This window comes from Miniopterus schreibersii (assembly GCF_964146895.1).
Source record: "Miniopterus schreibersii genome assembly, chromosome: Y".
Lineage (NCBI taxonomy): Eukaryota > Metazoa > Chordata > Mammalia > Chiroptera > Miniopteridae > Miniopterus > Miniopterus schreibersii.
The window spans coordinates 4,233,822-4,305,910 of record NC_138120.1 but is presented as its reverse complement, the minus strand read 5'-3'; the positions used below and the strand labels follow the sequence as shown (position 1 = coordinate 4,305,910).

General features: G+C 38.7%; 1 protein-coding gene across 1 annotated transcript; it reads left to right on the top strand.

Annotated features, from left to right (window-relative positions):
• Positions 1–30,742: 30,742 nt before the first annotated feature.
• On the top strand, positions 30,743–51,739 carry LOC308551980 (eukaryotic translation initiation factor 1A, X-chromosomal-like). The gene is made up of 5 exons (XM_081126921.1): positions 30,743–30,866; positions 32,040–32,090; positions 47,800–47,881; positions 49,720–49,811; positions 51,463–51,739. Exons 1-5 carry the CDS (start codon positions 30,783–30,785, stop codon positions 51,466–51,468), a joined length of 315 nt encoding a protein of 104 aa, XP_080983047.1. The 5' UTR covers positions 30,743–30,782; the 3' UTR covers positions 51,469–51,739.
• The last annotated feature ends 20,350 nt before the right edge of the window (positions 51,740–72,089 follow it).

Genomic DNA, 72,089 nt, shown 5'->3' with positions numbered 1-72,089 from the left:
ATGATAAGATATGGTTCAGAGAAAACCCTAAAAACTCTGGTACTAGTAGATTTAAAAAATGAATTTGGCAAGGAAGCAGGATGCAAAATTAACATCAAAACATTGATAGCATTTTTTTACACCAAGAATAAACTCAGAAAAAACTATACCATTTACCACTGTAACTAAAAAAATAAAATACCTAGGAATAAAGTTAAGGAAGGATGTAAAAGACCTGTAATCAGAAAACTACAGGACACTGAAAAAAGAAATAGTGGAAGATACAAACAAGTGGAAAAGTATCCCATGTTTATGGATTGAAAGAATTAACATCATTAAAATGTCCATACAATCCAAAGCAGTCTATCAAGTCTAACAATTCTCATTGTAATACCAACAACATATTGCACAGAGCTGGAATAAATGTTCTGTGAGAGATCCGAAGTTGTGCTAAATTTCAGTACTATGATTTTTTTAGTACACACTTCCTTCAGGGTACTTTGCTTATTCAAAGAAACTGTAGAGTTGGTAGATAATTTTTTGTCTTCAGAATCCATGTATATAATCTTCCTATTTTAACTAGTATACGATTAGGGACAAAGTATAATAAAAGCAACCATTAAGTTTTCAGTCATTAAGGTATTTGATACTGTGTACACACAAACTGGGATTTATTCTTTCTGATTATCTATTCTTTAAATATTTTGTCTGTTTATGTGTTTATTTCGAGGATTTGTGGTGGGTGAGCCATGAGCAAGCTTCATTTTCTCAATACACATTGTGAAATATCCACTGTGTATTAACATTTTATGGAAGATGGCAGTGAAGTACATAGAAATGCTGGATTTATCCTTGGAATTATAAATCCTATAATTAGCATTGATCAGATCTATAGTGACATCTATACATTTTTTCGAAAAGTTGCCCAAAAGTATTCAATGGATAGCCTAATGATAAAAAGGAGTTAGATTAAATTAATGAGTTTTTAAATAAATTTTGCTAACTTGATTTCCAAATCAAAGACTTCTATTAATAAAAACAGTCCTGTGACCTATGTTTATCTTTTCTATTAGAGGAAAAACAACCAGTTGAAATGCTGTCAGGAAGACAATATTGCAATAAGGTAATCAGATGGAGGGTTCAACTCTGAACCAAGTTTCACCTACACACTCCCTTCAGGGCACTTTGCTCAAATATTCTACAGCTGTATTTTTCTCCCATTAAGGGTATCTCTTTTTTTTTTCAGTATCAGTTACAAAACAGGTTAAAATACCTTATTATTAACTGAGGATTAGTATGTGTTTTTTAAAAAAACTATGAGCACATTGCATTTATAAAAAAATAAAAACAGTAGATATGACCCGAGTGTCTCATTACCAATGGTATTGAAAATTGTGCCTAGATGAAAGAGTGAGAATATTCTGTATTAGTCGTTCCTCAGATTTGATTAATACTATTTTATAATTTTTTTCTTAATAGTCACGGCATTTTTCTTAAAGTAACAATCAATATATAAATTATTTGTAGTACCTATAACATTATTGCTAATAAGCATGCATACTAATGCACTTTGAGTCTTTTATTCCCTAACTGTTGGAGTCGAGTAGCTGGCCCATGGGTAGACTTCTTGGAACATTTTCTAAATTCTATTTTAAGGTGTGTAATGTGGCAGAGTTACATTTATCTATCATCTATTATCTATCAATCATCTATCATCATCTATCTAATCTATCTACTTCTATTTAGATCTCATCTATTTATATCATCTGTCATCTGCCTATATCTATAATCCACCTCTATCTATATCATCTATCATCTATCTACTTATATCTATCTAGCTTTCATCTATCACCTATCTATATGTATTTAATGTTGACTGTATTCAAGATGTCCCCCATTTTTCGAACTTTGTGCCCACCCCGGGCCTTCTCCACATAACTATGTCCATGGGCTATATGTCCATGTATATATGGATACATGTTGTTTTGTGAATCCCTTCCCAAACCCTTCTTTTGAGATTGGTCAGTTTGATCCATTCATCCATGCTTCTGGTCCTATTTTGTTAATCGGGGTACTTGGTTCATTAGGTCCCACATATAACTGACGTGAAATTTGTCTTTTCCTGACTGTATTAATTCACTTAGCACAGAGATGGGGAAACTTTTCTGTCAAGGTCCATTTGGATATTTGTAACTTCATTCTTGGGCTATACAAAATTTATCAACTTAAAAATTAGTTGCGAAAAAACCTCCTAGATTTATTGAATTTCAAGTCCCACTTGCTCTTACATTGGCAGGGCCAGACCAAATGATTTTCAGCCCTCCAGCAGGACTCTCCCCACCCCTGACTGAGCATAATGCTCGCCATTTTCATCCGTATGGTTTCAAGGGATAATAGATCCTTTTTTCACAGCTGCATAGTATTCCATTGTATAAATGTAGTACCACTTTTTATCCACTCATCTACTGCTAGGCAATTGTGCTGTTCTGAGATTTTAGCTATTGTAAATAATTCTGCTATGGACATTGGGTACATATATTTTTTTCTGATTGGTGTTTCAAGATTCTTAGAACATATATTCAGAAGTTAGACTGCTGGGTCAAGTGGCAGTTCTATTTTAAAATTATATATGTGTGTATATATATATAGACACATAAATATCTATATATATAGATATTTGTATTGTTGAAAGTATTACATATTCCCCACTTTCCTCTCTGTTGCTTCCCTGCACCAAGTCCCTGCCCCACCCCAGGCCTTCATCACATTAATGTTTGTGCATATAGATATAAATATGCTTTAGTTAATCTCTTCTCATCTTCCCTCCCACCACTCCATCTGTGATCTGTCCATCTGATACTTGCTTCCATGCCTCTAGACCTATTCTGTTTGTCAGTTTATTTTATTCATTAGATGTTGCATATAAGTGAGATCATGTGATATATTTCTTTCTCTGATCTGCTTCTTTCACTTAGCAAGATGCTTTCCAGGACCATCCATTCTTTCCCAAAAGTAAGACATCCTTCTCTTTACAGCTGCATAGCATTTCATTGTGTAAATGTACCACAGCTTTTTTACTCATTTACTGATGGGCACTTGGACTGTTTCTGGATCTTAGTTCTAAATAATGCTGCTCACATTTAAGTCTTAGATGTATTTTCAATTTATTCTTGTGTTTGGTGTAAGTTGAGCTGGTTGTCTAGTTTTTTTTTTTTTGTATGTACCTATCCAATTATCCCAATACCATATATTGAAGATGCTGTCACTTTTTATTGTATGCTCATGCTCCTTTTGTTAAATATATATTTTTAAATTTATCATTATTGTTGAACTTATTACAGATGCCCTCTCCTCTTTTTTACCATTCAATTCCACCCACCACCCTGCATTTGTTCCTCCCACAGGCCTTCCCCATACTATTGTCTGTGTCCATGGATTATGCATTCATGCATATAAGTTCTTTGTCAAATATTAATTGAGCATAATTGCTTTGGTCAATTTCTAGGCTCTCTGTTCTGTCCCTTTGATCTATATGCTAGTTTTTGTGTCAGTGCCAGGCTGTTTTGATTTCAGTAACTTTGTAGTATGGTTTCATATTTGATATTATACCTCCTCCTTTGCTTTTCCTTCTCAATTAGGCTGAGGCTATTCAGGGTCTTTTTGGTTTCATATAACTTTTGGAATATTTGTTCTATATCTGTGAAATATAATATACCATTGGTTTTTTAATAGGGATTTCATTTAATTTATTGATTGCTTTGGGTAATATAGACTTTTAAAAAATGTTATTCTACTAATCCATGGACATGGCATATGTTTCCACTTGTTCGTAACACCTATTATTTTTTTCAGTGTCCTATGGTACAGATCTTTTACCTCCTTGGTTAAGTTTGTCCCTATGTTCCTTATTAATTTTGTTGCACTAATAAGTAAGATTATTTTCTTAGTTTTTCCTTCTGAGAGTTCATTACTGGTATATAAAAATTTCCTTGATTTCTTGTTGTTAATTTTACATCCTGTTATTTGCCAAATTTATTTAATAAATTTAGTATTTGGTGGAATCTTTAGGCTTGTCTATGTACAATTTTATGTCATCTGTGAATAATGACAGTTTTATTTCCTCCATTCCAATTTGATGCCTTTTATTTTTTCTTCTTGTCTGATCTCTGTGTTTAGGGTTTCCAGAATGTAACAAGAGTGTTATTATGTAGTAAGAATGGTAAAAGCAGACATCACTGTATTGTCCCTGATCTCAAGGAAAAGAAACACTTTTAGTATTTGTCCATTAAGGTTGGTTGTAGGTTTGTCACATATGGCAGATATGATCCTTCTGTTCCCACGTTGTTGAGAGTTCTTGGCAAACTTGAGTGCTGGAACTTTCAGATATTCTTTCTGCATCTATTGACATAATCACTTGATTTTTCCATTTTTTATGTGATGTGTCTCATTTTTTAAAAAATATGTTTTAAGTGATTTCAGAGAGAGGATGAGAGTGACATATAGAGAGAAAGATCAATGATAAAACAGTCATTAATCAGCTGCCTTCTACACACCCCTCCCTGCGCACCCTACCCAGGCATGTGTCCTGACAGGGAATTGAATCTCAGTCTCCTGGATCACAGGTCAATGCTCAACCAGTAAGCTATGCCAGTGGGATGATGTGTCACATTTATTGATTTGTGAATATTGCCTTGCATCCCCATGATAAGTTCCACTTGATCATGTTGTATAATCCTTTGAATGTATTTTGGATATGATTTGCTAATATTTTGTTAAAAATTTTAGCATCTATCTTCATCAGGTACATTGGCTTATAAATTTTTCTGTATAGTGTCTATATCTGGTTTTGGAAGTAGGATAATGCTAGTCTGGAATATTTGAGGACAAGTGTTAGTTCTTATTTGAATGTTTGGTGAAACTGGCATATGAATCCTTCATGACCCAGGCTTTTGTTTGTTGGAAGCTGTTTTTTTTTAAATCACTGCTTAAATTTCATTTGTTGTTAATCATCTATTTAGATATTTTTATTCTTACTGAATGAGTTTTTGAAGATTGTATGTTTCTAAGAATTTGTCCATACAGCCCAGTTGTGCATTTTGTTTGCTTATAGCATAGTATTTTAAAAATAGATCTTTATTTTTTTCAGCTGTTGGTTGTGGCTTTACCTCTTTAATTTCTTTTTTTAAAAAATATATCTTTATTGATTTCATAGAGCGGAAAGGAGACGGATAGAGAGATAGATACATCAATAATGAGAGAATAATTGATCGGCTGCCCCTACACGTTCTGAGCTGGGGATCGAGCCTGCAACCCAGGCATGTGCCCAGACTGGGAATTGAACCCCAATCTCCTGGATCCTAGGTCGACGCTCAACCTCTGAGCCATGCCTGGCCAGACTCCTCTTTGATTTGATTTATTTGGTCAAAGAGAGAGGTCTCCTTTTTCCTTGAAGAGTCTGATGAAATGTTCATCAGCTTTGTTTATCTTTTTAATGAACTTAGTTTCATTACTTTTTTGGGGGTCTCTATTATTTATTTCTACTCTCTCTCTATGATTTTCTTAATTCTACTTTGGGTTTTTCTTGTTATTTCTACACATTAATTGTAGGGTTAGATCGTTTATTTGAGATTTTTCTTGTTTCTTGATGTAGAACTGCAATGCTATGAACTTCTCTCTCAGAATTACTTTTACTAAGCCCATAGATTTTGGGTTGGTTTGTGCTTGTTTTCATTTGTTTTCAGGAAATTTTTATTTCTTCCTTGATATCATTGCTTACCCATTTATTGTTTAATAACATGCTACTTAGTCCCCCAAATTTTGAATGTTTTTGAATTGTTTTTTTATTGTAGTGGATTTCTAATTTCATGCGATTGGAAAAGAAGCATGCAGTTATTTCAGTCATCAACTTGCTAAGACTTATTTTATGTCCTAACGTGGTATATTTTTGAGAATGTTCCATGTGCACTTGAGAGTAATGTATATTCAACATCTTTGGAGTGAAATGTTTACTAAATATCAATTTAAGCCCTGTGATCTGATGTGACAATGTTGCTGTTTTCTTGTTTTTTGTCTTGAAGATCTATCCAGTGAAGTCAGTGTTAAAGTTTTCTACTACGGCTATATTGCTGTCAACCTCTTTCTTAAAGTTTACTAAGATATATATATACATATACATACACATATACATATATTATATATTATATACAATATATATTTAATATAAAAGGAGTATGTTTGTGTGAATGTGTGTGTGTATACACATGCTCCTTTTTAGGTGTACATATTGACTTTTTTAGTATTTTGAGGTGACCTTCTTTGTCTCTTCAATGGTCTTAGTTTCAAAGTTTATTTTGTAAGATGTAATTATTGCTATCCCACCTTCCCTCCGCCATTTCCATTTGTTTTTTTCATTTTTCACTTTCATCCTTTTGTGTCTTTCAGTCTGATGTGGGCCTTTTGTAAACAGGTCATATTTTCTTATCCATTCTGTACTCTTGACTGAACCATGAATTCATTTACATTTAAGGTTATTATTCATAGGTATTTTCTTTTTATCACTTTTTATTTATTGCCATTTTCATTCTTTTTGCCTGTTTCTCTCGTGTTTTCCCCCTTTTTTTTTTACAGAAAGCTTTTTAACATTGTTTGCAATGCTGTTTTTGTGGTAATAAACTCCTGTGGATTGGCTTTTTTCAGTTAAGGTCTTTATTTTACCTTCTATTTTGAATGATAGCCCTCCTGGATAGAGTAGTGTTAGTTTCAGATCATTAATTTTAATTACTTTGAATACTCCCTTCTGTCCTGTAGCATTTTTGTTGAGCAGTCAGCTGACAGCCTTATGGGAGCTCCCCTGGAGGTCACTGATGGTCTCACTGCCCTTAAGATTCTCTTTGCCTTTAACCTTTTCCATTTTCATTATAAGGTGTCTATGTGTGGGTCCCTGGATTCATTTTGATAGGGACTCTCTGTGCTTTCTGAAACTTTGTGACTTGTTTTTTCACCTGGTTAGAAAATTTTTCTGTCATTATTTCTTCAAACATATTTCCTTCCCCATCCTCTTCTTTTCTCCTTTTGGTGGGTATCCCTGTAATGTTGATGTTCTTATATTTAAGTTTTCCCAAAGTATCCTTAAACTATCCTGCTTTTCTATTCTTTTTTTTACTGCTCTGATTGATTTCTTTTAAACCTCATCTTCTAAGTCCATGATTAGATCCTCTACTTTTTCTGAGCCACATTTTATTTCTTCCAGTGTAATCTTTATTTCAGCTATGACATCTTATTTCCAGATAGTTGTTTATCATAGTTTCTATATCCTTTTTTGCTTCCATTTAATATGGGTTTTTCTCTAGAGAATCTTCTTGTTCTTTCATTGGTGCCTGTTTCATCATTTCCTCATTTTTTTCTGTTTCTTTCTGTTCATTTCTATATATTGGATAGGACTGCTATGACCCACAGTTTTGATACAGTGGCCTTCTACAGTGGGTGTTTTGTAGGATCCAGTTGTGTGGACTTAATATTCTGAGCTAGGTGCTCTAGGAAAGTCCATTTTATGGTTTATTTGGGTCCTCCAGTGTAATTGTATCTTCATTGCTGTTGTCCAATTTGTGGGTGGACTTATTCTTCAGGTTGGCTGACTGTGAGACTCTACACAAATCACCTATTATAAGCTTACAGACGCTGACAGAACTAAACAAGACAAAAAAAGACCAAACCCAAAATAACCCTTTTCAAAACAAAACGAAACACCAAACCATCAATATTCAAAAGAATAAAAGCCAAGAGTACCACAAGACAAGAGAAAAAGAGAATTAGAAAAATATTAAATAAAAAATTAAAAATATCAAAGAAATTAATAAAGTGCAATAATAGCAAAAAAATATAGAATAGGAACAGAAAAAATAGAACAAAAAATAAAATATAACAAAGAAAATATATAATAAAAGGAAAAAAGAGATGAAAGTAAAAAATAAAATATAAAAAAATAAAGTACAAAAAAAAATTTTTTTTTATGGCGTTTATCTGCATAGATTTTTATGTCTGCTGTGATGTCACTTTGAATCTGCTACTTATGGAGCTCACTGTATTTTGCTCTAATGTACTAATATGGACATTTTTTTGCACTGGTAAATGGTTCTGTTTGAAGAAACATTCTGAAGGAAGAATTGATCATAAATGAGGACCTAGTTTGGGAGTGATTGCTGAACCAGTCTGTGGGTAGTAGTAGGTCTTCTTATATGCTCCTATATATAATATCCTTTCTAGTCCTCTTTTCATTTCAGAATATTTGCTCACTTTATTCATGGATAGGAACCAGCCCCAAAGTGGGTCTGCATCATTCCTGTAGCATGTGGCTTCTTATACTTCCCTCTGTGAATTTATATTGCTTTCTTTTGTTCAAATTTGAACTACAGAAATGGAAAGTAGAGTATGCCTTTTTTATCATATACTAAAAAGCTTTGCCATGGTCCAGACAGCTTATAAGAGAGAACAAAACTAGTTAATATCAGCTCCAGCCAATAATAGTCTCCCAGCTTGGGGAAAGGAAATTGCTAAAGCAAACACATTATATGTTAATAGTGTTTGAAGGATGAGGCTTCCAAGACAGAAATGCATCTGGGATCTTTGTGTGTGTCCTCTGTTTGATGTCTAGGACTACCAAGTTATTACAGGCCTGGGCTTTCTGTATTATACTGGGATGTAAACTTTGCAAAAAATAATTGTACTCAAAGGGAGATTCTTGGAAAAGAAAGAAAATAAAATCTGTTTAAGTCAATGACCCTTCTTACTTGTACTTTGAATGGTTAAATCATTTGTACTTTTAATTATTTGCACTCCCATGTGGGATGTATTAAATGGATATCAACTGATAGGCCACTCTATGGAGTAAGCCAATTCATGATATAACTGTCAAAGAGCAGAACAGAGAAAAGTTCAATCTATATTTTTATTCTATTATTAATCTGATAGTCTAATTTGTTTATAACTAAATAGTATTTCTCTTTTTAAAATAAACCTTTTGGGTATACTTTAAGGTTACTGAAATGCTGAAAAAAATTCCCCTTACTCTGCTTCTTCTGTTAATATCTTACCTTTCCACTATACATAGTAAAATGAAGAGGCAAATATTGTTGCAAATTATTAACAGTTCCAGGATTAATTTGGACCAATTTTTTATTAGAGAAACTTTTCTAGTCAAGAAGCCAATCTAGGGTATCATACTGCATTTAGTACAATTTTTTTTCTAGAAAAGCTCTGCTTTAATTCAGTCCATTTTCTAAATTGCCATGCTGGGCAGGGTCCTGGATAGACCTAATCTGAAAAACAAAAATGAATGTCCTCTAGCAGTTAGCTGTCTGTCTGCTGAGACTAAAACACAAATACCGCCATGGGAGATGTAACTGGGCCTCTTTATTGTAGGGTACAGACATAGTTATGTGCAGGTATCCCTAACTACCTACCTATTCACTATGAGCCCAGGAGAATCAGAAGTTTTTCTCCATTGTAGAGACTGGCAAGGAAAGATCTGGGAAGGTGATAAGTAGGTTTCTACCTAATCTGACCTTTATATGAAAAGGAAAATACTGCTGAGAGTGAAGTTCATTATTCAAAATGTAGACACTTAGAAGGAGCAATGTCTTGGTTTACAAAAATAATGGATAGTATTCTAACATAACAGAATGTATTCTTTGTTTTTATTTTAATCTGTATTTGTTTGGAGAAAAGAGAACCCTAGTACACTGATGGTAAGAATGCAGACTGGTGAGGTACTGAGGAAAACAGGAATTTCCAAAAAACAAAAAACAAAAAAAAAACCACCCTGAATAGCCACAGCAATCTTGAGAAGGAACAGAGTTGGTGGGATCATTATACTTCATGTCAAGTTATACCACAAAGCCATTGCTACAATGTTGTGGCACTTCACCCCTGTCAGCATCAACAAATCAACAAGTGTCAAGTGCTGGAGAGGATGTGGAGAAAGGGAACACTAGTACGCCGTTGGTGGGAATGCAGATTGGTGAAGCCACAATGGAAAAGAGTATGGCGTTTCCTCAAAACATTGAAAATTGAACTGCCATTTGACCAAGAGACCCCACTTTTATGAATATGTCCTAAGGATCCCTAATCACCAAGCAGAAAGGATATATCCACCCCTATTTACAATAGCACCTAAGTGCAATGAGTAAATGAGTGGATATAAAATCTGTGGGACATTTACACCATGCTGTAAAAAAAAAAATCTCTTACCCTATGGGCCAGCATGGATGAACCTGGATAATATGATGATAAACAAAATAAGCCAGTCAGGGAAAGACAAATATCACATGATTTCACTTATATGTGGATTCTAAGGGACAAAATGAATTGGTGAACATGATAGGACCACAGAGATGGAAGCATGAAACCTATAGACAGGTCTCGGAGGGAAGGCAGGAAGGAGGGTGGGAGAGATTAACCAGAGAAGTCAGTAGCATATATGCATAGCCCTTGGACAAAGATAATAGGTGGAGACCTAGGGTTGGGTGAAAGATGGTTGGATAGGGACAGAGAGACACAATTGGGGACATTTATAATACTCTAAACAATAAAATGAAAATTATTATGTTTTGTTTTTTTAGTATTATTTTTATTTTAGAGTTCACAAAATGCACCTCACACTATCATTTCATTTCATACAAACATTCTAGTGGTGAAATTGTCCTCTTTAAAATTTAAACAATGGAAAAATGGAGATTTCATTTATTTTACAGGGGTAGAGCAATAAACTCACCTTTTAACTCTGTTGTTAAATGTGTAAAGAAGTATATCACCGAATGATATATCACTTTTTCCATTTGCACAGCTGTTCTCCCATTGAGCACACACCGCAATGTTACAGCAGAGATCCCACTGGCAACTCCCCATGGTACCAACACAGTGCTCTCCTTGCTGATACGCTACCCTAACACACCAGTTCTCCCACGGCCCCCACTGCTTTGTCATAACTTCAGAGCTCCCACAGGCCAAACATACTGTGACCTACCCAGAGCTGCACATAGCCACAGTCCAGTATATTTTAAGGCCCCGTTTCCCACAAACAATTCTGACACACTAGGCTCACACACCACTGGAATATCCCAGGGCTTGTGAGCCAACACTGAAATGCCACACCACAGATCTCTTAACGACCACACTGTCCCTTCTGTCTTCAGGGCTACCACTATCATCACTCTCAGTCACCAGGGATCCCAATACTCATATCGCACTGTGATACTTCAGACCTCCAACACCCCGCACTGATACCCTGTGGTTATGAGTTCACATTTCACAGTGACACAAATTGGGTCAAGCTGCACACACTCCTATGTGATATGCTATGGTCCCAACCCACAATTCCAATTTACACCCTACGAAACTGTTATCCACACTCAAGAGCCTCAAGAGCCATGGCACTCCTTTTGGCTTCTTATGGAGAAGGGGTGGGGCTAGGGACTAGAGAGGTCAGGCAAAGCCAGGTTGTTGTCTAGATCTGCTACCTTGTCTACCCATTTTATGTCCAGCTTCCAGAATGCAGACTCCTTGACACAAAGCAGCTTGGCATCCACCCCGCATTGTCAGCCATGATCAGTGACCAGGATGAAACCATGCTGAGCCACATGATCAATTTGAAGGGCAGGCTACACAGACCAGAGCTGGGGCAGGAGGAGGCTTGGGGGAATGACCTATCCATGCCCCAGAAAAAGTCAGCTGCCCTGGAGTGAGATGTCACCCCACCCGATCCACTTTTCTTCTGCAGGTGGAGGAAGTCAAGTATCCCAGTGATTGCTGCAAGATCATGCTGTTCTTTTGCAGAAATTCCTACTGCAATAATGTCATTGTGAAGGAGTACCTCATCATCAGCGGTAAGAAATGGCTTCCTGCATGGGCAGCAGCAGGATATGGGTAGAAGTTGAAAGATGACATGTCCACTTTTCACAATCTCCTCATAATGAAGGATACAGGGCCTCTCATTCCAACTGCATTCAGTGGCACCAGCATTATGAACGAGAGGCCTACAGCTGCTGGCATCAGAACAGCAGCCTTAACTTCTTCAACTGGTTCTCTGAACACAACCTGGCAGGATCTGGCAGGATTGCTGAGGTGGGGCCTCACTGGCAATGCCATAATAGAGCTGGTGTGTAGGTACTTGAGTTTGTATTCGGGATCAGGCCGTGTTCTGACATGCTCTGTTCCCCCCAGCAGATCATCATTAAGGACCTATGGAGCAATCCCCTGAAGTACTATGTGAGGATGGCACCAGAAGAGGGGACAGAGAGGAGGACAGGTGAGGAGGTCCAAGCAGGGCACTTAAACATGTATAGCCAGGTTGCTGGGACACTTTTCTTTCTCACATGGACACACTGAGGCTGGAAGGTATACAGCCTGTGACACCATGTCACCAGTACCTCAGGATGAGACAAGAAGTCTGGAGCCCTGCACTGAGGATTGTGTTCAAGCAAGGAAGGCTAAAGGAGGATGAAAGAGTGTGCATGTCCACTCTCACCCCATATCAGAGCAGATTCATGGACACACTCCTCTGAACTCACACCCCAGGCCACCAACCCTGCCATCAGGCCTGCTACCATTTCTTAACTAGAGCCTCCCATAGTGTTCTTCCTACAAACCTTCTCACAGTTGAGTGGGGTCTTGTTCATGCAGCGGATGGGGTGGCTGTGGCACTACTTCCCTGTATAGGTCATCACAACCATCTATTTCCTGAAGTGTCTCCTTCTTCCTACCCGGGCCATCCTTAGAACACTGCCCATGACAAAGGGGTCGTGGTGGGATGTGTTGAAGACAGGGCTGGAGGAAATTTAAGAGATCCCAATTGTCACAGTGATCCACATTGCAGGTTAGGGCCTCCAGTGATTATTCCAAGCGCTTTAGTAGGGAAAAAGAATGGTGTGTTGTGTTCAAGGGATCCACCCCCTACACACACACAGTGTGAGATACATAAGAAGGACCGTGCATTTAACTTCAAGGAAAAGTAGTTCACAAGAGAAGCAATTTCAGTGAAAAATGTGTATGGAAGCAAACATTGTTTTCTTGCAGAGGAAATGGGTGAAGAATGATCCTGTGGCAAGGCCGGGAGACATGGAGACGTCCAGGGTGTGGAATAAAATGCAAGGATATATATGTGCCATCAAGGTTGTGTGTCTGTGTGTTGTCTGAGCATGGGTTTGGGGTGATTCAGATGAAGGCTTTTCAGTTCTGTGCCTGGGGTTTACCACTGCCCATGAGGCCGGGTCCTGGACAGTTCCAGATGTGGGAAAACATCCTCCTCTGCCCACAACAGGTCCTGCTCAGCCACCATGTGTGCCACCCTGCAGGAGGCTCTACCCCTCTGGGAAAGCTGCTTCTTTGCCAAGAATGCCCTTCCCCTTTCTCCTCCCAGGGGCTCCTCACCCTTTATGGCATGATGCTGCCCACTCTCCTCATCCTATAGAAACTCTTCATCCAGCACCTCCTCTTCCCTCCTTGTATTTTGTTGAGGATTTAATATTTATGTGCATCATGGAAATTGGCCTGTAATTTCCTTTCTTTGTAGTATCTTTGTCTGGCTTTGGCATTATGATGATGCTGGCCTCATAAAAAGAGTTTGTCAGTTTTTCCTCTTCTTGAATTTTCTGAATAATTTGAGCAGAATATGTGTTAATTTTTCTTTGATTTTTTGTAAAACTCACTTGTGAATCCATCTGATCAAAGACATTTGTTTGCTGTGAATTTTTGACTATTGCTTCAATTTCATTAGTTGTTATCAGCCTATTCAGTTTTTCTGATTCTTAATGATTCAGATTTGGAAGATTGCATGCTTCTAGGAATTTGTCCACTTCACCCAGGTTTTCCAGTTTGCTGGCATATAGTTGCTCAGAATATTTTCTTACGGTCCTTTGTATTTATGTTGGGTTTACTGTTATATCACCACTTTCATTTCAGAGTGTGTTCATTTGTGTCCTCTGTTTCTTGGTAAGTCTGAACATGCATCAATCATTTTTTCAAGGAACCAGCTCTTGATTTTTTTGATCTTTGTATGTTTTTTAATCTCTAGCTCACTAATTTCTGCTCTTTTATTTTCTTCCATATCCTCAGAGTTTTTCTTGCTGCTTTCCTTCCAGTTCCTTTAGTTGTTGTATTAAATAGTTTTTACTGTTTGGTGAGATGCCTGTATTGCTATGAACTTTGTTCCCAGGAATGATTTCCTTGTGTCCCATAGGTTTTGGGTTGTTTTCTGCTCATATTTGTTTTCTTCCAAGTGTTTGATTTTTTCCTTGATCTCATTGATAAACCATTCATTGTTTAATAGGATGCTATTTAGCTTCCATGTGTTTGAATATTTTTGAGTTTTTTTATAGTTGTTGATTTCTAGTTTCATGGCATTGTGATCAGAGAAAATGCTTGATATGATTTTTATCTTTTTGTATTTTTAGAGACTTGCCTTGTGCGCTAACATATGGTCTATTTTTGAGGATGTGCCCTGTACACTTGAGAAGAATGTTTATTCTGCTGCTTTAGAAAGAAAATGTTCTGTAAATGTCTGTTGTGCTCAAGGGACGTGAAGAAAACTCTACAGACGGAGCATGTAGAATTTAGGTGGAGATGCAGAGGGTTGAGGCTCTGGAGGCATTGCAACAACCCTCCTCACCATCCTGGGGGTTTTATTGTGAGCCACAGAAAGGCAGGTGTGAAAGAGAGTGATCAGTAGGAACCATAAAATGCGCATGAACAAGTGCCTTTGTTCTATGCTAATGCTTCACATTTTTCCTTAAGGCCATAACTCTCCTGGGAGTGAGCTTCCCGGAAAGACAAGGATCTATTTTCAATTCCTGGCAGAAATGTTTCCCTCATTTTCGAGGGGATTTCTGCGATTCTGGGAAGCTTGCTACCAAACTCCTTCAGTTTTTTGTTTGCTGGCCTTTTCCTACATTATCCCTTTTTTGTTTTTGCTGAATTTGATAAAGCAGGATAGAGAAGGCAGCTGCTTTCTGCTGTTCTTTGGTGATTAAGGTTTGTGATCAGCGAGCTCCTCTCGATACTATGTAAAGGAGACAAAAAGCAATACAACAGCAAATGAAAATTCCAGCCATACCTTCTAATGCTTTAAGACTATTAAGAGGATTTAATTTTTGTAAGCCTTCCTGCATCCCTTGTATTAAATCAGGCCTAGAAACTAGCTGTAGTTGATTTTGAAAAGTAGAAATATGTTTTTGTAATTCCTCAATTCAGTCATGTTATGGGAGTGGTATATCAAATGTTTTCATACTACAGACGAAGGAAAGTGTGTTTGATTCCAAGGAATAGGAGTGACACAAAAGGTAGACGTGTTCCAATCACATTTAAGGTGCATCTGACATTGTAAACCTTTTGATCTCCTAACATAGCTACAGCTTATTCTAAATCTCCTAGTCTAGCATTAACTTCTGAGTCAATCCGCCTCTGAGACATCCATAACTGCTGAGTTAGTATGCCATTGTTGTATATAATGTACAGTTTGCACGCTTTGGTGCAAGGCTACTCCAGCTGCAGCAGCCATGGCAGTGACAGCTATAAGCCCCATGATAAGGGTAATGATCATGCCAATCATTCTTTTGCCTCTTTTCATATATTCTACCAATTGTTGAAACAACATCATGGTTGGAGAATCTTGCCAAGAACAGGACAGTTGGACTGGTATCCATATCCCAGAACGTGCTTTCAGCAGACAAATGTCCTGTAAGAACTATTAAAGGAATGGAGAAATTCACACAAGTATAAAAAGAACAATTATGACTTTAGAGTATAATTAGTAGAATTCCATATTACCTGCCCAATCATTATAAGATATGGCAATCGGACACAAGCCTGAGTCCAAAGAGTCAAGTTCCTTGTAAATTGTAACTGAGTTTGATTAGTTGTAATGTTTTGCCATATGTTCCCATTCTAAGTGTACATAGGGTTTAATGCATTCATCAGTTTCCATAGGTGGGACTGAAAGGGCCCACCGATTAGATGTGGAGCACTTGCAGACATGCCTCCCCCATGCCATTGGATGGTGCCATTAGCACATGTAGATATATTACCTGGACCATCAGAACACCACCGTAAGTCTGAACTTTGACCCTTCGCTCAGGCAGAACAATGAGGGCGCCAATGACACTCCCATAGGAAGTATTAATAAGAAGCCGAGCTACTTCACCTCTAATTGTTCCCAAGGTACCCAATCACTCAAAGATGTTCCCTTAGTAGTAACGCCATTCAGGAGAGGGCAGGCTGCTGCTGCTGATGTTGCCGGTTTTTTCCCTGGAGTAAAAGTAATTTCCTCTATTTTTCATCTTGGCAAGTAGAATTTTGGACTATAGACACCAGGAGCAGTCCGTACTTTTAAGCAATGCTCAGAAACTCCTATGCGTATGGGTAGACCCTCTACTCCTACTTCATAAAAAGGAATAATTATCCCCTATTCATGAGGAGCTATTGCACCTCGACTATCAAAAGGTCCTGGCATCCACGATGTTTCATTAGTATAAATAGGAATAGTAGAATCCCACCACCCTACTCCCCTGTTTAGGGGTGGATTAGGGATGTATGGCCAATAAGTGTGGTTTTCTGCTTGGATAGGCATTACCAGTTTGTAAATAACAGCAAGCATGGCAAGGAAAAGGGTAGTTGAATTTACTGGCTGTCCAGCCTCTTGAAAGACTTGTTCAGCTTTCTGATTAATCTTCTTTAGTTGGCCCCAAGTAGGAATTGTAGCCCTTTGTGTTTCAGGCAAAGGGGTAGTGCATGAAGATCTAACTTCTGCATGCTTGGAGTTAAGTTGTTAAACTCACTCCTCCTTCACTTGCTCATGTCTAATATTGATTTCCCTTATGGGCGTCCAATACTTCTGTTGACCTGTGGAAACATAAGCATAACCACGCCCCCCCCCCCCCCCCCCGTGAAACTTCAGCGGGAATCCAGGTATTTGTTAAAACATCTCATAAATACAGGTTGATGTACTTCTGGATAACTCTCGCGAGTTCAATGTTTTTCAGCTGCGGTAGCACCCTGAGTGTCTTTATTCAAAAAATTAATGGTAAAGAGAGTTCTTGAGATTCTCTGTCTAGCTGACTGTCTCTATTCCCCCTTTTTGTTTTTGCAGCATGTCCGTGAGGGTTCTATTAGCTCGTTCAATAATTGCTTGCCCCTGTGGATTATAAGGAATGCCTGTAACATGTGTATGATATTTAGAAATGTTGCGTTTTGCCTCCCAGGTATGCAGGTCCATTATCTGTCTTAATGGCTTTAGGAAACCCCATCACTGCAAAAGCCTCAAGAAGATGTATTATAACAGCATCAGCTTTTTCATTAGGCAAGGGGGTCGCCCAAGTTAATCCAGAATAAATATTCACTAGTTAATCCACTGACTAAAATGTATAGGCTTTTTGTATATTTTCAAGTCAAGAGCCACGTTGTTCTGAGCTTCACTGATGTTCTAAACACTTTAAATTTTTCCAAATAATTTCAAGTCCACTGTTATTCTAAAACACCTCTGTAACAATCTTATGATTGACTTACTCCTTCCATATATTTCACAATTAAGAGCACTTCTGTGATTGCTCAACTTAGAATATCTGACTCCTTCAAGTGTGCCTTTCAAATTTCAATTTTATTCTAAAATTCCATCTAAACCCATATTGACCACTTTTCAGCTAATGACAAAACACATTCTATTAAGATATAATTACTTATTCTACATATTTCATTACCGTGTCATATTCTTAAAGGGACAGGATACATCTATATGTTATATATTTTTTTGACTTTTCGTGCAACTAAGAACAATGCCTTGCCCTCAAAAATTATGAGTTTTAAAACTAAACTATGTAATATCTTTTAGAATAGGAAACCATTAGCAAGTATTCTCTGAAAAAACTCATTAAAATTAAGAGTGTATCTATCAACAACTGTGTCAACGTGGACTGGAAAGAAATATTTTCTACCCTGTGGTATCATCTACTTATTGGTCTCTAATAAAAGGCTGAAGAATTATTTCCTAGCCATGAATCAATAAATAAGATAGTGGTCAGCAAATATGAGATTCACTTTCCATTTGGCTTCCTGAATTTAAAGTTTAGCATTAATTTCAGAATAGCAAATTCTAATCCTTAGGAAATTCTTATCTTTGTCTTACATAGCATTTATCTCAAATTCCCATCCTAGAATGGTTTTGGCTTGAAATTGAATGGGCATATCTTTTAGGAGGAGGATACCCAGTTCTCAAAGATTGACCTTTTTTAACTGGAAGAGGTCCCATGGAGGAACTTTTGTGGAGACTGAGTATATTCACCATTACCTGTGTTTATTTAACATTTGTTAAATGGTTAGGTTTTAAAAAAATTAACATAGGAATCTTACAATAAATTTACAAAACAATCCTAATTTTTAATCAATGACTATGCTTGGCCTATTCTGGGGGAATCAGTGATTGAGCACTGACACATGAACCGAGTTCACAGTTCCATGACCTATCAAAAGGTTGCTTGCTTGAGGTTTTTCTTGGTCTTACAAACTGACTTTTATAGTAACTCTATGAATTCATTATGAAAGAACATGACCAGGTTATGGGCTTGATCCCCAGATGGGACCTGCAGGAACCAGCCAATCCCTTACTTTCTTTCATTTATATTTCTCCCTCTCCCTTTCTCCCCCCCCAAATCAACTAAATCATATTTTTAAAAAAGAATTTGGCATATTTTAAAATAATTTTAAATTTTTAACTAGGAAAAAAATGTTTATTTTCAAATTTCCTAGTTTTGTCAAAAATGAATAACCACGTATATGGCAAAACACAAATTGTTAACTTCTTTTCAAGTTCACTTTAGTGGTAAAAACAGGGCCATTTATCTGAACTTTGAGCAAACCCTGCATAATGGAAGATGAAGATTAAAATGGGACCTGCCTGTTCATGGAGAAAGCAATAAAGAAGATTCAGGCAGGGGACATACAAGGAGAGGTCTAGGTTTTGGAAAACAACCTGAAGGAGGGATGACAAAATGAAGCAGAAAAGCTAAAGAAGAGCTTATGTCCTGGTCTAGGATAGTGCATCCTTACCAGTCCTATTTGAAGGATATTCATGTGTTCTGTGGGACCCTGATAGCCTGCAGCCAGGATCAGAGATTTTAGAATTTCCAGGAAAGAATTGAGGCCATAGAGAGCATATTTTTTCTTTTCCCAAGAAGGAGATAGTTGGAATGGGCACAGCCTGCAGCAAAACGAACTTAGGTTAGACTTCTAGAAGGTCTTCCATGTGAGACTAGGAAAGTTGTGTTTCACAGTACTTACAGTGTGTGTGTTGGAGCTCATTTGTTTGGTTTCAGCTCAATCATTTTCTATTTGTAAATTCCTGGGCCTTAGTTTCTCACACTATTAGGTATTGTTAATATTGGGTGGCAGTGAATTGCCTCTCATTGGAAGTTTTAGAAATTTGCACACCCATACAATTTTAGAAATTAGAGGCTAAGGATCCTTCTTTACATTCATAACCCTCCACGTGGCTTGACACAGTATCAGCTCCTCCTTCCATGTGCTGGGTCTTCATGAAGCACATGGCAGGCAGGCTCTATCTCTCTCTCCATTTTGGGAGATGAGGGGTTGTGTGTGAAGTATGGGCTTATAAAGATTCCAAGGCCTCAACATCATAGAAAGGACTGTGGCAGGTATTAAAGTGGGGACCCATGTTCAGGGTCCTAGACATGCTGCTCCCTGGCTATATGAACTTATCTGAGTCACTTCACAGCTTTGAGACTCCATTTCTCCACCTGAACACTAGGGAAATGGGTGGGACATATATTGTTTCCATTATCTGATTTCACCATGTGACAGATCTGGGCACAATCCCTATTGTTTGACTGCTGATATCATTTCCTGACATCAGAAGTTTTTGTTTCACACTGGAGGTGCTACAGACCCTCCATCTCTAACAGATGGAGCCCATGAACTTGCAACCTGGAAGAGAGCCTCCTGTTGGCTCAGTGCAGGACATATCAGAGATGCCAGCCCTAATTAGAACTAAAAATCACCATCATTTAGCCTATCCCTGGATTCTGGGCCATGGCAGTATCTTTGATGTCCTACAGGCTGGACCACAATGTGCCCATCCTAGTGCAGAAAGGTATCAGTGGGGAAGGACAGTTCAGAAATGGACACATTGCAGTAAAGCTCTAGGTAGTTACTACAGTCTGATCCAAAATCTTGAAGACACACTTTTATCCTATAGGTACCACTGAACCACTACCAGGGATCGAGGAGCACAGTCCCAAACAGACTCATGCACAGAACCAGGGCCATATACTCCACATAGATTTATGTCACACAGGTTCTTATGGTAATGCTGCACTAGAAGGGCTCTGTATATTGAATTCCTCAATCAGAAGCAGGAATGTGTGAAGTGCAGAAATCAAGGTATCCTGTCAAGCACTCAGCAGGCAAAGATGTGGGGAAGATCAGTCTGTCAGGCAACAGAATCTGCCTTTGTAGGGGCAGACACCTGCAGGCCTCAAGAGCCACTGTACTCCTTTTTGTCTCAGAGGAGTGAAGCTATGGGATAGAGAAGTCAGGACAAGCAAGGCTGTTATCTAGATCTGCTCCATTTTCTAGCTGTTTTATGTGCAGCTTGCAACATGCAGGTTACTTTACCCAAAACAGCTTGCAAATCATCCAGGGCTGTCAGCCATGATGAGAAAACAAGATGAAACCATGTTCAGCCACAAGATAAATTTGAAGGTCCATCTATGCAGACCACAGATGGGGAGGGAGGGGGTTTGAGAAAATTACCTCTCTGCAGGCAGGAAAACACGGGTGTCCTGTAGTGATATGTCATCTCCCCCCTCATCCACATTTCCTCTGCAGGGGGAGGAATTCAGGCATGCCAGGGATAGTGGCAAGGTTATGCAGTTCTTTCACAGCAACCCGTATTTCCACAATACTGTGATTGGGGAGTATCTCAACCTTCAGAGGTGAGAGAAGGCTTACCCCATGTGCAGCAGCAGGAAGAGGGTAGAAAATGAAAGGTGATGTGCCCCTGTCCACACACTCATGCTGCAGGGTACAGGATGTCCTGTTCCATTTGCATTTAGTGAAACCAGCATTATAAACACTGGGCCCACAGCTGCAGGCACCAAAACAGCAGCCTTAACTTAGAAAAGTTCTTTGCCCACAATATGGCAAGATCTAACAAGCTTGTTGAGGTGTGGACTCACTGGCAATGCCATAAGAGAGCTTAGTGTACTTCCCTACTTCTTGGGTTTGTAATTAGATTACTAGCCTCACCTGACAAGCCTCCTTTGCCCTACCACATCATCAGTTAAGAGGGCAAATGTGAGGAGGTTAGCCCCAGGAGAGGGGATGTAGGGGAGTGTAGGTAAGGAGCGTGTGCCTGGACCATCGTCCCTTGGTTGCCAGGTACCTACGATATTTTTTGCTCATTTGGGGAAGAATTCCTTGCTGGAAGGGTAAACGACAAGGGGCACAATAAGAAACCGAGTTTGCCATAGCCCTCTCACACAACACACACACACACACACACAGGCACAGGCATGTACATCAAGTGTTGGGCAATATCTAAACAATATTCTGCACAGGAATAATCATTTTGGGGGGATAATGCTGCTACTAATATTCCAGCTTGAGGTTGCATAGTCCACATCCCTCCAAAATAATTTTAGCGTTATATTGCTTCCATCTGGTAGACAATCTTGAGAAATTATTGCCTGCATACCCAAGAATATTTTTTGTTGAAAAAATGTGGCCTTCTTGTAAATAGCAGTGAGACTGCATTGGCAGCATTCCCAATAAAATCATTTGGGGGAAAATGCTGCCACCTTGTGTTCCAGTGTGAGAATGCATGCCAGCAACACCAATAAAATCACTAGTGAGATCATGCCATGATCTGGTGGAAAAAAGTGAGAATGCATTGCTAGAACCCCCAATAAAATACTTTGGTGGAAAAATACTGTTACCTCCTGAACAGATATAAGACTGTAGTGCCAGCATCCCCCAAAAAATCATTTGGGGGGGGGAAATGCTACCAAGTTGTGGAAACAGGTAAGAAGACATTACCAACATAACAAATAGAATCATTTTGTGCACTAATGCTACCAACTGATGGACAAACATGAGACTGTATTGCCAGCATCCCCAATGTGATCATTTGTGAGATTATGCTTTCATCTGGTGGACAAGCATGTGAATGCATCACTAGGAATTGCAGTAAAATCATTTAGAAAAAAATTCTGCCACCGGATCATAGCTAAAATGCCCCAAAAATATACTTTAGGGAAAAATTGATGCCAATATTTTGTCAAATATGAGAATGTATTGCCAGAATCCTTAATAAAATCACTTGGTGAAAATATTCCACCACCGATTAGACAAACCTCATAATGAATTCTCGGTATTACAACTAAAATCACTTGTGGTATCATGGCACCATCTGGTGCATAAACATGAGAAATCATTACCAGCATCCCCCAAAATATCATTTGGTGGAAAACTGCAGACTCCTGGACAGACTTGAGAATGCATAGCCAGCACCCCCAATAAAATCATTTGGGGGATAAATTCTGCCACCTGGTTTCTGAGCATGAGGTCACATTGCCAGGATCCTCAATAAATCAGTTGTTAAAAAAATGCTGCCATCTGATGGACAAGCATGAAAATACATTGCCAGGATTCTCAAGTCATTTGTGAGAAAATGCTGTTATCTTGTGGACAAGCATGAGAAGGCACTACCAGTACCCCAATAAAATCACTTGGGTTGAAATGCTGCCACCTGTTGGGCAAACGTGAGTATGCATTGGGAGAATCCCCAATAAAATCATTTGGTGGGGAAGTGCTACCTCCTGGTTTTCAAGACAGAGAATGCATTGCCAACATACCCCAAACAATATTTGTGGGGAAAGTTTTGGACAAGAGTGAGAATGCAGTGCAAGTATTTCGATAAAATCCTTTGGTGGAAAAATACTGCCCCCTAATGCACAAATGTAGGAATGTCTTTCCAGTATCCCTAATAAAATTATTCGATGGAAAAATTCTTCAACATGCTAGACAAACATGTGAATGCATTCCCAACATTCACAATAAAATATTTTGATGAAAAAAATGTGGCCACCTCATGAACAGAATTAAGAATGCACTGCCAAAATCCCTAATAAAATCACTTGAGAGATACTGTTGCCTTCTGATGGATGGACATTAGAATGCATTGCCAGCATCCCCAATAACATCATTTGTGGAAGATGTGCTATCACCTGTTGGACACCTTAGAATGCATTGCCACCATCCCCAATAAAACCTTTTGGTGGATAAATGCTGTCAACAGGTGCAAAATATAAAAATGCAGTGCCAGTGCCTCAAATAAAATCATTTTATGGTGAAAAAGAGGCTCCTGCTGGATAAGTGAGATAATGTATTGCAAGGATTCTCAATAATATCATTTGTTGGAGAACTCCTGCCATCTGTTGGACAAGAATGAAAATGCATTGCCAACATCCTGAAAAAAATCATATGTGTGATCATACTTCATTTTGTGGCCAAATGTGAGAATGCATTCCACCATCCCTAATAAAATCCTTTGGGAAAAGATGTTGCCACCTATTAAACATATGAGAATGCATTGTGAAAAACCCAATAAATTCCACTGGTGGAAAAATGCTGACAAATATGATAATGCATTGTCAGTATCCCCAATAAAATTATTTTTGGGGTAAATGCTGCCTTCTGGTGTTCAAGCATGAGAATGAAAGCCAGGATTCCCATTCAAATTATTTGGGGGGGGTGGGGTGGGAAATGGTGCCACCTGGTGAAAAAATGAGTGAATACATTGCCAGACTTCCAAAAAAAAAAGAAAATCATTTCTTTGAAAAATGCTGCCACCTGGCGTCAGAGAATCAAAATGCATTGCTGACATCCACCAAATAATTTTTTTGGGGAAAAATGCTGTCAGCTGTTGTAAAAACTTGAGAATGCATTGCCAGCATCTCCAACAAAATAATTTGATGAAATAATGCTGCCACTGGTGGACAAACGTGAGAATTCATTCCAAGTATCAGAAATAAAATCATTTGGTGGAAATATACTGCCAGGTGCTCGAGCCTGAGAATGCATTGCCAGCTTCTGCAAAATAAAAATTTTGACGGAAAATGCTGCAAAGTGTAAGACAAACGTGAGAATGTATGGCCAGCATCATCAATAAAATCATTTCATTGGAAAATGCTGCCACCTGATGAACAAACAAGAGAATGCATTGCCTTAATAAAAAATAAAGCCATTTATTGTAAAAATCATTGCCACCTGTGTTCTAGCATGAGAATGCATTGCCCGCATCCACAATAAATTTTTTGTTCGAAAAATGCAGCCATAGATATAAACGTAAAACTGCATTGCTAGAGTCCCCAGTAAAATCATTAGTGAGATCCTGCAGCCATCTGTTGGAAAACCATGAGAAAGCATGGACAGATGCATTGCAGGCAATCAAATCCTTTGGTGGAAAAATGTGGCCAGTTGTTGGACAAAAGTAAAATTGCATTGTCAACATCCCCAATAAAATCACTTGGTGGAAAAATACTGCTACCTCATGAACAGACATAAGAATGCAATTCCAGCATCCACATTAAAATCATTTGAGGAAAAATAATTCCACCTGGTTTCAAGCATGAGAACACATCCCTGAAGCAAACATTTGCAAGAAAATTTCTGCCACCTTTAGACAAAAGTGAGAATGCAGTACCAGCATCTCCAATAATAACATTTAGGGAGAAAATGCTGTCACTTGGTATTTAACTAAGGAAATGCATAGCCAACATCCCCCCAAATATCATTTTATGATTAAAAACACTGCCAACAGTTTGACAAATGTAAGAAATACATTGCCGGCCTCCCCAGTAAAATCATTAGTAGGAAAAATGCTGCTGCCTGGTGGGCAAACTTGAGAATGCATTGCCAGTATTTCTCAAAAAATCATGGGGACTAGGTTGCTATACCACTTGGACAGATGTGACCATGCATTGCGAGAATCCCTAATAAAACCATTTGTTAGAAAAATACTGCCAACGAGATGTCTGAGAATGAGAATACAAAGGCTGAGGCTGTCCTAGCACCATTTCCCTCTCTGGATCATCACAACTATCATGTATTTCCTTAAGTGTCTCATTCTTTCTACCCTTGTTTGGGGCCTTTATTTGGTTGCCTGGGAATCACCAGTCCCTATGAGGGCTGGGCATGTACAGTGGCAGAAGTGGGTAAATCATGCTTTCAGATGGTATAAAAAGCCAGAATTCTGCCTATGTGGTGGAAGCTGGGGTGGAGGATTAACGAAGAGAAAGCCCATGAAATTTGGTCTTATCAATTTACCTAGAAAGATAAGGTAATTCAAGGAAAGGGACTTGGGAGCAAGTGCCTAAATGTCCAGTGCTAGTTCTTAAATGATAATGGATTTACAGGTATCCTCCCTATAGGGGAGACAGCTCACACTTTGACAGCAGGCAACTAGGTGGGAGACTTTACAATTTTTCACAGTTGAATCAAATGCCCTCCCTAGAAGTATGAGTGCACTGTATTTTCCTGAGAGAATCAGCCTGTGAGGCCCAGATTTCTGAACCACATATTGTAAGAGGGGAACTTGCATGCAATGAATGTTTTCAAGAGTGAGAATGCATTGCCAGCATCAAGAAAGAAATCACTTTGGGAGGGAAATGCATTCAACTATTGGATAAACATGAGATGCATGACCTGACTCTCCAATAAAATTATTTGTGAGATACAGCTTCCATCTGGTGAAAAAGTGTGAGAATGCCTATCCAGCATTATTAATAAATTCATTTGGATGGAAAAATACTGCCCATGGTAGAGAAATGTGGAATACACCCCAGCATCACCAATTGAATCATTTGATAAAAAAATGTGCCCCTATTGAACAAACGTGGGAATGCTTTGTCAACATTCTCAAAATAATTTGATGAGATGCTGTCACCTTGTGTTTGAGTGTGAAAATGCATTGCGAGCATCCAGAAAGAAATAATTTGGTGGGTAAAAGCTGCCAACTATTAGACAAATATGAGAATGCATTGCCAGCAAACCCAATAAAATTGTTTGGTGAGAAATCCTGCCACCTGGTATACAAACATAAAAATGCATTGGCAGCACAGGAAAATAAAATCACTTGTGAGATTATGTTGCAATCTGGAAAAAAGTGGCAATACATTAACAGCATCCACAATAAAATCATTTGGTAGGAAAATGCTGCCACCTGGTGGAGGAACAAGAGAATGTAATGCCACTATCCCCAACAGAACCACTTGTGAAGTGATGCTGCCTCCCTGTGGACAAGTGTGGGTACGCATTGCCAGAAATCTAAGTACCTTCATTTGTAAGAAAATGCTACCATCTTTTGAAAAGTATGCGAATGCATTGCAAACATCATAACATCATTTGAAAACAAATGCTGCCATCTATTCGAGAAGTATGAGAATGCCTTCCAGCATACCCAATAAAAATTATTTTGAAGAAAAAGACTGCCACTGGGACAAATGTGATAATGCATTGCCAGTATTCCCAGTAAATGCATTTGGTAATAAAATGCTGCCAGCCTGTAGACAAGTGTTAAAATGTATTGCCAACACCATCACAACAAATATTTGAGGGGAAATGGTTGCCACCTGGTGGACGAGCATGAGAAAGCACTTCCAGCATCCCTGATAAAATCATTTGGCTAAAAAATTGCTACCTGGTGTTCCAGAGTGAGAACCCACTGCCAGGATCTCCAATAACATCAGTTGTGAGGAAGTGCTGCCACCTATTGGATAATTGTAAGTGCCATTGCAGTGTCCACATTACTTGTGGGATCTTCCTGCCACCTGCTGAAAAAGGGGAGAGTGCATTCCCACCATCCTGAATAGAATAATTTGGTGGGAAAAAGCTGCCACCTATCTTGAAGAAGTGTCTACTGCTGACAGGAATGGTATTTTATTCAATAAAGATGTATAGGTGTAACTTTTTAATTAAAATTAAAGTAGAATCATAAATTAACAATCATCGTCACATCTTAAGAAGAAACTAAATAAAAGCAAGCTAAAGTGAACATTATCTGAAGGAAAAAATTATGGAGCTTAGGGTTCAGAAAAATAGCATAATACAAAATCCACAAAATCAAGAAATCGAAAGTTATTGCTTTTAAAATATTAAGAAAATAGACAAACGAACCAGATTAACAAAGTGAAAACAGAACTGTTGGGGGAATCCAAGATGGCAGCAGGTCTCTCCTATTATTAATAACTAGCCAATTACATTAGAAACAGTTTTCCTACTTTGCTGACTGTTCATAAAATGAAATGATCATGTGTATTTTTCCTAAATTCTTGGTAGGTTTTGTACGTTACACCATTCTTGCATTTCAGAACTAAATCTCTTTGTCATGTTTCATCACCGTTTTAATATGGTTTGCTATGTTGAAAATTTTTATATCAATGTTCAAAATGAATATTTGAACATTGTTTTGTTTTATTATAGTGTCTTTCTGTTTTCGTATCAGAAGAGTAATAGCTTCAAGGAATATTTTCTCAAATATTTTGAAATGTCTGAGGGGGATTATTTCTTCTAACTTTACTGAAATGCTATTGCAATTTAAAGCCTAAAGAGATATTATTAGTAGGCGAGACAGTTGGGAGGTGCTTAGGTTTTCAGTTGGGGCTCTCATGCTTAAATTTTTGTTCTTGAAAAAAGTGACTCCACAGAGAACTTTGGCCCTTTCTGCCATGTGAGCATACAAAGAAAAGCCTGCAGTGTGTAAGAGCTCCATAACTGAGAAAGAAATTTCTGTTGTTTTTAGATAACCTAGTCTGTGTTATTTTGTTATAGGAACCTGAATATGAACTGTTTTTTTAAAATTTGGTAAAATTAATGAGTGAAGCTGTCAGGTTCTATGCTGCTTTTTAATTGGGGTATTTTAAGTTAATTTTTCAATTTCTTTAACAGTTATAGGTCTCATCAGACTATTTTTTGTGTCTGAGTTTTTTCTTGTTAGGCATTGTACATTTCAGAATTTGTCCATTTCATTAGTTTATGAAATTAGTGGAGTGGCATAGTATTCACAGTACTTTGTTAATATTTTTTATTTTTGTAGAATCTGTAATAATGTCTCCATTTGCCAAAAAGTGTGAATTTGATAATTTGAATCCTCTCTATTTTCTTAGTTAATTTTAGTCCAATGAAATTTCTCAAGTTCATTGATATTTTAAAAACACAACTTGTGGCTTTTGTTGATTTTCTCAATTATTTTATTCCCTATTTTATCTCTACTCTTTATTGTTTTCTACCCTTTGCTATCTTTGGGCTTAGTTTGTACTTTTCCTGGTTTCAGAAGTTGTAGTTAGTTTTTAATTTGACATTTTTGTTTTTTCTCTTTTTTAATCTAATTCTTCATAGCTATAATGTACTACAAAAGCAATGCCTTTGGCATGTCCCATTAGTTTTTGCGTTATGTTTTGTTTGTATTCATCTTGGTATCTTTTCCTTTAGTCTCTTCTTTGATTTTTTGGCTGTTTAAACATGTTATTTAATCCAACAACTTTGTGACTATTCCAGGTTTCCTTTTGTTATTTATTTCTAACATCTCATTGTGGTTGGGGAAATGGTAGCTATCTTTTTTTATATTAATTTTGCTTTGGTTTCAGGTGTACTGCATGGTGGGTATCCCTTTTTTGGAATCTGCTGTGCTTTCTTACCTTGTGTGGTTCACTCTCTTACCAGCCGAGGAAAGTTTTCTGTCATTATTTCCTTTACCAAGGTCTCTACTCATGCTCTTTCGTCCGCTTCTGGCATTGCTATAGTGTTAATTTTCTTTTGCTTCTTTTTGTCCCAAAGCTCCCTTAGACTGTCCTCATGCATTATAAGAGTTTTTTCTTGTTGCTCTTGTGATTGATTTTTGTCTACCTTGTCTTCTAAGTCACATATTCTATGCTCTACTCCATTGAGCCTGCTTTTAAATCATCCCAGTGCATTCTTGAGATTAGATACATTATTTATCTCTTGTTTATGGTATGTAACTCTTTTTTTATGTTTTCACTAAAGACCTCGATCTCTTCATCTTCATAATCAATACTCTGAACTCTGTTGTTCATAACTTTCTTAACTCTATCTCATCAGTCTTTTTCTCGCAATATTTTCTTTAATTTGGGAGTTGTTTCTTTCCCTCCCCATTTTGGTATGTCTCAGTGCTTGTATCTATATATATATTTGCTGTCTCTGAGTCATGTGGGGAGAGATTTTTGTATTGTGAAACTAGTGGCGCCCAGACGTGTGTTTTCCTTATACTTCTGAGCTCTTTTCTCTAGGTATGTTCCTTTTGTGGGTGTCTCTTTTTTGGATTCTTTGGGTTTTTTTGTTGTGGTTGGGTCTAGAGTGCTGTTGACCAGTCCTTGGGAAGACTCTCCTTTCAGGTTGGTTACCTGTGTGTCTCACTGCCAATCTCATTGTGTAAGCTGTTGTACGGGTGTTGGGAAGGCAGGACAATACAAAACTAAACTCCCAGGACACAAGGGGTATTTTACAAAATAAATTGACAGTCACAATGAAAACACCTCACATGAAAATAGAACTGGGAGAGTGAATGAAGAAAACAAATTATAGAGAAAAAAATGGCTTAAAAATGGGAAAGAGAAAGAAAACATTAAAGAGAGAGAGGTATATTGTTAATAGTTACAATAATTTAAACAATAATAAACAAAAATGTAAAAAAGAGAGAAGCTCTTGGGAGATAATAGAGGCAGAGAAAAGATTCTGAAATAAGGGCTAGTAAACGGGAGAAAATTTGAATAGGATAATAGTTGAAAATAAAAAAATAGAGCATACAATCATGAAGATAGTGATCTGATTTACTCAAAATAAGTAGATAATTAAAATATTCCTCATAAGAGATAACTTGACCTGGAAATGCCACTGGTGACAAATTATTGATTTCTGTAGGCTTTCATTTACTTTAAAAAAAAGTGAAAAATAAGCATAATTGGAAGAGACTATAGAAATATTTTTTTAGTGGCTTGAAAGAACATCCATTTTTTATTTTACAATTTCTGTAGGTAAAAAGTCTGGGCAGGGCCAAACTGGTTTCTCTGCTCAGGATCTCAAAGTTTAAATCAAGGTGTCGTGCAGGTTATTGACTAAGTTCATTTCTCTTTGGCTGGAGGACTTCTGTTCTCTTCCTGGCTGTAGGCTGGGAACAATCTCAGTGTGGCTCACTCTATAGCCTCTCATGCTTCCAGTCCCCTGCCACTCTTGTGTAATGGAACATAGTCACGGAAGTGACTAACCCATCACCATTTGCCATGTGATACAACCTAATCAAGGATATGACTAGCCCATTATATTCAAAGGTTCCATCTTCACTTAAGTGTAGGAGATCACACTATGCGTGTACACTGGGGTGGCAGAAGTCATCTGAGAATTCTGTCTACCACAACATGACAGTAGAATTCAGAATTGAAAACCCGCAGTTTCAGGTACTTATAAAATTACTAAAGAATGTGCTTTTGAAGAGTTCTCTGGTTTTTGGATAAAATTAGAATATGTATCACCTTTAAAAAGCTATCTCAGGGTAGAATAATTAAGCTTTTTGCTTATTAATCCTTACCTTGTAAAAAAAATTATAGTTTGATCTGAATTGAGCAGGCAAAATGAAGTTATCAACTGTGTGTTAATTTCAGATATTAACATTATAAGAAAAATCGAACAGTATTTTATTTTTTTCCCCCACCTCAGAGTATGCTCAGGTAATCAAAATGTTGGGAAATGGGCGATTGGAAGCAATGTGCTTTGATGGTGTTAAGAGATTATGTCATATCAGAGGAAAACTGAGAAAAAAGGTAAGTGTGGAGATTTGTTTTACTTTATACAAAGTTTGTTGTTTTTATTTAAAAGAGTGGTTCTGTTTTAGATATATATGGGCCAATCATCTCATTTTTCTGAGTTTCCAAAGACAGTCCTAAGAATAGTGCTTTGTAAGACAATGTAAAATAAGATCTTTGATAGGAACTTTATAATAGAAAATTATATTTACAAAGAATTATTTGCTTCACCCGTGGTATTTCTGCCAGAAACACTTACTCTGAATATACTGTAGAAGAAACAATGAAGCAAATCCCGTCTACAAAATAATTCTTTAAAAAAGTGGACTCTTAAAAAAAATTATGCCCTGAAATAAAGAATAAAAGCTAGAGAATTATTTTCAGATTAAAGGAGACTAAAGAGAGTACTAATTGAATATAGTGCATTTTCCTTGATTAGATTTTGGTTTATGAGAAACAGCTGTGCATATTAGGGAAGTTTTAGTTATTTATTTTTTAAGGTAATAGTCTATATTTTATTTTGTTTTTTATTCTTTTAAAAGTATGTCTTTATTGGTTTCAGAGAGAGGAAGCGAGAGTGGGGTGGGGGGAGAGAGAAACATCAGTGATGAGGCATTGATCGAATGCCTCCTGCATGCCCCCTACTGGGGATCAAGCCCGAAACATGGACACGTGCCCTGACGGGGAATCAAACCTTTGTCTCCTGGATCATAGGTCAGTGTTCAACTGTTGAGCCACGCTGTCCGTGCAGGAAGTTTTAAATTGGAATATGGGCCCAGCTGGGCGTGGCTCAGCGGTTGAGCATCGACCTGGGATCCAGGCAATCAGGGTTCGATTCCCGGTCAGGGCACATGCCCGGGTTTCGGGCTCGATCAGTGACTCTCTCATCATTGACATTTCTATCTCTCTCTCTCCCTCTCTTTTCCTCTCTTTGAAATCAATAAAGATATATTTAAAAAAAAAAAAAAATTGGAATATGGTAGATAATACATTTAGGTCTTTTTCCCCCCATATATATTCACACAAACACAGAAAACTAATAATAATGTATACTGTAGTTTTTCCCTAATCTTATATTTTTCTGGACACTGTTGAATAGTACATATTTTCTGTGGGAAGAATGGTTTAACATTGCTCTTTATTAATTTGTTTTTATTTTGGATATACTATGCAATAAATTTTCCTTTATAGGTTTGGATAAATACCTCAGACATTATATTGGTTGGTCTGCGAGACTATCAGGTAATGCCTACATTTGTCTTGTATCTTTGTATTTAATAAATCATTAGTATTTAAAATATACAATATAGACATATTTGGCCAGCTCTAGCCAATTATGCCTTACCATTCTGTCATCAGAATTTATTAAGGACAAGTTCTGTGTAAGACTGGAATTTTCCTAATTCAGAATAATTTCCATAGTTATTAATAGTTCGTGCATTTTGTGGGACATCTGGTTGGTTAATATTGTTCTATATTGTTTTTATTTTAAATATGATACACAGTAAATAATCTCTTACAAGTTTGGGTTAAATACCAAAGAATATTCTGTCTTGATTTACTTAAAGGCCAGTTGTATTCTAAGCATCGTACTAGGTATTCTAGGGATTATGGGCCCCAGATACAAGTCTGAAATATTGGTGTAAGCTGAAATTTTTACTGTTCTGTGGTGAAATGAGAAGATACAAAGCTACTGTATGATTTCATGAACAAAATATTTTTCTTTTTCTGAAATGAGAATGATAGTATATGGTGATGGCTTTTATTAGCGTTTTTACTTGTGAAAACAAAAATTTAAGTTATTTTATGATGGGGTTTCATCACCAAATTTTCTGTTTTTAATTTAAAGGATTCAAAACACAAATCTAGGAAACTGCTATTTTAGGGTGTACAGCCACATTAAAGTCAAAACCTTACAGCTCCAAAAGATTTACAGTATGAGAGAAGGATAAGTCATGTGCCTCAGTATTTACATAACAGTGTTATATAAGTTTATGGTATAAATTTGAGAAGAGCACTGAAAAAGGTACATGATAGTTGTCCTCTGATCTCAGCCTTCAGACTATATATGCATTGAGTCAACTACATTTGATTTGTACCTCATGGACCATATGTTTAATCATGTGAATTCGAAAATATCACTGTTTTACTTGGTTATTAGATGCAGTTTTCTATAGATACCTTTTTAGATCTAGTTTATAGCATTTCCATCTTCTGTTATCTATTGATCTTTTTTATGATTATTCTGTACATTGTTGAAAGAGACATATGAAAGATAGTATTCCACTTACTTGCAGACTTTCCAGTTTTTAAAATAATCTGTATCTTGATTTTTTTCTATTTAGTGAGACATTATTCCTATAATTTAAAAATATTTTTAGACATGGTTTCCTTTAGTTCTTTAAACATTTATAGCATCTGATGTAAAGTCTTCCTTAAGTACAACCTCTGGGCTTTCTCATAAGTAGTTTGTATTGACTAACTTTTTCTAACCAATGAGCCACACTTTTCTGTTTCTTTTTGTGTATTACAATTTTTTTGGTTGAAAGTTAGATATGCTAATATGTGGCAAGACTGGAAATAAGATTTTGTCTCCCAGGATTTGTTCTCACTGTTGTTTAATGATTTTTCTGAACTAATTTTATATGATCTGTATTTTTTCTTGTGTGTGGCTTACTGAATGCTGGGTTAGCTTAGTGGACAGTTCATGTTTGGACTGAGATTTTAAAACCAGTAACCCTCCCAACCTTTGCTTATGAACTGTGTGCATGTTGGTACATGCCTTCAACGCTACCAGGCAGTTGACAACTCTGCTTTAGTCTATATTTTATGCTTGTGTAGACTGTCACGATCAATGATAGCTAGGAGATTTGGACTTTCCCAGCTCTCTCTTGAGCCGTGTACACAGCCCTTTGCATGTTCTTGACCTACATTCTTCTAAAGCAGTCAGCCATGAAGACAAGAATGAACTGATTTATTCAAAATTAGTAGATAGTTAAAATATTCCTAATACTAGAAAGCTTGTCAAGGAAATGAATTGCATCTGACACAATATACTTCTTGTCAAGAACATGACAGGAATATGTTGGACTTTCAAATCATCTATGGACATCTCATTCTAGAAGTTTTTCTTAGAAGTCTTTTAGTCAGGTGCTTGTTTGCTTGCTTCATTTGTCATCATGTAAAGCCATTGTAGTTAAAAAATTGCCAGTTATTTTTGAATAAAAGCCCCAGGAGTATAATATTAGTAATAAAATTTTAATAAGAAAATTTCTAAAATGGGAGTTTTCAGGAAGTATCACACAGTTTTCTACAAGTTGTGTTTTGAAGGATCTCCAGTTTTCCCCCTTCAGTGGCTGCTAGGATGCTGGTTTTACTGGCTGTCTGGATCTAAGTAGGGTACAGGGATAGGAACAGAGCAAAGTAAAACACTGCAAAGCTTGGTCTTACTGATAATTGGTCTCACTCTTTTGGAATAAACTCAGTATTGCAAGCATTTGATTAATTTCTAGAGTTCAGATAAAATCGATTTTGACTATTTTTCCCACTTGGTTTTCTGAAAAGGAGTGGATTTTAAAGTCCTCATGCCACCATTCCAGCTAGTATTACTTCTGTTTGCGCCTGGGCTTCTTTCTACCTTTATTGAGCTATAGTTGATATAGAACATTATTAAAAATGGTACAAAGTGTGATGACCTGATACACATATATATTGCAAAATGATTCACACCATATCATTAGTTAATGCCTTTATTCTTTCACGTAATTACTTCCTTTTTTTTTAGGAGAGAACATTTAAGATCTATTATCTAACAACTTCTAGTCAACGTACTGTACTTTAGATCTTCAGAATTAATAACTGGAATAATAACTAATAACATCTTATAACTGGAAGTTTGTACCCTCTGACCAACATCTCATTTGCTCTTTCACCTAGCCCCTGGCAGCCACCACTCTACCTCTCTTTCTATAGGTTTGGCTTTTTTATTGTTTGTTATATTTATTTTTTTAATACTCATCCAAGGATATTTTTTCCGTTGCTTTTCAGAGAGAGTGGAGGGGGGAGAGAGAGAGACATTGATGTGAGAGAGACACATCAATTGGCAGCTTCCCCTCTCAAGCACGGAGCAGGGCTGGGGATCGAGCCTGCAACCAAGGTATGCCCTTGACTGGACTTGAACCCAAGACCCTTCAGTCCGCAGCCAATGCTCTAAGCACTGAGTCAAACCCAGCCCTAGCTTTTGGCTTTTTTAGATTGCAAATATGAGATCAGATAGTATTTCTGTTTTCTGCCTTCTTTCACTTAGCTTACAGAATGTCCTCCAGGTTCATTCACGTTGTCACAAATGTCAGGATTTCTTTCTCATGGCTGAATAATATACCTGTGCATGGATGTTTGTATCTGTATGAGCAAGAGACATCTTTATCCCTTAATTCATTGATGGACACTTAAGTTGTTTTCATATCTTGATATGGTGTACATGGGGCGCATAGCTATCTTTGGGATATCCTATTTTTCATTTCCTTTGGTATATACCCAGAAGTGGTATTGCTGGATCATATGGTAGTTGCATTTTAAATATTTTGAGGAAACTTCCTGTGGTTTTAGGTAGTAAATTTGCCAGTTTACATCCCACCACATCTTTGCCAGCATTTGTTCTCTCTGTGGTATCTCACTGTGGTTTGATGTGCATTTCCCTGATGATTAGTGACGTGGGAACATCTTTTCATGTACCTGTTGGCCATTTAAATGTCTTTGGGATAAAATGTGTTAGGTCTTTTGCCCACTTTTTAATTGAATTACTTGCTTTTTTGCTGTTGCATTCCTTATGTATTTTGGATATTAACTCAGTATCAAATATGGTTTGCAAATATTTTCTCCCAATTTTTAGATTCCCTTTTCATTTTGTTGATTGTTTATTTACATAAACTTTTTAGTTTGCTATTATTACACGATTTTTGCTTTTGTTGCTTATGATACAAAAAATAATTGCCAAACCCAGTCTCAAAGAACTTTCCCCTGTGTTTTCTTGATGATTTCAGTTCTGTGCATAAGTCTTTGATCCATTTCAAGTTAGTTTTTGTGAGTGATATAAAATAGAGGTTCAGTTTCATTTTTCTGTATATGTTTATCCAGTTTTCCCAAAGCCATTTGTGAAGAGACTATTTTTCCCAATTGATTAGTCTTGGTTCCCTTGTTTATTATTAGTTGACCATAAATGCAAAAGTTTCTTTGTGGGCTCTTGATTTTGTTTAATTGGTCTGTGTGTTTTAAAGGCAGTATCGTTCTGTGTTTCATTGATTTTGTTTCATTGGTCTCTGTGTTTTAATTGCAGTATCGTACTGTGTTGATTACTATAGTTTGTAGTGTAGTAAATATTCCTGCAGCTTTGTCTCTCTTAAGATTGCTTTGGCAGAAAATTGGTGGACATTTGTAATTCTGTCAACAATAAAAAAAATAGTACCTCAAAAATAAAAAAAGATTGCTTTGGCTGTTTGGAGTCCTTTTTTTCCCCTCTCTTATACTTCAGTTACAGTTGACATACATTATTATATTAATTTCAGGTATACACCCCAGTGATTAGACATTACATAACTTGTGATTGTCCTGATGAATTTCACACCCATCTGACACCAGACATAGTTGTTAGAATATTATTGACTGTATTCCCTGTGCTGTACTTTACATTCTCGTGACTGGTCTAAAACAATTTGTATTTCTCAATCCCTTCACCTTTTTCACCCAGGCCCTCAACCTTCCTCCTAGCGGACAACCATCAAAATGTCCTCTATCTTGAGTTTGTTTCTGTTCTGCTTGTTTGTTAAGTATTTTAGACTTAATTGTAGATATATATGTATTTTTTTTGCTTTTCCTTGGGAAAGCTTTTTATTTCTCCTTTAGTTTTCCTGTTGGAAAATACTGAGGATGCTACTTTTAACATCTCTTCTATGGGGATAGCTGGTCTCTTTCCTAAATTCTGTAGTTTCCTCGTAATATATAAGGCTGAATTTATCTTTTAGGGTAATTGCTCTGCCTGGATCATCGTGATCCGAAGTGGTGTATATGATCAAAGCTTCCCTTAGCCTTTCTGTGAAGGAGGTTGGATTTACCTGGGTACCTTGGACAATGGCTGCCAGTTTATAGTAATTAACAGGTTTCTTTTGGGGGGCTTTCATTACCTGCAGGATGCAATCTCTGTCCCATCTCTCATACTCTGAATCATAGACCCAGTTAGGATCAGAAGAGAGGATGGCCTCCACTCCTTGTGGATAGTTATAATTTTGTGTATGGACCTCATTTGCATAGGCTAGTGTCTTTCCTTTAACCATTTTCTGAGGTGGTCAGGGCTTATTGGAGGATTAGATTAATATCCCTCCAAGATAAATCATACATTAAGGTGAGCTTCCTCTGTTCTTGGATAAACTTCCCAGGGTCAAAGCTCCCTAACCTGTCCTTTATGCCTATAATATCTTGCCTGTTAAATGGAACCCTGTTACTGTTCCCCCCTGCCCTGGGGCTTCCCTCAAAGGGAAAAGCTGAGGTGGTGTTTTTTTCCCCTTTTTGAGTCTACTGCTTTATCCTCCCCCCAACTAGTTAACTCAGTATAGGGTGGTGCTAGCTCTGCCCCAGAAATAGCACCACCCTATTCGAGTTGTTTGGGCTTTATTGGTGGAATCGGGCACTTTCAAGATTTGGTTCCTTCATTGCTATGGCTGCTGAAAGTGCAGGATCTTACAGCTCTGGCATAATTTGGGGCTATAAAAACGTACTTCAGGCCACTTGCCCTGCCTTCGACAGAATGAGTGTAATTGCTAGATTATATTATAGTGTAGGCTTCCATTTCCTGGCCAGACTTCTCCATATCCTAATTTATATTGGAGCCATCTGGTATTACAAAAGAATATCAATCTTTTTCTCTTTAATACCTGAGTGTTAAAGTTGTCCTAATAGTTTAAAATGCATCCCAGTGGAGAATCTTGTAGTATTGAATTTTGGTTTCCCATCTGAAAGAGAATAGAGTAGACCATAGAGAATAGGCGTCGCCATTCTGTCTCCTATGTAACCCCCCGGAGAAGGTGTCCCTTCTCAAGTGTGGGTTTCCACATTTAACTGTTGCTCACTGTGTAACCCCTGGGTGTCCAGATTTAACTGATGTTTACTGTGTAACTCCCTGGGTTTCTAGATTTAACCAGTGCTCAATATGTAACCTTCTTGCAGCTCTGTTCTCAGTTGATTTAAAATCTCCCCTGCCTCCTTCCCTGTGCCGGTGGGGTAGTGGGGAGAAGTGTGGGTGTAATCATATTCTATATAGGAGGCAAAGCCATTAGTTACTGACTTATCTTTCCTTCCAAAGGCTCTGCTGGAGTAAGAATTGTATTTCCAGCTCCACCAGCGGTTGTAAAGTCAGGACTCTTTCAAATTCTTGTACTATTTTCATTTCCTCAAAAAAACTTGCTATCCAATATATATGTCCACTAAAATGTCTGAAAATCTGTCATTCCTGTCGATTCCCCCTGTGTCATGGGTCCTGTGGAGCTATGTGTAATGGATGCCTGAGTAGCATAGGTAACCTTTCCTTCGTCCATATCCAAATAGGTAATTTATTGATGTCCCCTAAGTTTTGGTAAGACTCAGCAGGATAACGCCAACATTCCCTGCTGCACATGTCAGCTTTTTCAAGATATTTGACAAATTGTCTTTCAGCTTCAAAGGTAGGCATCAGAGCCTGGAGTATGTACAGAGCCTTGATCCATTTATTCCACAATTGGTGGGCAACTGTCCCTTAATTAATGGGGTTGTGTGAAGAGCCTTACTTAGTCTGGCAGACACCTTTAGGATCCTAGCCTCAATTTGTTTAACTTAAGTATCTCACCTAAGGCTTTGTTTACATATCTATAACAGCTGTCTGTTAATTGCTTTGGCCAGTGTCTCTCCTGGTAGTGTCTGTAAACGCAGCCTAAGGGAGGAACTTCCTCTGGGTTTTTTGGATAGTATCTGTGAAGCTTGAAGGGTCCCCAGTTGATTCTTTCCCTTGCCTCCCACAAATGCAACATTCTTCCCATATCTGTTTTCTACTAGGGGGATACAGATGTAAATAGAGCTGTCAAAAGCCGGGCAGGGTGGGGGCTGGGAGGATGCAGAGAGGTGCAGCAGACTGACAGCTGATTAATGACTAAATTTTTTTTTCTCCCTGCCATGCTCCAGAGGCAGAAGAGCTAAGGATTTTCTGTAGTGTGTGCTACATGTGGAGGGGGCTCCCAGAGGTGGTGCAACCTTTGGTCGTCCTCATCCTCTTCCTCTTATGTGTCTAGGTTTCTCTGCTGTCTAGAACAGCCTTGAGGATTTGGACCACTGGGTGACCAGCCCTTATGTGTTCTCTCTACACGGGTCAAAGTTTAATTACAGTTGTATTCTGGAGTCCCAGTGAGGCCCCTGCACGTCTTACGGTTGTACCGCAGACACCTCCACAAGGCCCTTACTCAAGTAAGGACATCTGAGAATCTCAAACTGGAGGGAGGAATTTGCCTCTTTGATCTCTGGAATTTGGGCAGATACCCAAGCACTTACTTGGTTTTAGTTTCAGTTTTCTGCCCCCAAGCACAGGCCTACTATGTTTTGCTGAATTGCTGCAGCGCACTAAACTCCCATGGCAAAACAGAAAAATCTCTGAAGGAACTGAACTCACTGCGATCCCTCGGAAGAAGTCAAGGACAACCGTGCAGCCAAGAGTTAACTGGTAGCAATCCAATTCAGACAAATCCCAATCACAGTCATGCTCTTTGATCAGCATCACAGCACCAAATATTAGAGGCTCAGCCCACAGACCCCAGAGGGGTGTTACCAGACAGCCCCTGAGTCAGTGGGAGAGGGCTGTCCCCAGCCTGGATTCTTGTCTTCTCATATAAATGAATTTGTGTCAGAGACCCTGATTGTGTTCTGAAAAGCCAGTTTAGTAAAGCAGAAAAGCATTTAATTTAAAAAAGCAAAGCAAGCAGATCTATACATCTGGCTTATGAAGTGCGGACAGGCTCTCAGCTAATCTTGAAACCAAACACAATGAGTCTGGGCTACTTCAGCCAGTTAAGCAGAGACAAGGTTGAATCATAAATGAACATTTATTCTATTATTGCTGGCAAAATGGAAGAGCAGAGGGATTTTTCCACATAAAATCTGCTCTACCCTCCCCTTACTAGCTGATTATATAGGGATGAGGAAGAAAGGCTATACATGCAGGTGGGAAGAGTAGGAAGAGGGGTGGCTCCAGGGTCCATGGTCTGTGTGTGTCCTTCCAGGATCTTGAAGTCTGACAACAAGGTAGTTAATTTTCAGTTTGTTAAAACCCAGCTCAGCCAGTTCCTAGGACCAGAGAATGGTCAGCAATACTCAGGCAAACTTATGGAGAGCCGTCTGGTTCCAGGCACAGCAACAAAATCAAAGAGCAGCCTGCCTTTTGTTTTCAAAATGCATTTTGTTTTCTGAGCAGTGGACCTGTCCATGCCCCAAGGAGTCTCTTACTTTTTACAGCTCTGTTTTTCTTCTTGCAGCACATCCACGTTTCCCAGAGTCTGTAAGAAAACTACTTATATGTAGTTAGTAAAGTGAATAATCATTAAACAATTATGGTCTTATTCCTATTACGTGCCCTCCCCCCTTTCTCAATCATGGTTAACAGAGCGTGATCAACATCTCTGCTCCTAACATTCCCCACTGCTGTTTCTGTCTCATATATATTAGATTAGTTTTAGGTAAAAAGTCTTAGCCTGCCAGACTGTATTTGCTTTTGCCTTGAAAGCAGTTTCTGGGTGTGAAATACTGGAATGTGGGGTCTAAAAAGAGGAGAATTGTCAGAAAAAACAGTACATGCCTTTTAATTTCTCAAAACCATGGTTATGCCACAACAGCAAATAATCTACTGCCCGATTCTTTAGAACTGTCCTTCTGACCTGGCTCAGCTCTTGATTTATCCCATGTATAGTCCTGGAAGTGGCATTTTACCATGCTCCAAGCCAGCCGGGTCACTTCTACATTAAGGGAGCCTAGCATTATGGGCATAACGGAAATGGTTAAAGCAATATATTCAGCAGAGCCACAGGTGAAGATCATTGCAGTCTGGTGTTACAGCAGTGAGGTCTCTTTTGGTTTGGAGCTACATGATACTTCTGAGGCATAAAGATGCTGAGTTATTCAAGGAACAAGGCCCCCTGTGCTGTTGGCAAGGATATGAATAAACAGTTATCCCCACACATCAGAAACCAATAGGTCAGCAGCTTAGAATGTCCATTACTATAAGGGAGAGTGAAATTCTTAAAACAGTTTATATTGTAGTTATTAGATACTGAAAGAAAATAACTAGAACATCTGGTAAAAGCCAGACATTCACCACAGGAAGCTACTGCAGCAACTTCTAGAGAAAACATCCCTGCATTCTTTTCTCAGACAGTGGGTCCCATCCATTTTTCCTCCAGTTGATCTCTGGTGATTTGATTTTCATTGTTTTGAGTAGAATTCTTGTCTCCTGCTTGGAATGAATGTAATAGACCTGTGACAGAAAAATGTTTGGTGGTGAGGCCCCACCCTACCCTACAGTTGTTCCTTGCCAAGCACTTGGGGCTTTTCTACCATGGTGACCTTCTATATGTGGCCCTTTGTTTTGTTCTGCTCATGTCTGTCTAACTGCCTACCACATTCCTCTTCAAGGATCTTGGCTCTGAACTCTTTCAGAGAAAAAGAGGTGCAGTGTCTTTTTATAGCTACTTCCTGCTGAGGAGGTTTTCTTCAGAGCCAAGAGATCTTTTGCTCTCTGTCAGATGGATGATGAGGCCTGGGCACAAAGGGAGGTGGCAGTGGTGTCTAGAGGTGGGTTTCCCTGAGTGTGAGTAGGAGATAGTCTGTTACAAATTTTAGTCAATGCTAAAATAGGAATAATGACAACTGGTCTGGTGGAAGGAAAAAAAAACTTCCCTATAGAACTACAATTTTTCCCACTGCAGTCACCCTCATTTTTTTAAGAGCCAAATTAAAACCAGTCTATTTACTGTATTGTTTCAGTTTGGCCTATTGTTTCTGTGAACACAATAAGAATAGCAATTGATCATGTAGGCTTTTTTTTTTTTTTAATATATTTTTATTGATTTCAGAGAGAGGAAAGGAGAGGGAGAGATGATGAGAGAGTCATTGATCAGCTAGCCTCCTGCACACCCCCACTGGGGATCGAGCCTGCAACCTGGGCATGTGCCCCGACCAGGAATCAAACCACAGTCTCCTGGATCCTAAGTCGACACTCAACCGCTGAGCTGCTGGTTTTTTAAACTTAACCACCTGATTAATATAATGTATAACCATTCCAATAATTTATATAACTTTTGCTTCCTAGGCAAACACATGAAAGACTTTTTTCCCTTGTAAGAGACTGGAAAAGGACCAACCAAGTCTGTGTTAGTTACCTTAAGTTCATTTATCTAATTAAATTTATTATTCAGATTACGTATAATAATTTCCTTTTAAGATTTCTCTTCACCTTCTATAATGTTTTCTTCAACTTGCACACATTCTCTGCAGTTTTCCTAGTTCCTTTTAGTTTTTCTTAACTCATTCAGAAATAACCAACTTTAGAACCACCTGGTTTCAGTTTTATGTTACCGAAACAATGTAATTTCTTCCCAATTTAATTAGAATTCTTTTTTTTTTTTTTTTAAATATATCTTTATTGATTTCAGAGAGAGGAAAGGAGAGGGGGAGAGAGAGAAACATCAATGATGACAGAGTCATTGATCAAGCCTGTAACCTGGGCATGTTCCCTGGCCGGGAATCGAACCCTGATCGCCTGGATCCCAGGTCAATGCTCAACCGCTGAGCCACGCCTGGCTGGGCTTAATTAGAATTCTTAATTCTTAGAAACCTTGACCATTTTTGTGACAAGTAATTAGCATTCCTCAGATTAGCAATACATTCATATTTTTTAAAGATGTATTTCAAATAAAATACAAGGCATATTCATTAACAGATTCAAGTCCATCCTCTAGATTCTCTGTAAAGAGACCAAAAGTAGGCAAACTCAGATTAATATTTCAGTGTTTTGTCATTTTAGAATACCTATTCAGAATATACCTATTCAATAATTTTTACTATTTAACCCAGGAAAAATCCAAAGTCTTAAGTTATACATATAATTATTACTGAAAAGCCTTATTTAAAACCCTTCATTTTAGTTAATATATTTACTGTGTCTTAACAACTTTATGAGACTTTAGAGCCAATTATTATTTCCCAAGGCAAATTTTCTTGGCAGATTTTCACAACTCCCAGGCTTCAGTCAGCCTTATTGTGAAAGTCCCTTTTTCCTTTTTTCTCCTTTTCTTTCTTTACAGAGTAGGGGGACTGGATAGGACACTCTGCTGGTTTTTGCCCTAGGATATTTCTGCAGCTCCTGCCCTTCTGGGAGAATATCTTGGGTTTAAAAGATTTATTTGCCATATTTTTCTTAACAGAATGTAACAGCATAATATCTTGCACATAAAAAGAAATCTTACCCTATTTCAAAACAACCTCTAAAGTAAATAAATTACTCTCAAAAGGAGGGACATTAGCCTTAGAACCTTTATCTTACACTGAGTACAGCGAATGACCTTTGTTTGGTCTGAGTCGCACAAAGGCAAAATATCAGAGGATTCCCTGTGTTCATAAAACATTGAAGAGTAAACTAAGTCTCCAAAAGACAAAAAAGAATCTGTGACCACATTGCAGACAGACAAAACTCTCACTGCATTTAAGGCAGCTGATACCTTGAGAGGTAGAGCAGGAAGGTTCCCCAAGTAAAAAAAAAACTCAGCAGCTGCTGGGAAGTTTGTGCAATTGCAGCCACCCACTCACCCAAGGGCTTCAGCTTGCCATAAGCAGCTGGGGCCTCCAGCGAAATGGGATATGCCCCCATCTTTAAACAAATTAAACCAAACAACAAGGAAACAAAACGACAAGAGACTTTTTTAAGCACAGTATTCACAGGAGTACACAACCTGTTTCTTGTCTGTCTAACCGCAGGAACCTCAGAATACCCTGTACCAAAGCAGAGCACAATCTCATCCCAGAGTGGATCAGACTAAAGGCTCAGAGACCAGGCAAGGACCACTGGAGATCTCCTGCCTCTCGGACCTGATCCAGATGTGCCAGACAATAGGCAAGGGGCAGTAATGCCCCTTGTGTCCTACAAAAAATGCTTAATTCAACATAAGTCATAGGAGAGAGAATGGGGATTGTTGGGGTTGCAGCCAGAACTCAAAACGAAAATTCCTGGTAGTGCTGTGAATAGAAAGTCCAAGCCTCAGCTACAGGAGCTCCCAGCCCAGGCAGCAAGCCGTACCCTGGAGGATTCCCCCACTCATGTTCCTTCATGGTTCACCAGACATCTGAAGAGCAAGTTGAGTGGAGGACAAAGGAGTTATATACTCGCCTCTCTATAGGTCTCAAAATCCCTCTGCTGAATATTTTAGTACAGATTAACTCAAGGCCCCTTTTTACTTTGTTGTGGCCTCAGAACTCATGAGAATCACTTTATCTTGCCAAGTCTTGAGACTGCTGGCTTCTCTGCTTGCTTGATGGGGGGCTGGGGGAGTTGTCCAACCCTCAGGCAAAATTATTTGGTCTGGCTCTGCCAAGGCAACTTCTGGCCAGAGTTGAAATTCAATAAATCTAGAGGTTTTTCATAGCTAATTTTTAAGGTGATAATTTTGTATGGCCTGCGAATGATGTTATAAAAATCCAGTGGCCCTTGGCAGAAAAATGGTTCCCCACCTCTGGCTTAGAGAGTAAAACTATCTTTTTTTCCTTTTCTCCCCCCCCCCCCCTTTACCTTCATTCTCTGGTTGGGGAGATTTTTAACCATTTGCTCTCAAGTCCCCTTGGCTGGTGAAGATAATGGCTTTTTATTTGCAGGCTGGCTGCAAATTGCCTACACTGTTCAGTCTTGATTTAACTTTCCTGTCTCAGTTTCCTATTTTCCTTTCCCTGGAATTTTCCTAGCTCCTTACTGCCCTGTAACATGAGGACTCGCTACTACCAGTGAGCACCAACCTCTGGCCACCGTGGATTCAGGTGTGCGGTGGCCCACCCTACAGAGCAGGACTTAACTTGAGCACATCTGAAGGTGTGCTGAGTCTGCCTCTTGAATGTATCACTTGTGGATGTGGTGGTGTGGTGATGGTGCTCCCACGTAGCCTGAAGCTGTCCACGGGGTGTTCTGGCTTTGGGGCCTCCCAGGAGGTGCAGGCCTCTGTCCGTGTTCTTCCTGGTGCCATGGCATGAGCTACAAAGCTATCTGCAGTTGGCTGCTACTTGTGCTGGGCTTAGAGTTGCCAAGGCAAGGCCACTTTGTAAACTAAGGCCAGCTGCTGCTCGTGCCTGGCCTGGAGCCACTAAGCAAGGTGTACAGAGTAAGCTGAGGCCAGATGCTGCTTGTTTGAGAGATTTTACAAAAGTCTGAAGTATGAGCCAGAAAAGCCCCTGGAAACAGCTTTGGTGAGCCCAAAAGGGCAGGGCTAACGGGGGCCAGATTGATAGAGGCAGATATGGCCCCTGCCTGCTGACTTTATGTGTGAAGGGCTCAGAAAGGGAACAGCACCTCTGGGAGAACTGTGTATGCCCCTTCTCTCCCCCACAGCTTTGGCCCTGATGCCAAACACTTCATGTATGTTTCTGGTGCCTTTCAAGCTGCTGCCACTGTGCTGGAGCTGAGGGATTGAGTCTGAGTAAGTCTGTGCACCAGACATTTAAGAGGATCTGCCTGGGACTCCAGCAGCTTCAGCCTCCCTCAGTCACCAATCACCGCTGGTTTTTATAGCCAGAAGTTGCGGGGACTCCTCCTCTTGGCACTGGGACATGGGGCTGGGGGGCCTGGTGTGGGCTGGGACCCCCTCACTCCTCAGAGGGAGGACCAGTATCCCTCCCAGTATTTATCTGGGTGTGGGACCAGCCCCATGTCTCTGCTCCTCTTACCAGTCTCAGTGTGGCTTCTGTAAGTCCCTCGTTGCAGGACTTATTTGGAATGATTTCAGACAGTTCTAAATGATGGTTGTTTTAAAGATTAGTTGTATTTTTGATGTGATTGTGGGAGGAAACAAGTACCATGTTTACTACCTACACTGCCATCTTGACCAGAAGTTATTGGGAGTCTTTGTGCTTCCTTATGAATGTTGGGGTTTTTCTGTTTCTGTGAAAAATGCCATTGTAATTTGGTAGAATTACATTAAATCTGTAGATTTCTTTGGGTAGCTAGTATGGACACTTGAGCAGTATTAACTCCAGGTAAAGAACACTGGGTATCTTTCATTACGTCTTCAGTTTCAGTCACCAGTACCTTACAGTTTTTATCCTAAGTATTTTGTTCTGATGTTACTGTAAATGCTATTGTTTTCTTGATTCCTTATTCACACAGTTCATTGCTAGTGTGTATAAACACAACTGCTTTTCATATTTGGGTTTTCTCCTTTTTATTATCCTTTTCTTTCAATTTTATTTTGTATTGGTTTCAGGTATAGAGCTTAGTGGTTAGATAGTCATATACTTTACGTAGTGTTTCTTTGATATTTCCAGTACCCACCAGGCACCATACATATTATTGTATGTTGACTGTGTTTCTTACGCTTTACTTACATCCCCATTACTACTTTATAACTACCAGTTTGTATACTGCTTAATTGCTTTATTCCCAATCCCCTGTTCTCCAGCAACCGCCAATTTGTCTGTGAGTATTTCAATTTTCTTTGTTTATTCTGTTTTTTAGATTTCACATATAAGTGAACTCATACGGTATTTGTCTTTCTCTGACTTATTTCCCTGTATATTGATTTTTCTGTCCTGAAACTTGATTGAACTAACTTTTTGTTTTGATTTTTATAGACTGAATCATATATTTTTCCTTATTAAGAAATTCTGTGATAAAAGCTTGTGATCCCTCTTTAAAAAATGTTTTATTGTTTTATAATCTGGTCCTAACTTCACATAAACCCCAAAACTGGATAGAGTAATTATTAATTCCCTGTTTTCTGGGCAATGAAACCATAATTCTTTTATATATATAAAATTCTTTTATATATATATAAAGTACTATATATATATATATAGTATTGATTTCCGAGAGAAGAAGGGAAAGGGAGAGAGAGAAACATCAATGATGAGAGAGTCTTTGATCGGCTGCCTCCTACATGCCCCCGACTGGGGATCGAGCCCGCAACCCGGGCATGTGCCCAAACTGGGAATTGAACTGCGATCTCCTGGATTCTAGGCTGACTCTCAACTGCTGAGCCACTCCCAGCCGGGCAGAAACCATAATTCTTAGAGGATTAATAAAATCCCTCTGTATTTTGTATGCACATTTCGTATGCAGTGTTGCTTTATGTCACACTGCAGTTTTATCACTGTTCTTTTCTTTTCTTTTCTTTTCTTTGAGGTTTTTTTGGGCTAATTGTAAGTATTCTTCAAATACTGCTTTCTCCCTCCAGATGACTCATTTTTTAAAATGGCCAACTGTGAACATTTTAGAACAGTATTATGAGGGGCATTTGCAACAGAAACACTAAAAAGTTCTTTTAAAATACATATTTTGAGACTTCACCTCAGGTCTTTCAGTCTACAGGAGATATAATTATGTTTTTAAAAACGCCACAAGCAGTTCTGATAGGGAAGCTACCACATTGCAACTTTTCTATTTTTCTTTCCCCTTTTTCTCTCTTTTAAAATGAATTATATAAGCAGTTTCTCTAGGCTATTAATCATTATTTAGTCATTTATGCAAAATGATTTCTACTTAATTAAATCCAAGGATATTTTAGGAATGTGGAGAGTTTGTAACAGAACAGTTAAGTGAGCTTTACCTTAATGTGTTTAATTTGAAAGTAATTTATGAAACAATTGATATTTTGGCAAATCCAGTTTTAGAAGTTATTTATCTATCTCTAAGGATAACAAAGCTGATGTAATTTTAAAGTACAATGCAGATGAAGCTAGAAGTCTGAAAGCATATGGCGAGCTTCCAGAACATGGTAATGTCAAAGTTTTGTTTTCCTGTTTTATGGCATTATTAGTTTGTTGTTTCAGTGAAGCAGTTTTGATAGAATTCTGTCTTTTCTACATATTTTTCATGTATGTACTGAACAAAAATTAGTTTTAAGTATGCCTCTATACAGTATTAATACTTTAGGAATAAAATTCTGTTTCATGTTCTTTTGGTAGGGAGTTTAAAAGATTTTAAGCTCTGAGCTTGTGTATAATGTGTTAAGAAAATGCATTTTTATGTAGCGCTTTTAAGTTCTCAAAAGAGATTTGTCAGTTTTCAAGTATGTAAGGACAACAATTATGACATTGTTTATTTCTATTTTTATAGAAAACAATGGTCAATGTATCTTAGCATAGTATTTCATAGAGGTTTTTTTAAATTTTTTTTTTTTTTTTTTTAATCCTTACCAAGGATATATATGTTCATTGGTTTGGGGGGCGGGGAGGAATATTGATGTGAAAGAAAACCATCGACTGGCTGAATACAGTATGCACCCTGACTGGGGACCAAACCCACACCTGGGTATATTCCCCGACCCATAATCAAATCCACAACCCTTCGGTTTATGGAATGAGTTTCCAGCCATACAGCCACAGTGGCCAGGGCTGCATGTATTTTTTAACAGATATTTCTTTTTATTCTGTTTTTGAAATCCTCACCCAAGGATATGCTTATTGATATTAGAGAGGAAGGGGGAGAGAGAGAGAAAGAGAGACATCAGTGTGAGAGAGATCATTGATTGGTTGCTTTCCATACATGCCCTGACTGGGAATTGAAGCTACAATCAGGGTATGTGCACTGTACAGTAATCAAGCCCACATCCTTTTGGTACATGGGATGATACTCCTAAGCAACTGAGCTACACTAGCCAAGGCTATTTTTTTTTTTATTCTTAATGACCACTTAAAAAGATAAAGTAAGGTCAGTATAACATTAAAGAGTAGGTGTACTAAGCTTACATTTCTAAGCTCACATTTTTCACTTGTCAGCTATTTTATTTAGTTGTTTTACTTCATTGCATTTTATAATGAAAATATAAGATCTTTACATAATCATGAAAATTTTGATAAAATTATTTTAAAATATCTGGAAATCAGACCAATATTCCCTTTTTCAGTTCTATTGCTTAGGACAGTGATTTTCAACCAATGTGCCACAATAATTTTTAAAACACTCAGTGCTTGAGTATTTAGTCAGGGGCACTGACCTGTTTCCCATTAGACTGTCAAATTTAAAAAATGACAGCAGCCAACACAAAAACCATCCACTATGAATGAATAAAAATTATACCTATTTTTTTGTCAGATCGGGGAAAAAATGTTTTTTGGTGTACTGCAGAATTTTAGTAATTAGAAATTAAAAATCTCTGACTAAGGGGTTAAGCATGATTTAATGAAGTCTTTATGACTGATTTGGTAAGTCTAATAGTGAATGAGTTCTTAGGAAAACTACATGTGCTGAGGAAGTTGTTAGCATGTTTTCAGACCTGTTTTGAAGCATACTTGGGAAGTATAAGAGTTACTGTAGTTAGATCCTGCTTGTCTTTCTTATAATACCTTTCTGAATGAAGTAAAACTATAGCACGTATACCCTTCATTATAGTTACTTAGCACTGAACTTCTGGGAATTTTATTTTGAAATTGCTCTGTGATGAGTTCTTCGAAGTTTGGAAATTTTTTTTTTTTTGTAATGAAACATTTGAATTGCAGTAGCACTTGTAAGAATCTTTAATAGTTTATTTTTTATTAGGCCCATTTCTTTTAATAGGTAATTAATCTGATAACATCTTGATTACCTATGTGATTATATTTATTCTATCTTTAGCTAAAATCAATGAAACGGATACATTTGGTCCTGGAGATGATGATGAAATCCAGTTTGATGATATTGGAGATGATGATGAAGACATTGATGATGTAAGTAGTAGATAAACCCCATGGGGTTTTGTTTGTTTTATGTGCAAGGAAACCAGATGTTTTCCCTAACTTCCTTTAATCTGAGAATGTTGAACACTTAAATTCAGTGTATTTGGAAGCTTGTTCATGAATGTGAATATTCATTAATATTCAGAAGCCAAGTAGTCTAACTTTTTATACTTAAAGAAAATTTATAATCCTTTGCAACATTTCTTTCTGAAAAGATCAGTATTAGCTTTGACAGTGGGTACTGCATATTGGTAATTTGGTTAAGAGTGTCTACAGAGATAGCTATTAAGAACTATAGCAAACAGTTCTAAAAATGTGTCTTCTCTTAAATGAAATATTAATATGTTAAAAGAAGGATCTTGTTTGAACCAGTTTGATGAAGCATTGAAATTGTAATATACGTTAAAAGCCTTATTAAAATGGAGGGCTTCCCGACCAGGCGTGGCTCAGCGGTTGAGCGTTGACCTAGGATCCAGGTGATCAGAGCTTGATTCCTGGTCAGGGCACATGCCCAGGTTGCGGGCTCAATCCCCCAGTCGGGCACATGCAGGAGGCAGCCAATCAATGACTCTCTCATCATTGAAGTTTCTGTCTCTCTCTTCCTCTCCTTTCCTCTCTCTGAAATCAATAAAAATATATTTAAAATAATAATAAAATAAAGTAAAATAAAATAAAATATAAAATAAAATAATAAAATAAAATAAAATAAAATGGAGGCCCACTGTCAAAGTACATATTGAGACTACATTATCCTTTTTGTCACTGCCACATTCTTGGTTTGCAGTATGTATGTGTTTATATGTGAAAAATATCACATCCTTTTCATTTCCTATATCTTGATATACTTGAAAATGTACATAACATTTGGAACTATATCAAAATGTAATAAATATTTATAGATGAAAAGGATAGATGTGACAGATCAAGTATGGAAGAAATACTTAAACAGTATAATCTTTGTGGTATGTATATTGGTGGTCTCTTTTGTTTTTTTAGAACATAGCAATCAGTATTTTATTTATGTAGTTATTTCTATATTATTTACTTATATGTCTTTATTGTTGAAAGCATTACAGATGCCCCCTTTTTCTCTCCCATTGATCCCCTCCACCCCAAGTCCACCCAACTACCAGGCCTTCACCACATTATTGCAGGGGCTGGCTGCTGGGGCTCAATTAGTTGGGTGTCGTTCCGGGCACCATAAGGTTGCTGGTTTAGTTGCCAGTTAGGGCACATGCCCAGGTTGTGGGTTCAGTCTCCCTGTAGGAGGTATACAAGAGGCAGTTGATGTATGTTTCTCACATCAGTGTGTTTCTCTTTCTCTTCTTCTCCAACTCCTCTAATAGTAAATTTTATAATAAGTGGGGGGTGGGGGTAGAAATGGGGACATTTGTAATAATGTCAACAATAAAAGTAAAGACAAAAAGAGGAAGGAGATGTTAAACTTCATTAAAAATAGTCTTCATGACATATAACAGTTCCAAAGCCATAAAGATTTGGCAATGGATGGGAATTGAGAACAGTTTCATATAGGAATTAACTTTAAAAGGATTTATTTTAGATATAGTCTAAGGAGGTCCTTATTCAGTAGTCTATTATAAGAATTCTTTTAACATGGATCTGATGTTCTTTTCACTTACAGATCTAAATTGAACCTAATGTTTCAGAGTATTATTAGTTCTACAGTTTGGATTTTGGCCATCACCTATTAAGAAGAATGAAACTTCAGGATGAATGCAGTTTGCTAATGCACACTGATTTATTTCCATTGTTTTAAAGTATTTATTATTATATATCTTTAAATAAAATGTTAACACTTTACTCTTTTGATGTTATGGAACTTAGGGGTAAAAGACTACAATTGTCTGCAGTTAATAGGAAGAAGTGGGGGGAGAGAATAAATAAAATGTTTTCCAGTTATTGGATGTTTTGACTGAATTGCCTTATGGTCAGTGGTAAGTTCAAAGCAATTTTTTTTCAGGATCTTTCTGTATGTTCGTTACCTAGATATTCTCTTTGATTTTTTGATAACTTAAGGAAGTTAGAAATCTACATTTGAAGTTAGAAGGGGCTATTTTTTATATTACTGTAGCTGTACTGTATTTTTATACTATGATACCATTCTTTTCATCATTTTATGTTGGCATTATAAATAACTAGCATTTACAAACTACAGATTTTCCAACGTGGGTGTGATTAGCAGTTTTTAATTCTTAAGATGAGTAGTTGCAAAAATTTATTGCTAGATAATATGCAATGAACTCAAAATTGAAAGTACTGATATACTAGTCAACAGTGTTCATTAAGTTGTATAGAGTTTCTTAAATAATGCAACTTTTAATGGCAAAATGAGAATAGTTTGTACTATACAAAAAAGTTGTGTTAAAATGCATTATTTTATTGTCACAACTCATGTGTTTGTAAGCTATAGTTTTGGGCTTTATGAACAATTAAATTACAACATATAAATGAAAAATTGATTTGATGATAAACTGATGTAAGGAAAAGGATGGGACCACAGCTAAGAAATATAATAAAATGTCCATTGGGTATATTTTGGCCTTACTTTGTTTTACTGGTTTATTTTATTGTGTGAACCTATTTTTGTGTATATTTTATCAAGAATTTATATTATGACCTTGTAAATGTTTTGTTTGAAAGTTAATACAGTAAAGTGAAATTAAGGGTGAGGCTAAACACAGGAAATCTTACACAACTTTAATAGAAAAGATTTAAGTAGATTTTGAAACACCACATTTTTTTTCCCCAGAGGGTTTTTTCCAGCAGAGGAAATTAATGTAAAGGGACTACATCTTTACCTGATTTTAGTTTTATAGATGAAAAATATAAAGAAGACTATATCTTTATATGGTTTTGTCTCGTGTGTGTAGGAAGGCTGGCTAGCTATGAGGATTGACCCCAACCATAGTGTACAAGCTGCTGTGGAGGTGCCTAATCAAGATGCCCCTTTGGATATGTTGCATGTGAAACTAATTAGATCCTTCTGTGATGATGTCTGAAGCTGGCTTCTGGGTTCATTGGTTTTGAGGCCTTTGGGAGAGACTCTGTTATAGGTCAAAGTCAGCCTCTACCTGGCCCTGGGCAACCTGTTTGGAGCTACAAAGTGATCCACAGTTTGTGGCTGCCTCTGCAGGACCTGGTTGTGCATAGGAAGGACAAAGCTGCACACCAAGGCTGGCTTCCCCCAGCACTAAGCCTCAGCGCTGATCAGCAGAAGTTCCAAGTCACCCTGAGATCTGTCTCCATCTGCCTCTGCCTTTTGGCTGCCTGTTAGGCTCAGTCACTGAAAGAGCTTTTGGTGGTACTTGAGTTGTATGAGGTAGGTTCTCAGTAAGTCACCAGGTCAGGGCGAGTGGTATTCAGATTGATGCAGGGTGAAGCTCAATGACAGTGTTGGGTGAAGCTACTCAGCAAATGTCCTTGGGTATACCAAGTCTAGCTGCCACATGCTAGGTGCTCGCACACCTTTGTGGTGGGACAGGTGTCAGAAAGTCATCAAGGTGAGGTCAGCAGAGATTATCAGGACCAAATAGACCAGGATTTGGCCATATGAAGGAAGGCTCTGCACTGGTTGGGAACCAGAGTTCAACAGAGCACGACCTCTAGAGTCAGAAGACTGAATAGAGTCTTGGAAACTCCATGAAAATGGTAGAGACTCAGTATGCAACTTGTAACGATAGAACAACCAGAAAGAATAAAGCGCTCAAACAACATAGACCACTTAAACCTAGGAGACATATGTAACACATTTCAGTCAACAATAGAATATTTTTCTCAAGCATACAAGGTACATTATCCAGGACAGATCTTAATTAGGACATAAAACAAGTGTTAATACATGTATTAAGTGCAAGTCTAGCATAATGAAAAAGAAGCAGCAATAGAAGACATAGTTAAAAAAGCAATAAAAATAGTTCTTTGAAAATACTAATTAAAAATTGACAGCTTTAGATAACCAAGAAAAAAGACAATAACAAATATAAAATTGGGTGGAAGAGAACATTACAGTCATTCTACATAAAATATATTTTGAGTAATATTACAAAAAGTTGGATTTCAACAGATAATTTAAAGGGTATGGATACATTTGTAGAAAAATGCAAGCTACCAAGAATGAAACGAAAAAATATGAACACGTATAACTAGTGACATGTTTATTAAAAATAAAAATTAGGAAAAACAAGATGGCAGCGTAGGTAACAGCTGCACCCGCCACCTCTCACAACCACATCAAAATTACAACTAAAATGCAGAACCGCCATCACTCAGAGCCTCCTGAGATCTGGCTGAACAGAAGCCCTACAACCAGGGAACTGAAGAAGCATTGAGACTGGTAGGAGGGGCACAGATGTGGGCAATCGGGGCTGAATCTTAGCGACGTGGCCGCAGGCCCACACTCAGTGCCGAGGTTGAAACCCGGAAGGGAATCTCAGCGGAGTTTTCACAGAGGAAGGAGGGTGTCCCAGCCCCACAGCAGGCCCCCAGTCCAGGGCTCCAGGCCCAGAAGAGACGCCCCCACAACTCTGGGCTGTGAAACCAGTGGGGACTGTCCCTGAGGGTCGTGGAGGCTGTGGGAGCCCCAGCAGCTCCTCTTAAAGGGCCCGTGCATGGACTCCAATGTGCTCCCTTGAAGCCCAGCGCCGGGCAGCAGCTGGAAAGGACCTGGGACACGGGGAGGAACTAACCTGCCTGAAGTCCCGGCGAGAGGCGGAGGGGTGGCTTCCTCCCAGGCAGAAGAGCTGGCAGAGGCCGTTGCTCTTTTGGTGAATCCTGCCCACACACAGCCAGCAGGCAGGCGCCATATTTGAATTGCCAGCACCTGACTCACACCCTTGGCCCCGCCCTGTGATTCCCGGAGGCCCTGCCCCTCCCCTCCTGCAGCCCATCCAGGCCATTTCCAGGGGCTTTTCTCTGCAAGTGGCCTCTCAAGCCTCATGCTTAGGACTTTTCTAAAATCTCTCAAACAAGCAGCAGCAAGCCTCATACAGCTTGGTAAGCGGCCCCAGGCCTGGCACTAGTGGCAGCCTGCATTGGCTCATAGCTTGGCCTCTCCTGAACACCTCCAAGCCCAGCACAAGTAGCAGACAACTACAGTTTGCTGTGTAGCTCATGCTGGGTGGCCCTGGGCAAGGCACTGGCACAGGCTGACTTTGCACCTCCCAGGAGGCCCCAGAGACAGTGCACCTGGTGGTCAGGCTCGACCACACTGGATTACAACCCTACCACATCCACGAGTGACATTCAAGGGGCGCACTTTGTGAACACCAAGGCTCCACTGAAGTAAATCCTGCTCCATAGGGGTGCCTCTAGCACAGCAGCTGTGGCTGTAGTGGCAGCTGGTCCTCACAGCTGATTGGCCTGGGGGTCAGTTCCTCCCAGGGATGCCAACAGCAACCAAGGCTCAACTACAGCATGACAGTGCACACAGCCCACACGGGAGCACCTAGAAGGCCCAGCTCAGGTGACTGGGGAGGCTGAGCCATTGGACCCTACAGGACACCTACTACACAAAGCCACTCTATAAATTCCAGGAGACATAGCAGCTCTACCTAATACATAGAAACAAACACCTGGAAGCAGCCAAAATGTGGAGGCAAAGAAACATGTCACAAAGGAAAGAACAGAAGAAATCTCTAGAAGAGGAACTAAATGAAATAGATCCAAGCAAGCTAACAGAGAGTTCAGAATTTTGGTTATAAGGATGTTTAAGCAAATGGTTAGGGAAATAACTGAGAAAATCGATAACATGATAAAGTACCAATTTGAAATTGAAGGCTATAGGAACTGAAATGAAGAATAATTTACAGGGAATCAACAGTAGAGTAGAGGACGCTGAGAATCAAATGAGCAATTTAGAACATGAGGAAACAAAAAACACCCAACCAGAAGAGCAAAAAGAATCCAGAAATATGAAAATAGTATAAGGAGCCTCTGGGACAACTTCAAGAGGCCCAACATTCATATTATTGGCAGAAGAGGCAGAAAGAGACCAAGGAATTGAAAACCTGTTTGAAAAAATAATTACAGAAAGAAATAGACTTTCAAGTCCAGGAAGCACAAAGGGTCCCAAACAAGAGGAACCCAAAGAGGCCCACAGCAAGACACATCATAATTAAAATGCCAAAGTTTAAAGACAAAGAGAATGTTAAAAGCAGCAAGAGAAAAGCAATTAGTTACCTACAAGGGAGCACCCATACGACTGTCAGCTGATTTCTCAACAGAAACCTTGCAGGCCATAAGGGAGTGGCAAGAAATATTCAAAGTGATGAAAAACATGGAACTACAATCAAGATTGCTTTACCCAGCAAAGCTATCATTTAAAATTGAAGGTCAGATAAAGAGCTTCACAGATAAGAAAAAGCTAAAGGAGTTCACCACCACCAGACCAGCATTACATGAAATGTTGAAGGCTCTTCTTTAAGAAGCTAATGAAGAAAAGAATCTGATGAACTAAATAGATCCAGAGCCATTGACACATGCAACAGATGATCATATTTCAGAGGAAAGAGGGGGTGAAGGGTGGGAAGAGATTAGCCAAAGAAATTATATGCATATATGCATAACCCATGGACACGGTCAATAATGGGGTGAAGGCCTGGGGAAGGGGTGGAAGTGAAGTGGAGGGGGTCCGTTGCAGGGGAAAATGGTATACCCTGTTTCTGATGCTAAGTTCATGGTGAATGCAGTAAAGAATGCAGTGGCTCACTCTTACACTCAACCACTAAATAGGGACAAGGACACTAAGTTGGGTGTCAAGTTGTTTAAAATACATGGCCACAATTTTCCTAGACCCAGCCCTTATGATGATAGTTTCACACAGAGAGAGACAAGCTAAAATAATGCTGCTGCTCATCTGCCCACTGATTCAGCACCTTTTCATTCTAAAAGAACGATGCCACTGTCTTTACTGCAGCTCTAGAGACATAGCACAGAGATTATGCCTGTGGGAAAATGCAGAGAATCTCAAAAAGAGAGCCAGGAAAACTGCTTATAGTTAAACCAAAAATCAAACACTGACCTCAAAAACCTCTTTCAAAAATCCCAAATTTAATGTGGCCTGAAATTTCTGCTTAGAAATCAGCTAACGGCCTTATGGGAACTCCCTTGTAGGTAACTGTTACTTCCAGTATTTAACATTTTCTTCTTTTTTACCTTTTTCATTTTAATTATGGGTTTTGGTGTGGGTCTCAGTTCATCATGATTGGGAGACACTGTGCTTCCTGAACTTGTGTGACTTTTTCCTTCTGGTTAGGGAAGTTTTAGTGTCCTTGTCCCTATTTAGTGGTTGAGTGTTAAGAGTGAGCCACTTTTTCTTTCTTTGGTACCCTTATGATGCAGATATTATGTTTCATATTGTCCCAGAGTTTCCTTAAATAAGGAAACTTCATTATGTTTATTTTTTTCTTTTGGCTGCTCTGATTTTTTTCTATTTGTCATCTAAGTTTTTCTTTTATTACTTTTGGTAAATTGAGTGTTCTTTAGGACTCTTACTTCATCTGGCTAATATCTTGAAATATAACTTCTCATATACTCGTAATATTTTCTCATATATATTACTATATTTTATATATTATTTTTGCAAGGTTAATTGAAGTGCTTTGTTTTTTTTTTGAGTTTTTTCCTTTGCTTTTTTTTAGTGTTTGCATTAGTATTTAATTTTAAATTTATCTTTATTGTTGAAAGTATTACCCTTTTTCTCCCATTGATCCCCTCCGCCCCTCCCCCCACCCCTCCCCAGGCCTTCGCTACACTATTGTCTGTGTTCATGGGTTATGCATATATATATGTAACTTCTTTAGTTAATCTCTTCCCACCCTCCACCCTGCTTCCCTCTTCCCTCTGAAATATGATCGTAAGTTGCATGCATCAATGTCTCTATTTCTTTTGCTCATTAGCTTCTTAAAGAAGACCCTTCAACATTTCATGTAGTACTCGTCTGGTGGTGATGAACTCCTTTAAGCATTTCCTTGTCTGAGAAACTCTTTATCTGACCTTCAGTTCTAAAGGATAGTTTTGCAAGATAATCCTGGTTGAAGGCTCTTGTTTTTCATCACTTTGAATATTTCTTGCCACTCTCTTCTGGCTTGCAAGGTTTCTGTTGAGAAATCAGCTGACAGTTGTATGTGTGCTCCCTTGTAGGTAACTAACTGCTTTTCTCTTGCTGCTTTTAACATTCTCTCTTTGTCTTAACCTTTGGCATTTTAATTATGATGTTTCTTGCTGTGGGCCTCCTTGGGTTCCTCTTATTTGGGACTATCTGTGCTTTCTGGACTTGTAAATCTATTTCTTTCCTCAGGTAGAGGAAGTTTTCTGTAATTATTTTTTCAAATAGGTTTTCAATTTCTTTCTCTCTTCTGGCACCCCAATAATACAAATGTTGGGTCGCTTGAAGTTGTCTTGGAGACTCCTTACACTATCTTCATATTTCTGGATTCTTTTTTCTTTTTGCTCTTCTGGTTGGGTGTTTTTTGTTTCTTCATGTTCCAAATTGCTGGTTTGATTCTCAGCGTCCTCTACTCTACTGTTGGTTCCCTGTAAAATAATCTTCATTTCAGTTCGTACAGCCTTCATTTCTGATAGTTACTTCATTAGATCATCGATATCTTACTAATTAGATAGGTATCTTACTAATATCCTTGAGCATCCCTATAACCATAATTCTGAACTCTGTATATACTAGTTTGCTTGGTTCTATTTCATTTAGTTCCTTTTCTGGAGATTTCTTTTATTATTCCCTTTGTGACATGTTTCTTTGCCTCCACATATTGGCTTTTTCCAGGTGTTTGCTTCTATGTATTAGGTAGAGCTGCTATGCCTCCTGGAATTTGTAGAGTGGCTTTGTGTAGCAGGTATTCTGGAGGGTCCACTGGTCCAGCCTCTCCAGTCACCTTAGCTAGGCCAACTAGGTAACTCCCCTGTGTGGGCTGTGTGCTCTGTCCTGTTGTAGTTGAGCCTTGGTTGCTATTGGTGTCACTGGGAGGAATTGACCCTCAGGCAAATCATGTGTGAGGACCCACTGCAACTACTGCCAAAGAGCTGCTCTGCTGGAGACACCCCTATGGAGCAGGATTTACTTCAGTGGAGCTATGGTGTTCACCAAGTGTGCCCCTTGAGTGTGTCACATGTGGATATAGTAGGCTTGTAATCCAGTGTGGTTGAGTCTGACAACCAGGTACACTATGGGGCTGCCCAGGAGGTACAAAGTCAGCCTCTGCCTAAGCCTTGCCCAGGGCCACCCAGCATGAGCTACACAGCAAACTGTAGTTGGCTGCTACTTGTTTTCGGCTTGGGGGTGTCCAGGAGAGGCCAAGCCATGAACCAAGGCAGGCTGCCACTAGTGCCAGGCCTGGGGCCACTTATTAAGAGATATGGGGCTTGCTGCTGCCTGTTTCAGATTTTAGGGAAGTCCTAAGCATGAGGCTCAAGAGGCCACTTGCATAGAAAAGCCACTGGAAATGGCTTGCATGAGGTGTGGATAGGGAGGAGCGGCATCTCTGGGAATCACCAGGGTGGGGCCAAAGGTGTGAGTCAGGTGCTGGAGATTCAAATATGGTGCCTGCCAGGTCTGGAGGGAGGGCTCACCAAAGGATCAGTGGCCTCTGCCATCTCTTCTGTCTGGGAGTAAGCTGCCCCTCCACCTCTCACCCCAATTTCAGGCAAGTTAGTTCCTCCCCAAATGTCCCTGGTTTTTTTTCAGCTGTTGCCTGACGCTGAAGTTCAGAGTGAGTCTGTGCTCCCGCCCTTTAAGAGGAAAGCCTGGGACGCCCGCAGCCTCTGCATCCTTCAGCACCAGTCCCTGCGGAGTTTTTACCACCTGAAGTTGTGGGTACTTCTCTTCCTAGCCCTGGAGCCCGGGGATGGGGGACCTACATAGGGCTGGGCACTCCCGCTCCTCCAGGAAACCTCCACTGTGGAGATACCCCTTCAAAGTTTAAACCACGGCACCGAGTGTGGGACTGTGGCCACGTAATCGGGATCCAGCCCCAATCTGCCTGGGTCTCTGTCCCTCCTACCAGTCTCATTGCTCCTTTAATTCCCTCCTTGTATGATGTCTTTTCAGCTAGATTTCAGGAGGTTCTGAGTGATGGTTTTTCTGTATTTTAGTTGTAATTTTTTTTTTAATATATCTTTATTGATTTCAGAGAGTCATTGATCGAGCCTGCAACCCGGGCATGTGCCCTGACCAGGAATTGAGCCCCAATTGCCTGGATCCTAGGTCTATGCTCAACCGCTGAGCCACGCCCGGCAGGGCTTAGATGTAATTTTGATGTGGTTGTGGCAGGCATTAGGTGCAGCTGTTACCTATACCACCATCTTGTTTCTCTCCACCCTATGTTTTTTTATTGGCGTATTTGATATGTTTAACATTTAAAGTTATTGATAGGAATTTTTAAAAAGAATTTATCTTTTTTGTTGAAAGTATTACACATATCCCACTTTGTTCTCAACTGACCTCGTTCACCCCTCTCCTACCCTACCCCAAGGCCTTCACAACACTATATAACTTACTTATTGCCATTTAACCCTTTGTACCTATGTTCCTATCTCAATCTATATTTTTTTCTTTTTTTAAATTTTTATTCTTAATCCTCAGCCTGGATTTCTGTGTCTTTTTCTTTCACCAGGTTAGAAAAGTTTCCCACATTATTTCTTTAAGAAGTTCTTTATCTATTGCTCTCTCTTGTCCTTCTGTTACCCCTATTATATGGATGTTGTTTGTATTTGATGTACCCTAGACTCATTTTTTATTTTTTTATATTTATTTTTTAATTTTTTGTTTATTTTTGTTTAAATTGTTACAGATGTCCCCTTTTCTCTTCAATGACCAATTTCACCCCATCCCATCTCCCTCCTCAGTCCGCTCACCACCATGGTCTGTGTCCTTGGGTTGTGCATATATGCATATAAATTCTTTGGGTACTCTCCCTCTGCCCACCTGCCATTCTCCATCCCTCTGACATTCATCAGTCTCATCTATGCTTCCATGTCATTGAATCTATTCTGTTCATTAGTTTATTAAATCCTTTAGATTACACATGTCAGTGAGATCATGTGATGTTTGTCTTTCTCTGCCTGGCTTATTTTACTTAGCATAGTATTTTCCTTTGTCCCAAAGGATACAAGACTCTTCTTATTTACAGCTGCATAGTATTCCATGGTGTAAATGTCCCACAGCTTTTTTATCACTCATCTACGGATGGGCACTTGGGCTGTTTCCAGATATTAGCTATTGTAAACTGTGCTGCTATGAACATAGGGGTGCACATATTCTCTCTGATTAGTGTTTCAAGATTCTTAGTATATATTTCCAGAAGTGGGATCACTGGGTCAAAAGGCAGCTCTATTTTTAATTTTTTGAGGAATCTCCATACTATTTTCCATAGTGGCTGCACCAGTCTGCATTCTCACCAGCAGTGTACTAGGGTTTCCCTGTCTCCACACCCTCACCAGCACATGTCGTTTGTTGATTTGTTGATGGCAGCCATTCTGAGAGGTATGAAGTGATACCTCACTGTGGTTTTAATTTGCATCTCTTTGATGACAAGGGACGTTGAGCATTTTCTCATGTGTCTCTTGGCCATCTCTATGTCCTTTTTGGAGAAGTGTCCATTCAGGTCCTTTGCCCATGTCTTAATTGGGTTGTTTGTCTTCCTCTTGCTAAGTAGTATGAGTTCTTTGTACACTTTGGAAATTAGCCCCTTATGAGATTCATCCTTGGCAAATATGTTTTCCTAGACCGTGAGGTTCCTTTGTATCTTGAGCCTGTTTTCTTTTGCTGTGCAGAAGCTTTTTAGTTTGATGTAGTCCCATATGTTTTATTTTTTTCTCTTGCCCTAGGAGATGTATCAGTGAAAAGTTCACTACGTGGGATGTCTGAGACTTTGCTGCCTATGTTTTCTTCCAGAATATTTATGGTTTGGTGACTTACATTTAAATCTTTTATTCATTTTGAGGGTTTTTTTGGATATAGTGAAAGTTGGAGGTATAGTTTCATTTTTTTGCATGTACCTGTCCAATTGTCCCAGCATCACGTATTGAAAAGACTGTCTTTACTTCCTTGTATGCTCTTGCTTCTTTTTTCAAATATTAACTGACCATAATAGTGTGGGTGTATTTCTGGAGTCTCTGTTCTATTCCATTGATCTATATTGTCTGTTTTGATTACAATGGCTTTGCAGTACAGTTTGATATCTGGCAAAGTGATTTCTCTCACTCTGTTCTTTTTTCTTAAGATGGCTGCAGCTATTTCAGGTCTTTTTTGGTTTCACATAAATTTTTGAAATATTTGTACTAGATACATTTAAGGTTACTATCGATATAAACTTATTTAATGCCATTTCCCCCCTTTATGTTGATGTACCTTTCTCTGACTATTCCTTCTTTTTCTTCGAGCAGTCCATTTAGCATTTTGTGCAATGCTGGTTTGGTGGTACTGAACTCCTTTAGCCTTTTTTTTTTTTTTTTGTCTAGGAAGCTCTTTGTTTTACGTTCAATTTTAAATGATAGCCTTGCTGGATAATGCAATCTTGATTGCGTGTTCTTGCTTTTCATTATTTTGAGAACTTCATGCCACTCCCTTCTGGCCTGAAGCGTTCTGTTAAGAAATTAGCTTTCAGCCTAATGGGGCTTCCTTTTAGGTCACTGTTGTCTATCTCTTGCAGACCTTAACATTCTCTGTTTGTCCTTGACATTTGCCATTTTAATTTTGATGTGTCTTGTAGTGGGTCTCTTTGGGGTACCCCTTTTTTGGAATCCTCTGTGCTTGTGTGGTTTACTATCTCACCAGCTAGGAAAGTTTTCTGTCATTATTTCCTTTACCAAGTTCTCTACTCATGCTCTCTTTCCTCCCCTTCTGGCAATGCTATAGTGTTAATTTTCTTTTGCTTCTTGCTGTCCCAAAGCTCCCTTAGACTGTCCTCATGCTTTTTAAGAGTTTTTTACTTTTTGCTGTGTGATTGATTTTTTTCTACCTTGTCTTCTAAGTCACTTATTCTGTTCTCTGCTCCATTGAGCCTGCTTTTAAATCCTTCCAGTGCATTCTTGACATCAGATACAGCATTCTTTATCTCTGAGTTTCATTCATGGTATTTATCCCTTTTTTCATGTTTTCACTAAAGACCTTGATCTCATCATCTAGTGTCTTATTAAGGTCCTTGAACATCTTCATAATCAATACTCTGAACTCTGTTTCTGATAACTTTCTTAACTCTATCTCATTAGTCTTTTTCTGGTGACTTTTTATTTTAATTTGGGAGTTGTTTCTTTGCCTCCCCATTTTGGTTGGTCTTAGTGTTTGTATCTATATATTACATATATTTGCTGTCTCCTAGTCTTGTGGGGAGAGATTTTGTATTGTGAAACTAGTGGAGCCCAGAGGTGTGTTTTCCTTATACTTCTGAGCAATTTGCTCTAGGCATGTTCCTTTTGTGGGTTCTTTGGGTTTCTTTGTTGAGGTTGGATCTAGAGTACTGTTGACCAGTCCTTGGGAAGACTCTCCTCTCAGGTTGCTTAACAGTGTGTCTCACTGCCACCCTCATTGTGTAAGCTGTTGTACGGGTGTTGGGAAGGCATACACAGCGAAACTCCCAGGAAACAAGGGAGTGTCCTGACAGTCACAATGAAAACAACCCAAGTGAAAATAGAACTGGGCGAGTGAATGGAGAACACAAATTATAGAGAAAAAATAGCTTAAAAACTGGAAAGAGAAAGAAAAGTAAACATTAAAGAGAGAGAAGTATATTGTTAATAGTTACTATAATTTAGAAAATAATAAACTAAAATGTAAAAAAGAGAGAAGCTCTTGGGAGATAATAGAGGCAGAGAAAAGATTCTGAAATAAGGGCTAGTAAACAAGGGAGAAAATATGAGTAGGATAATAGTTGAAAATGAAAATTTAAAAATACATTAAAAAGAATAAGAGAAACTAACAATTGAACAAAAAGACAGGAAGACAGAAGGGAGAAAACAAAAGAAAGAAGGAGAAGGAGAAGGAGAAGGAGAAGGAGAAGGAGAAGGAGGAGGAGGAGGAGGAGGAGGAGGAGGAGGAGGAGGAGGGGGAGGAGGAGGAGGAGAAGAGGAAATCTATGCCAATGGATTGAGAAGAGAGAGACAGAGAGCCCAGGCAGGGAGGGAGTACAAGAAGAAATTTAGGAGAAACTATAGAGAAAAGCAGTAAACTTGTTGGTTATAAAGTCCCACCCACTAAGCAGGAATATCAAAAAAGTGTTGATATTAGAAGCAAGGGTAAAACAAAACAAAGCAAAGAAACAAAACAGAGAGAAAACAAAAAACAAGCTTAGCAAAACAAAATTCTTTTAAAAAAATAAAATTTAAAATTTTTTAAAACTTAAAAAAAAAAATTATTATAAAATTTAAAAGAAATGTATATATTTTTTCCCTTTCTCTTCTTCCTAAGGGAAAAAGAGAAAAAAATAAAGAGGAAAAAAATGTCAATCAGGTGAGTTTCTTCTGGGCCGCTTATGTTGTCTGTGGCTCACTGTTTTGTATGCACATTTCCATTCTCCTGGGATGTACTTGTGTATCAGCCAATGTGAGGAGCTAAGTTTGGCCCTGGTGTCCTTAGGTAGATGGTTGCTCTGAGGGTCTCTGTGGACCACCTTCTCATTTCAGCTATTTTGCAATTTTGTAGTTGCCTGGTATTACCCCAGAGTCTTCTGTAGAGTCTTCAGTGTGCAGGATCGCTAGTGTAGCTCAGGGTAACACTCCCCTTTTTTAGAGGTTTTACTGTGTCTGCTACACAGCCACCTTCTCAGTCCCTATCCTGTCCTCTGATTCTAACTTCCCACACACTGGCATGCTGGGGCTTCAGATGGATTTCAGCCTGTTGCTTTTTCTGTATGGGCCGTTTCAGCAGCCTGGGCTCAGTGGATTCGATTAAAAAACATTCTAGTGGGCTCTTTGCCTCCACAGCCTCCACAGGGGTTTTCAGCATTTTCTCCAGTTCCCAAACAACAGTCCTGAGAGTCTTATTTTTATTATGTCCTCCTGTGAGCTGTTCTCCATTCCCCCTCAGGACTGTGCCCTGTGGAGGTATCTGAGGCCTCAGTGAGCTGAACCAGCCCCTTTTCTGTTGAGGTTGGTGCTCCCAGGGTGCAGGAGAGGCAGGCAGACTCCACCCCTCCCTTCCCAGTCAGGTTGGCTGGTCACACCAGGTCCCCCCTCAAAGAGTCTACTGTATAGACACCAATCCCAGCTTCCACTGGTCTGTCCGCCCAGTGCATGTCAGGAAGGTGGGAGCCAGTTCAGCAATCACTCACTCAAAAATGCACAAAGCAACGCACAGGCAGAGAGTCCACCCTGCAGGGTCCCAGTGTCCACTCGCCAAGGCACCCAGCAGGAGGAAGCCCAAAGTCAGCTCCATGCAGCTCCCTGCACCACTGATCTCACCAGAGCCAGGACAGCTCCACAGGCCACCATGGTGCCCCTCAGCCCTTCAGTCACAAATCCCAGCCTCTCCACACCAGGAGCTTAGGGTGGGAGGGCTCTCTTCCCGCTCTGCACACCATGCAGATTTAGTGCTTTCTGTGGGTGTGCAGGTGCTCAGCCCAACCTCTGGTCTTTTGCTATTTGGGTGCCACATACTTTGAGAAAGCCTTTCTACAGTTGGCACCTTGAGCATTAGACAGGTCATGTTCACCACTAGAAGCTTTGTTTCTTAGGAAGGCACAGTCCCCACCTTGCAGGCTCACCACTCCCCTGGGTCCCTCTGCCCTCTTTTCAGGGCGATCCTTCCCCTCTCATCTGCTCCTAGTGTGAAATCCCTGCTTTTGGATACCGGTCTGCAATCCTAAGGGGAGGGAGCTTTGCAGCTTCCAAGCCTTGGGACTCAGAGCCCAGCACAGGCTCAGGGGGGACTCCCCCTTTCCATGCGCACCCTCCTTTTACTGGACTCTATGATGTTTCTTCAGGTCTCCTACGTGCACTGTGTCCACTCAGGTATATTTCTCTGGTTTTTCCAAGCTTGCTACATAGTATTTTAGGAGTAAATTGAGTCTGTGGCTGGGAGAGTGGGTGCTCTACTGCTTCTCACAGTGCCGCCATCTTCCCCTCCTTATTTAAAAAATTTTTGTTTTTGTTATTGCTCCGCTTGGGTATTTTCTGTTATCTAAATACCTAAATTGACTCAACCTGGCTTTTATTCTTTTAGAGAAAACTTCATTTAATATATTGTATTCTTTATTTCTGGCTGATTCTTTTCTATGGTTTCTGTGTCTCTTTTTATGCTTAAGTTCTCACTGAGACCATCCATTCTCCTGATTTTTGAACATCCTTATAACCAGTTTTAAACCCTGCATCTGGTATCTTGGTTACTTCCATTTCATTTAATTCTTTTTCTGCAATTTTGTCCTTGTTTTTTCATTTGTGGCATGTTACTTTTGTGTGTGTTTGACTCTGTGTATTAGGTATATCTTCTACCATTATGCTATGTAGGTGTCTTGTGTGGCTCAGTGGCACAATATATCAGATCACCTTAGCCACGTACTTCAGGAATGTCTATTGTGTGGGTTATGTGCTCCCTCCTGTTGTAGTAGAGTCTTGAATGTTGTTGGCTCACTTGTAGATGGGATTAATCATCAGGCTGGTTGACTATAATGTAGACCTTGAATATAATCTATAAGCTACAATGCAGTGATCACTCTCTGAAACAAACTTGTTCCTAGCAGGTTATGGTGTCTATTGAGACACACTTTGGGTGTGCCACTTGTGTGAAGCCCACCACTGGTTGTGATTGTTCTTGGATCACTTGGGTGGAGTTTAGGTGCACGTTAAGTTCAGACACTGCCTGTACTGGCCTTGAGGTACATGCTGAAGCTATTATGCAGTTTGTTGTTTGAGTCTGCCTCTACTTGGTGAATGGGAGGGGCTAACCTGTGTACAAGGGTTAGCTCCTTTCAGCTCTAAGACAGGGACAGATCGGTAAAAGGTGTAAGGAACCCTGAGGTTTGCCTCCAACTGTTGGCCATGTTGCCACACCCACAGTTTGCCTGGTCTTCATTGATAGCTTCCTGAAGAAAGACTGTAGAGTGGGCCCAGGTTGGTTGCAACTCACAGATTTTTCAAGCTTGATGGGGTGGAGGCAACTAGTATAGGGAGAATTAGCCGAGTGTGACTCCTGCTTGGGGACAGAACAGCCAGCTATTTAGGTGAGGCAAAGTGGCCCCTACTCCAAAGCCATACTACTTAGTCTCTTTCAGAGTCTCCAACCCAGGAGGAGCAAATATCAGGTTTAATTTTGGTGCAGCCAGCCAGCCTCTCTGGAAGAGCAAGCTCATCAGAGCAGAGCCTTTGGGAGTCAGGTGGAAATTTAAGTCTCTGGTTGGAGGAGTGACTCTGTCTAAGCTTGCTTTTGGGATGAAAATGCCCTCTCTCAGCATTCAAGGCCCACAACACAGTGACCACTGAGTCCCAGTAAAGAGTCTCCTAGGGCAACACACTCTGAAGATTCCAACTCTGAGCAACATTCACATCCTTCTGTGGGACTGAACTCTGCAGGGCGGGGCTAGTGGGTGTCAGGACAGGTCAGAAGTTTCTCTGGTTTGGAGAGTGTCCTGGATTGAACTTTTAGAGAACGGGGTAAGAATGTACTTCCAGTGCAGTAGCCAAATACACACTGCCCTATGAGTTCCAAATAAGATCCTCCCAGGGAGACAAACCTGAAGTTCTCAGTTCTGCACTGAACTTTGATCCTGCTACAGGAATGGGATCACGGCAACTAGAACTCTGAAGGATGCATCAAAAACATCTCAGTATGAGGATATTGTGTATGTAGACTGAGCTTGAAAGAAATGGGGTAAGAATGTCACCCCAGTGCTCTCACACAATTCAGCACTTGTCTGAGGCTTGGACAAGAGTCTCCTAAGAAGAAGCACTTCAAAGCTCTGTGCAGCACTTAAATCCCCCTGTGAGACTGAGCTGAGCATGACAGAGCCATCAGGACATGGTATATAGGCCAGAAGAATAATATGGTGGGGGAATTGTGCACTGGCTGTGTGTGTGCCTGATGGTGGGAAGAATGGCCCCATTCCAAAACTACACAGCTGATGATTGCCTGAGTCTTTATCAAGAGCTTCTATAGAAAGAGTGCACCAAAGGTCTCTGTTGGGTGCAGTCAGCACACCTTTCCTTATCCTTATCCTTATCCTTATCCTTATCCTTATCCTTATCCTTATCCTTATCCTTATCCTTGTCCTTATCCTTATCCTTATCCTTATCATCATCATCATCATCATCCTTTTATCCTTATCCTTATCATCCTTTCCTTTATCCTTATCACCCTCTAGTTTGCTATCCGCACAATGCAAGTAACCAGTGTTATTATTTTCTTCAGAGTTTATGTTTTATAAGTAAATGTAATTATTCTTACTTTTTGATAAATTAGTAATATTTATATTTCTTTCTTTTTACACCAAAAGTAGTTGAAGTAATATACATACTTACCAGCACTTAGCTTTTTAAAAACAACCCAAGGCTCTGTTCATCTTTCAATGTTAATATATACAGATGTGTAATTCTAAAATTTTTTTACAGCTATATTTTATTTGATTCTATAGATCACTGTAATTTATTGAATTCACTGTTGTTGGGTATTAGAATTGTCACCAATACTTTTCTACAAAAATATTTACTTCTGTATACCTAAAGGGTAATATTTAAATTTTTCAAATTCAAGTACATCACGAATGTCACAAATATTTTAGGATAGCTACTGACAACTAACTAACCTATCGTGTCTTGTTTGGAGATTACAGTTAAATATTAGCTTTGAAAAATCTTTATGCGTGCAAGCAAATAAATCTGTAGAATGTGAAATTTGTGGAATTCATTACAGGCATTTTAAGTATATTGCCAAATTGTCTTCCGTAGTGGTCATATCAATTTAGACACTCTCGGGCTCTTTATGAGAGTAAGTTTCACTACAATTTTGCCATCAAAGGGTTATCAAATTTTTTAAAACAGTGAAAGATAGGTGCCATAAAACAAAATATTCTACAACTACAATGAGATGGAAATAATAACTATTACATCTGAATAAGATAATCACATAGAAATGAATGAGATGAAGCCTTGGGGGTTAGGGGCTGGGAGAGGAGAATAATCGGGAGGAAAATGGGGGACATCTGTAATACTGTCAACAACAAAAATACACTTAAAAAAAGAGGTAACTAAGTAGCATTGGAAAAACATCTTAACTTACAAGTGCTGGCCAGTTTTGCTCAGTGGTTAAGTGTGGGCCTGTGGACTGAAGGTTCCTGGGTTGGATTTCGGCCAAGGGCACATACCTAGGTTGCAGGCTTGATGCCTAGCCCTGGTCAGGGTGCATGAGGGAGTCAACCAATTGATGTGTGTCTGTCACATCAGTGTTTCTCTCTCTCTCTCCCTCTTTCTCTCTCTCTGAAAACCAATGGAAAAATATCTTCAGGTGAAGATTAGAAAAAAATATAAAAAAAAATTTTTTAAAGACAAAAGACACTATAACAAATATTGTACCTTAGTTGGTTAGTTTGTTTTTTAGAGCACTATTGGTTAACAATTCCAAACCCACTTAATGTTTAAGACTGAGTGTCTAAGGAAATACATTGTAAAAAAAAGGGAACTGGTTTCCTGACTAAAGAAAGAAAACAAAGAAGACAAAAATACTTTGGGTCTTGGCATCATTAATATGAACTCATATGGTGTTAAATAAATATATAAATATGTATTTATGTATTTTATATAATTTATTTAAATTATTACTTATATTTTATGTTTTATATATGTATTTGTTCTTTCTACTGTGAAAAATTAGAAACAGTAATACCAGTAGGACTGATGAGCATAACTAATATTCAAATGTATATTTACAAATGTGATTTTTCAATAAAAGAAACCACTGTTTCATGGTGAAATTATCATTATGTAATAAACATATAGTTTATTGTGAAGCCATAAAGTAAGACATTTTCAAAATGATGACTACATGTTAAAAATACACTGGATCTAGCGTCTTATGGCACACACACCGTAGTCAACTATGCAAAAATTTGAATAGTAAAGTAATATTAGTAATTGATTTTTATTTGTATTTAATTAATGTTCACAGAATAAATAAATATCCCTCTACCCCTCTCCCAGCCCGCCTCAGGTCTACATCGCACTATTGTCTGTGCCTGTGGGCAATGCATATATGCATATAAATTCTTTGGTTAATGTTTTTTGCACTCACCCCTTCCCTCGAGATTCATCAGTCTGTTATACAGTTGCATGCTTCCTTGTCTGGATCTCTTTTGTTCTTCAGTATATTTTATTCATTAGAGTCCACATATAAGTAATATCATGCGATACTTGTCTTTCTCTGACTGGCTTATTTCAGTTAGCATAATACTCTCCAGGGCCCACATGCTGTTTCAAAGTGTAAGAACTCTTTTTTACAGGTGCATAGTATTACATTGTGTAAATATACCATCTTTCATCTAGTGATGGCCACTTGGACTGTTTCCAGCTACTGTAAATTGTGCTGCTATGAACATAGGGGTGCATATATTACTTCTCACTGGTGTTTGGGGATTCTTAGGATATATTCCCAGAAGTGGGATCACTGGGTCAAATGGCAGTTCCATTTTTAATTTTTTGAGGAAATGCCATAGTGTTTTCCACAGAGGCTGCACTAGTTTACACTTCTACCAGCAGTGAATTAGGATACCCTTTTCCCCACATCCTTGCCAGCACTTGTTTGTTGATTTGTTCATGGTAGCCATTCTGACTGGTGTGAGGTGATAGCTCATTGTCATTTTAATTAGCATCTCTCTGATGGTTAGTGACATTGAATACAGTGTCTTCTAGCCATCTGTATGTCCACTTTGGAGAAGTGTCTAAGTTCTTTGCCCATTGTTAATTGGATTATCTTCTTGGTATTGGTTGTATGAATTCTTTACATATTTTGGAAATTAACTCCTATCGGGTGTATCATTGACAAATACGTTCTCCTGTAAAGTGGGTTCCCTTTGCATTTTGAGAATAGTTTCTTTAGCCATGCAGAAGCTTTTTAGTTTGACGTAGTCTTATTTATTTTTTCCTTTGATTCTCTTGCCTTAGGATGTGTATTTGTGAAAATTCTGTTCCATGAGATATCTGAGATTTTACTGTCTGTTTTCTTCTAGGGTTTTTATGGTTTCATGACATACAGTTTTATCCATTTTGAGTTACTATTATGTATGTAATTGGTGGACTATTCATTTTTTGCATGTACCTGTCCAATTTTCCCAACACCATTTATTGAAGAGACTATCTTCATTCCATTGTAGACTCTGGCCTTCTTTGTCAAATCTTAATTGAGGGTAATGGCTAAGGTCTATTTCTGGATTCTCTGTTCTGTTCCATTGATCCATATGCCTGTTCTTGTGCCGGCAGTGGGTTTGTAGTTTAATTTGATATTGGTATTGTGATTTTATCAACTTTGTTTTTTCTCAACATTGCAGTGGCTACTCAAGGTCATTTTCGGTTTCATAAAAGTTTTGTATTATTTTTTTTTAGATCAGTAAAATATGCCATTGATTAATTATTAGGCATCCTATTCAGTCTATTGATTGCTGTGGGTAGTATGGATATTGTAATGCTAATCCTTCCAATCCATGAACACAGAATATGCTTCCACTTGTTTATCTTTATTTATTTTTTTCAATGTCCTGTAGTTTTCTGAGTACAGGTATTTACCTCCTTGGTTAAGTTTATTCCTAGGTATCTTATTTTATTGTTGTTGTAGTGGTAAAGTGCATTTAAAAAAAATACATTTAAGCTTTATTGTTGAAAGTATTACAGATGCTCCCCCTCTCACCCCTGATTGTTGTGTTAGTTTTACTTTCAGAAAGAACACTATGGGTGTATAAAAATGCCTTCAATTTCTGGATGTTAATTTTGTATACTGCTATTTTGCTGAATTCATTTATTAACACTAGTGGGATATTGCTGCCCTCCATTAGCTCTTCTTTGTACAATATCAAGTTGTCTGTGAATAATGATAGTTTTACTTCCTCCGTTCCAATTTGGACACCTTGTATGTTTTCTCTTATCTAATCACTGTGGCTAGGACTTCCAGTACTATGTTGAATAAGAGTGGTAAATGTGATATTTGTCCTTACCTGCCTAGCTTATTTCACTTAGCATAATATTCTTCAGGTCCATCATGCTGTCCCAAAGGATACAAGATCCTTCTTCACAGCTGCATATTATTCCATGGTTTAAATGCCCCAC

What these genes read in the sequence shown, in the direction of transcription:
- LOC308551980 (XM_081126921.1), top strand. Translation starts at nt 30,783, where the DNA reads ATGTTGGGAAATGGGCGATTGGAAGCAATGTGCTTTGATGGTGTTAAG. An exon ending in TTGGTCTGCGAGACTATCAG is followed by an intron (nt 32,091 to 47,799) that starts GTAATGCCTACA and finishes TCTATCTCTAAG; the next exon opens with GATAACAAAGCTGATGTAAT. An exon ending in TGGCGAGCTTCCAGAACATG is followed by an intron (nt 47,882 to 49,719) that starts GTAATGTCAAAG and finishes TTCTATCTTTAG; the next exon opens with CTAAAATCAATGAAACGGAT.